Here is a 63,947-nt window from a genome sequence, read left to right as displayed (position 1 = left end):
AAGACTTTGACTTGCTTTCCGTCACCAAAGAATTTTCTTAAAGTTAATTAATTCGGTTTCATACAAAAATTGATATATAATCTTTGAAAAAATCTTTTCTTTATAATAAAGATTTCTTTTGCAAAATGCAAATACTAACATGAGTATGCTATGTAAAGAAAAATATCCCATCTATCTAATTTGGCATCACACTATATTGTTGCAATAACATATTTATTCTTAAGTTATGAGTCCTCGTATGACGGCCCATCACTTGGGCTTGACATCATATCTAATTGAGTTCCAACGCCGCGTCTAGCTTGATGCATGCTAGACGCGACGCTCGATCTAGTCAAGCGTGATTGCAACTTTGAGCAAGACGCCTCTATTTTTGAATCGGGCCATGACAAAGAAAAGAGAGAGAGAGATGCAGACAAAGATGGGGGCTAAGTTGCGGAGGGCGTCGTTGGAGCTGGTCGGGGGAGTGACCGTAGGCTGCTGACATTGATTGGCAATGGTGGGGGAGGGGGTGGTGGAAAGAGAGCAATGATGTGATAGAATAAAGGTATTTCACGTGATGGTGCATCACGGGGTACATAAGTTTTTTTTTTTTTTTTTTTTTTTGTCAATGGGTGCATAAGTTAATAGAAAACATTTTTGACATATAAGAGCGCGCATGAAAACCATTATGTTCCAGAAATAGTTTTTAGAACATAAATAAATTTTTCTATTTCTATTTCTAGAAGAGTTTCTAAGCAAATATAACCGTTTGATAACGACACAAAATTTCTACTCTAAAAATAGAAATTCGTTTGATAACGACACAAAATTTCTTTCTTTCGGATGGTGGCGGCGGCGGCGGCGGCCGGCAACCGGCGGCGGCTATGAATGATGAATTTTTTTTTTTATTTCTCATTTCTGTTCCAGAAATAAAAAAGTAGAAAATTTTTATTTCTGATTTCTACTCCAAACTTATTTTTGGAACAGAATTAACTGCCTGTCATGCACTAAGCATCCATTAAGATGCAATTCGGCTAATAACAAAAAAAAAAAAAACACCATCCAAAGCAACCTAAACACAATCAAATTAGAATAGTACCAAACATTTTGCTCGTCGGCAAGACTACTTTGCTGAACCAGTTTCGATTTATTAAAATATAAACCAAAACCAAATTGATCTATCATCGTAGTGGACAAGAAATACCTACATAATATCTGCAAAGTTGACTAACACAAAAATGCATGACAAAATAATGATTCAAGTACCGTGGAGCGAAATGAGACAGTCCAAGCACTGTTGGTGGACTGCTCGTCGAAGTTGAACTCGAGCACCAAGCTCAGTAATCGAGCTTTCTCTACCTTCAAGCCCCGATCCTCCATGGAAGTCAACTTGTTCAAGCAATTCAATCGATCGACGGTGCACAAGTTGGAATCGAATTGATCGCTAGTCTTTGCCAAAAGCATGCGCTCGAAGTGCTCTTTTTGAAAAACCTTCCTAGCGATGGCGAGATTAATGTTTTTCCTTTTTACTTTTATATATGCTGGAGAATGGGAGAGATTGGAGACATATTTTTTCAATTTTTTTGAAAATTCCGTTTTTGCACCTGGAGTTTGTCTAAGCTCTATATTGCCCCCCAATAAGTTCTTCTGGCTTCATTTTACACCCTTGGTTCTTTTCATTTTTATTTTTCTGGGTTTGAGTCATTGTTGACCTCGATAGATAGGAATATGTGTGAAGGCTCCTTTGCAAAAAGAAGACTTGCGTGTCGTACTAAAGTTATAGAACTATGGGAAGTGCCTCAAATTCCTTCCATTTGTTGCTGTGCATCAGCAAAAGAAAATATTGACAAAGTAATATAGTTTCTTAGTTACATTTTTACCCTTATATATATTTTAAAGGAATGATTTACCGATTTTGGAAATATAGCATTTCCAACCCCCGCCCCGGAGAACTAACATTTCATGCTATACAGTGAGATTGGACTCTCTCTCGTTTATGGTAGAGTTTCTCCTCGCGACATGCTGGAGTCTTCCCCAATGTCTTCCGTCTTCTCAGTTATTCTTCTGCACTTCACATTCTGTTTGAACCACCTCTGCTTAGTTCGAATTCCACCATAGTTGACCCCTGTCTTCGTGGATTGCCTTGCATGTGAAGTTTCTCTCATCCCCTGCAGTCATCACAATCTTTCTCCTCTTCTCACCCCCATCGGTTTGCTGCTGGACTGCTCAATTTCACTTGATTTCGCAATTTCAGAGTTGCATGTATGCGATTCCGGACATGCAACCCCCGAGGGTTTGCTTTATGTACTGTGTTCCTGTCAATTAACCCATATCAGTGAATTCCTGCTACATTTTGGCTATGGATGAAAGTGACAATACCTTGTGAATTGCTTCGCTGTGTCATCGTCTGGGACGTCTGTGTTCGGAACAGGAGTTGGAGGTTTGGGATGACATACCTGCATTGGAGAAACTGAAGGACTGTCGCCTTATCCTGGTTGGTAACATCTTCACAAATCCTACCGTCAATTTATCTACTTTTCAAGTCGCGATGAAGAAAGCGTGGCGTGTTGATCAAGTTGAGATTTCTCCTAGCGATGGCGGGCTGTACATCATTAAATTTCGATCTGAAATGGAAAAACAACGTATATTAGAGGGCAGCCCTTGGTTATTCTCAGGTCATTTAGTCCATCTGCGTCCATGGCAACCAAATACTCATTTACACTGTTACGACTTTTCTCAGTGCGCATTCTGGGTTCATGTGATAGGCTTACCTTTGGAATGGACCACTCCATCGCTTCTGCGTAGAGCTGTGCAACAGGTGGGACGAGTTCTAGAAGTGAAACCTGATACATCTAGGAGAGTTCGAATAGAATCAGACCTGACAGCACCTTTAAGGTCAGGAAAGCTTATAAGAATTGAAGGAAAACCCCTATGGCTAGATTTTTGTTATGAGCAACTATCCCACCACTGTTATTCTTGTGGAAAGCTTGGTCATTATGCTGCTTCATGTAAAGATTACCCTTATGAGGAAACACAATTTGAAGGCTGAGAGACAATGGTCTATGGCCCGTGGCTAAGAGTAGAGGTTAAACAGTTTATCCTTTATGGGGATGCTTTTTACCATCCTACAACACCTATAGAGCATATGGAAGAGACAGTACCTGAAACCCCTCCAGCTATGCAGTCCATTATCCCAGCTCTCCCTCCCATTCTTGCATCAGAGGCCCCTGTTTCCACCCCTGTTCTACCCCTAGGGACTTCCTCGCATCTGAACTCTGTCAACCCAGCAGCGAAAACTACTGATTTGGTACCTGCAAAGGCAAAGTTGAAGAGCATTCAGCTACCTTCATCGAACATTCCTTAACAGAAGAAACCAAAAATCCCTAGACCAATGCCAATTGTGGGATCGAGTAAGAAAACCAAAAGATACTCACCATATGACACTCGACCTACTTACTCTGCAGACTTGGATGAAACCCAACTTATGGACACTCTTGTGATTGTGGCAGACAATCCTGCTCCTTGGACTTTGGTAGCTGGCCCTCAACAACCACCGCTTTCCAAATGAAACTCCTGAGTTGGAATTGTCAGGGGTTGGGCAATCCCCTGACAATTCAAGCACTGAAGGCGTTGTTAGCCTCTGAAAAGCCCGATATAGTTTTTTTTTAATGGAAACAAAGAATGTAGAGAAAGTTGTGATGAGCTTACAGCGAAGATTTCACTTCCCTCACTCCTTCTTGAGGGATCTGGTTGGCTTCTCGGGTGGACTTGCTGTGTTCTGGACTGACCTGTTTGATGTTACTATTGTACAGTCGGCTGATCATTTTGTAGATCTCATAGTCCTTGATCCTTTGACAGCTGCTTCGATGCATTTAATATGCCTGCATGCCCTTTCAACTTATCAGGCACATCAGGAATTTTGGGATACAATTAGGGTAATATCTGTTGCAAATCATTTACCTTGGCTGTGTGTAGGTGACTTCAATGATTTCCTTTCCCCCTGGGAGAAAATGGGAAAAGACCAGCCATTTCCTCACGAATGACATCATTTCGGAATTTAATCAATGACTGTGCTTTACTCGAACTACACAGTAAAGGTTGTGAATTTACCTGGTCTAATAATCGAGCAGGGGATGCACTAGTGAAGGAGAAGTTAGATCGTGTTTTCTGCTCCACGAATTGGATGATATCATACCATTCTGCAGAAGTGCTTGCCCTACCACCTATCGGTTCTGATCACTGTCCTATACTGCTGCACACTCGTTCTCCATCTGTCAAGTGAGCAAAGACTTTTCATTATGAAGCTTTCTGGAGTCAAGATCAAGAATGTCAAGAGGTAATTCAACAGGCATGGGAGAGTAGGAATACCTTTTTGGTCTCTAAATTGCAGGCAGTTTCTGCTCAGCTAGCTCGCTGGAGCAAGGCACGGTTTAGTAATGGCCATCAGTGCATCTCCCAATTGCAACATCAACTGCAGACAATTATTAATAGGAAATTCTATCAAACTGGAGATAAGGAGCAAGCCACTGCTATTAAAATTGAAACTCAGAACCTGTGGAATCAAGAGGAGCAGTTCTGGGCTATGCGCTCCCGTATTCACTGGTTGAAATGGGGAGATAACAATTCAAAATTTTTCCATGCCTGTACTATGCAAAGGAGACAACGAAATAGAATTGTTATGCTTAAAGATGCTAACTAGAATTGGATCAGGGAGCCAGAACAGCTCAAGGCTATGACAATGGGCTTCTTTTCTCATCTATATTAGTCTGTGGGATACCAGGATTTTCACCCATTTTTAGAGCAATGTCCAGCTGTGGTAACACCTGAAATGAATCAACAATTGATGAGTGGGGTAACAGAGGAGGAGATTTACCAGGCTACTTTCTAGTTGGGTGCTTTTAAGGCTCCTGGACCTGATGGCCTTAACGGTCTCTTCTATTAGCATCACTGGAATATCATCAAAACAACTATCATTAGAACAGTTCAAGATTTTTTTTACAACAGGTTGTATGCCTCCTAGACTAAACAGAACAATAATTGCCCTAGTTCCTAAAGTTCACCATCCAGAAAGTATTGACCAGTACCGTCCCATCAGTCTTTGTAATTTCGCTTACAAGATTATTTCGAAAGTTATGGCCAACAGACTTAAGCCTTGGCTTCCTAGTTTGATATCAAAAGAACAGGCAGCATTTGTCAGTGACAGGCAGATACAAGACAATATCATGGTGGTGCAAGAAGTGCTTCATCAGTTTAAAGTGAGAACATGCAAGAAAAGATTCAATCTTATTCTGAAAACAAGTATGCAGAAGGCTTATGATAGGGTAGAATGAGATTTCCTGGAAGCCTATTTGCAGCAGTTGGGCTTTAATAACAGCTGGGTTACTATGGTCATGGCTTGCATTACTATGGCTTCCTTTAGTATTCGCTTTAATGGGGAATAGCTCCCTTACTTTCAGCCTACTAGAGGGATTCGTCAAGGTGACCCCCTCTCCCCATATATTTTCATTCTACTTGCTAATGCTCTGTCAACTACTATCACGCAAGCTGTGGAAATGGGCCACCTACAGGGGATTCAATTCAATAGAGCTTGTCCTAAGTTATCCCATTTGTTCTTTGCTAATGACTCAGTATTTTTCCTAAAAGCCACAGTCTCTGAATGCCAAAATCTTGCCAATATCTTAAACCAATATTGCCTAGCTACGGGTCAACTCATTAATCGGAACAAATCTGGTTTATTTTTCAGCAAACACTGCCCTATAACTTTACAAACTAATTTAGCAAGTGAACTGAGAATACCTGTGGTCAGCAAATATGGTAAGTACCTGGGCATCCCCTCTGATTGGGGCCGTTCCAAACGTGAGATGTTCTCCTGGATCCTGGCAAGAGTCAATGCTAAATTAGTTGGCTGGAAGGAAAAATTCTTATCAAAAAGTGGCAGGGAGATCTTACTGAAATCAGTAATTCAGGCATTACCTCAGTATGCCATGTCCATCTTTAAGCTTCCATTGTCGCTCTGCAGATTAATAGAGAGGAAGATATCAGCATTCTGGTGGAGCAAACACAACAGTCAATCAGGAATTCATTGGCAACACTGGTCAGAATTAAAGCAGTCAAAAGAATTAGGGGGGATGGGATTCCGCGATTTGATTAACTTCAATAGAGCAATGCTTGGTAAGCAAGCTTGGCGTCTTTTCCAGCAACCTAATGCTATCTGGAGTCAGCTTTTCAAGGGATTATATTTTAGGAATTCCTCTTTCCAAAATGCCCAATCGAGCTATCGACCTTCATGGGGGTGGCAGAGTATGTTAAAGGGTTGAGATACCATTATTCCTAAACTTCATTGGTTAGTTGGGGATGGATCACCGATTCGAATAAGAGAAGATATATGGCTACCAATTGGTAAGATAGGAGGATTAGCAGAGGAGGGTGAACTTGTTGTAGTTGTTGATCTAATGGACTTATCAAAAACATAATGGAAGACCTCTCTTATTACCACCTTCTTTGATGCCTAGGTCAGTGAAGCTATCTTGAATATACCTCTCAACCCTTCGCTCCTATGTGATCAATTAGTGTGGACTGCTACTTCCTCAGGTACCTATACTGTGAAAAGCTGTTACCATTATGTCTCTTCGACCCAAAATACCCCAATTAATGTCGCTTCATCCTCTTATCAGAACCCTACTCAGTTATGGAGGAAAATCTGGCATATGAAAACTGCACCTAAGCTTCGGGTGTTTATGTGGTTAGCCTGTAAAAATGCCATTGCTACAAAAGCCAATCTCTATCAACGCCATATTTCCCCTAACCCCTACTGTACCCTTTGTAACCTCAAAATTCCAGAAACGATTGAACATATTTTATTCTTCTGCCCTTGGACACACAACATCTGGAATCATGAAGAAGTTAGGGTTTCGTTTTCACCTACCTCGGTACGACGTTTTGATGCCTGGGTTGCAGCCCGAGCTACCCTCCCAAAGACGTCCCCTGATTTCGATGTGATCGCCAATTTGCCGTGGGAGATCTGGCGACAAAGAAACAACGCAGTCTTTCGGCAGCAACACCTGGATCCTCTCCAAGCCATGGACAACGCCCTAGCCCACAGCCGAATCATGATGCTTTTACACCCCTCTGTACATCGGATTCACAACAAACTGGTCAGTTCAGATCGTAGATGGAAACCGCCTGAAAAAGGATGCCTTAAATGTAATGTTGATGGGGCTTTTCGAACAGGGTCGGAGGCTGGATCAATAGCGTTATCTACAGAGATTACAAGCGAGTTCTTACCGATGTGATCACCAAAACCGTTCCAGCCCTCTCGGCCTTCCAAGCTGAAATCTATGCTCTCATATTGGCTATCCAACATCTGATCCAGTAGGGGCTTCATCTTGAACGCATAATGGTTGAGTCTGACTGTTTGTCGTTGGTGGAGATCGTTCAGCAGCAGCAGCAGCCGCCATGGACGGAGCGCCATCTTTTTGCGATTCTTCGCGATGTGTCTTCTCAATGCCCTAATCTCTCTCTTCAGCATGTTCGCCAAGAAGCAAACCTAGCAGCTGACTGGGCTGCTAAAGCCCACCGGGATCACGGCCCAGTTCGCAACTGGCTTTTTTTCCCTCCTTTTATTTTCCAGGATATCATATCTTCTGAAGCTTTAGCATCTGGTTATACTACCGTTTGATCTAATATATGGTTTGTTTCGACCAAAAAAAAAAAAAAAAACCTCGCCCCGGGGGGGGGGTGGCGAGGGATTTCCAACAAAGATTTGCAAAGATCGGTAAAACAATCGATAACAACTAGATGAGAAGGGAAAATTAGATTGGATCCCATCTAAGTAATGGCTATTCTTTTTTGACATTCATAAATTACCTATTAATTTCCACACAGCGCATATGTATCAATTTCAGGACTTTTCTTCACAAGTAGTCAAGTTGAGCCTGAGCATTTCAAATAAAGGAAAGACTCAAAGCGAATCAAAGAGAGAATGCATCAGTTCATTTTAGGGCGTTCTTCTATGGTGCTTGTTGCACCAATTCTTTGATCTGGGTTAGGTTGTACTCTTCTCAAGAAGAGGAAAAAGAGTGGAAGCGATACAAATGCAGAAAATAAGAGCACTGATGGAGCATCTACATATTCGTTCATCTATCGAACACCAACACGGGAAAGTAATTCTTATGATGTATTCTTGAGCTTTAGAGGCTCGGTTCTCGTTCTCACAAGATCCTTTTTTTTTATGAAATTCATGTCTTCTATCCATTTCCAAATCCGTTTTAACTCAATATGATTTATGAAATTCTAATCTTCAATATCAAAATAACAATCAAACTTACGCTTAATTCTTTTATAGCCCAATTTAGAAATTAACATACACGTTAATCGAGAATGCACCAAGCCAACAAGTTTGACTTGACTAGAGGGTGAGGTCTCAAAGTAGATAAAGGCATGGACTAAAAGCATCCGCAATTGCTCCTTGTCCCTCAATTACTAATTTATTAAATCCCATCGCAATATAGGGCAATGTCATGTGGTTTGTATGATTGCATGAGATCCTTTTGAAAAAGAAGTATATCTGACAATTGCAGTTCAAATCTGTCATTGATTGTGAATAACAACAATGTCCCTCCAGTCTTTCACTAACTTAGTTTGGTTAAAAGTTATTCTTCCACAAATCAATTTTAAAGATTAAATTAAAATCCTCCAAGCCCCGATCCTCCATAGAATCTCAACCCATTTGGAGTGATTCGATCGATCGATCGCTCGATGTTGCACGAGTTAGGAATGGAATTTCAATCTTCTCGAGAGCACGTTCGTGCCCGAGTTGCTCTTGTTCGATGAACCTTACCAGCTACGGCGGGACTACTGGAGAATGGGAGAGATTGGAGCCGCTTCCGTCTTCGCGCCTGAAGTTTGTTCAAATTCTATTTTTTGCCCCCTCAAAAAAGCCATGGCTCTTTTTACGTTAATCTTTTCTTGGCTTGAATCATTCTTGAACTTGGTAATAGGAATGTGGATCAAGGCTTCTTTGCATACATATGACTATGGGTAGTCATCTCAAATTCTCTTTTTATCTATTGCTGTGTGTCAGTAAAAGGAAAAACTGGTAAAATAATACTTATCTTAATTTACATTTTTACCTTTTACCTCTATATATTTTTCAATAGAATGAACTTAAAATAATTTGGAAAGATAGGTTTCCAATGCCACTTTACTATTTGGTGAAAAAGAAAACATTGTTTTGTTGTGCCCGAAATGTCGCAATAGCGACGGGAATTCCATAAGTCGAAGCTCTCATTTTACAGGACCGGTCCCACATTCAACGTGGACCATTGGATAAGAAAGGGAAAAAACTGGTCTGTCATATCTATTTGGCAAAGTTGACTTTTGGTCGTAATTTGAATTTGCAGACGTTAAAGAAAAGTTATGAATGCAAACGTGATCAAACTTTCAATTGAATAAAAAAAAATTAAGATGAGTAAGGAAAATTACCAACATATAGGTCTCAAAACATTACAAAATGTAAAGAAAGTTACTATCATTTTAGATATTTCATTAAACCTACAAAAAAGAAATTTACCTTAAATGGAATAAATTACTGTTTTTATGAAATATTACAAAGCACAGATTCCAAAGATTTATGCCCTCCAAATAAATATTACATCCTCCATAAGAAAAATTACAAAAGTATATTATACAGATAAATTTCTATTAGTGAGGATGATTATGTATGCCGAACGAAAGTTAAGATCTATTAGATGAATTACTAATAATAAGAAAAGGAATTTACTATAAATTTAGGTCGATTACAATTTTTAATGGAATATTACAAACTATAGGACCTACAGAGCTTACGACTACATAAAGGAAATTATGTTGTGTTTAAAAAGTTATGAGATGATATTTTACTAGGAGATTACTATTAGTGAGGAAAATGACCGATACCAAAGAAAAATCACGATCAATTAGACAAGATCCGGTCTGTTTTCCTTTCAGATTTGGTTGTTGTTGATCATTAGATTGATCCTTGCCAATCCTTAGGTGGCTTTGAGTTGTGAAGAATATGAAGAATTTGTTTAAATCAAAATGGTGTGTCGTAGCTTTGTATAGATTTGCAGATTCCATTTGGGTAGTTTTGGGATTTCATCTTCCATTTCGCTGCTTTCGTTCTTGTGCTAATTACAAGTATAATGCTTACTCTGCCTAGAAGCTTTCTTATTCTGCCTAGATTTAGTATTTTTCTTTTTAGGGGGGGTTCCTTGCCTTAAAATTTTTTTGACTAATTTATTATGCATCAAATTTGACTAATAGCAGAAACATGCTTGAAACAATCACATTCCACTTTTCTGATATGATAATTTAAGCTCTTGTTTTACACCATGGTGGATTTGTTCCATTGATACATGTCTTGTACCTTGGAATGAGAGAATGAGCTTGCAAATTATATGAAAAAAGAAGAATTTATTGAGACTGAGACCTGAAGATTTAGATTAACGGTCAAGCAATTGAGTCATTCCATTTTAACACTTAATGTCAATTGAATTCGTGAACAAGAAGGGTGATACCTTTTTCAATGAAATAGCAGTGGCCATAAAGGCAAAATTCCTCAAACATTACAAGAACGTCTTGCTCTTTTTTTTTTTTTTTTTTTTGGTAGCCACCGCCTTGGCTTCAAGGTTCAAGTTGGACGGGCTCACAATGCTTCTTGTTCCATATTACAAATCTTTGGGACTGAGTCAGGAGCTCCAACTGGAGCACATATTGGCGATAACAATGAGTTGACTCTCAAATATACATGTAGCATATGTCGGTCGATATAATACAATCCATCCACAGAGAAAGAATGCAGCCTCATTAAGTAGTGCCCACAAACCTCTATGGTCTTTGCTTCGAAGAACACCCCACGGCCTGCTAGGTATTCATCTTCATTGTCTATTGGTGAATTGGAGAATGTGAAATGGTGGAACTTGTGACTTACTCATTCCACTGACATATACGGCACCTTCGAAGTCTATGTTCACTACTAGCCAACTTTTCGAAGTCAAATAGATCCAACTTGTTTTTGTGAAATTTGGAAATAATTACCGTAGGGTGAAATTAGTTTTTACAAGAATCAACTCCAAAGGAATGTACCCAACATGGACACAAGAACAACAATGACACTATATAGTCCAAATCATGGTGAGGATATGAATTAGTATCGAATGAAAGAGGGAAGAGTCAAAGATCCAATGGTGTTCCATTTATCCTACTATTGCTTTGGAAGACACTTGGGCTTCATTCGTATCGCGGAAAACAATTTCTAGGAAAAGTTTTTCGGATTTTTCAAGATTCGTTTAATAGAAAATGAACTAGTTGAGAAAAATATTTTGCATTAGTAGCAAAAAGTTTTCTAAAATAGGGGAAAACATTTTCCTCACTTACTCTATCTTATCTATCTCACACCCTTGCTAGTCTCTTCTTCTTTCTTTTTTTCTTTTTCATTATTTTTTTAAATTTTTAATCTTTTTTTTTCGTTTATTTTTTTTCCTTCTTTTCGAGCCCATCCCGTGGTTGGCGATTGACCAAAGAAGAAGGAGGAAAAGAAAAAAAAAAAGGGAAAAATAGAAAAGAAAGAGTAAAAAAAAAGCAGAAAGAAAATTTAAAAGTAAAATAATCAAAATTTCGATTTTTTAAAAATAAAAAAATTATTAAAATGAGTGCACAAAAAGAAATAAAATCGAATTTTCCACACTGAATGGCGAAAAATATTTTCCAATTCATTCTCATGTTTCAAGTGAACACCGGAAAATATTATTATTTTCTTAAAAAATGGCTTTCTGGAAAATATTTTCCAGAACCACAACATTTTATGTGAAATGAATGAAGCCATGGAGAGTGCCTAGATACCTTGGATTCTCGAGGTTTATGACAAATAAGAGCAGGCAAAAATCGGATTTTTCATATCATCATAACTGTCCATTATCTTTTGACCAAAAAAAAAAACTGTCCATTATCTATTAAGCCAAAAAAACAACAAGTATGTTCCTAGCAAAAGGCATAAATTTCACTAGTTTTATATGTTACTCCTTTAAATAGCATTCTCATGATATGGAGCAATTACTTTGTAAATCTGATATATGTGCTGAATTGTATCTGGACCAAAAATGTTGGATGTAATGTAAATCTCATTAAAAAAAAAAAAAATTCACGATCAACATAAGCAAAGCAAGGAGAGAAGAAAATTAATTTTATGAATTTAAATAAAGATGATAATTTGACCAACTTAATGAAGTAACTACTTTTGGCTGTGCTGATTTATATTTTCAAGTAACATATAGCTTTCAAATGTAAATTTCAGCCATCCTCAAACACTTGATGATAAACTAACATTAGGATCACACCTATCGCATATTCATTCATTCACATCTATGGACTGTGACTTATATTGGTTCACTCTTGTCAATTTAAAGGAAAAAGAGTATAATTATAGAAGAATAACATTACCATATATGCTATCAGAACAATATGAGTTACTTAGAGTCAATAAGCAAATTGAAGAGTTTGATGTATAACATATTTACGAAGCATTGTTGGACATCTATATTTTATTAAAATACTTAAGAGAAACCATGCAAACCCCATAAGAAACCCAAATGCAAATTTTGGTACAATTATTATCTTATAATTTTCCGCTGCATCATTTATTTATTAAGTTTATGCAATATTTTCAAGATAAATAATGGCCTCTCCTCTCCTGATGCAACCAAGCAAGCGAGATGGTAGAAGACTTTGACTTGCTTGTAATTGCTAGAATCTTCCCCCTAGGTTTTGCCGGCTTTTATCTTATCCCTTTCTTTGTAGCTAAGCAAGCAAGATGGTGGAAGACTTTAACTTACTTTTTCTCCCCCTTCCTTTTCCCCCCTTTCTTTTGAGTAGGTCTTGTTGACTTTTGCCTTATCACTTTCTTTGCGACTAAGCAAGCAAGATGGTGGAAGATTTAGACTTACTTTCTCTCACCAGATAATTTTTTAAAAGGTAATTAACTCAGTTCATAGAAAAATTGATATAGAATCTCCGAAAAAGTCTTTTTCTTGATAAAGATTTCTTTTGCAAAATGCAAATACTGACATGAGCATGCTATGTATGGAGAAATATCCTATTGACCCAATTTGGCGTCATGCTTGATTGCTGCAACAACATATTTGTTCTTGAGATATATATCCTTGATGATGGCCCACTACGGTGTTGGGCTCAACATTAGATCTAATTGAGATCCGATGTCGCGTATAGCTCGATGCATGCGAGAATGACTCAAATGCAACGTTAGATCTAGTCAAGTGTCGTTACAACAAGATGCCTCTATTTTTGAGTCGAGCCATGACAAAGGGTGTGGGGCGGGGGAGAGAGAGAGAGAGAGAGAGAGAGAGAGAGAGAGAGATTGCGGGGGAGGGGATAGAGATAGGGGATAAGTTGTGGAAGGCATCATTGGTGTTGGTTAGGAGAGTGATTATGGGATGGTGACATTAATTGGTAGTGGTAGGAAAGGGGGTTGGCGGAGAGAAAGAGAGAGAAACGGTGCGGTAGAATAAACGGTATTTCATGTGACAATTGTACGGAGGAGGTTTGGCTGAATTGCCCCAAATTGATGTTGTCATCTGGATGTGAAGCTCATTGATATCGTGAGAAAGATCATGTTTGGAAAACTAAAAAAGATAGGGAACAAACGACGTACCGCTCAATTGTTGGTCAAAGCAATAGGCAAGTAAAGAAAAAGCTCATGTAGTTGTCACACCACATACAATGGGCTCCATATGCTGGGGTTACCACACTTGAGCATGAGGCAAACTAAGAAGGAGTCCTGTGAAAGCAAATGGAAAAATCAATTTTATTTTTTCTTCGTTGATTAACATGAATTACATATAGACGTGATTTAGACTCATTAAAATATATATTAAATTAAATACTTTGAATTCATAAAAAGCATATTTTTTAAATTTTAGCTAATCCATATATGATCCGAGTCACTAAATATGAGTTAAAATGTAAATTTTTTACCATTTCAATCCCTCTAGCAGTGAGAGGCTTTCATTTCAATGGGAAGGGAAAGCAAAATGTTGTCCATCTTCACTTTGATTTATGCGGTCATGCGATCCATTTATATAGAGAACTAACAAAAGCTTGAGAGTTAATCGGTTAAAGTAGTAAATTTTTTCAATAAGGACGCGTAAATCCATGGTGGGATTGTGTGTATCCCAAGCACATTTGGCTCATCTTTTGAGGTAAGAGGGGAAGTAATTTTCAATGTGAACACCTTGCAGAAGTTGCCAATTAAAGTAGATGATTGTGACCAACCAAAAAAAAAAAAATGTAGATGATTGTGGGGCTCTTTTGAAATAGCAATGTGTGAAAACTAATTTCCAATGTGAACACCTTGACTTCAACATAAAAGTATGTACTCTTTCAATTAATTGGGCAAGAAAAGCAAAAGGCGAGGATAAAGCAAAAAGTATCGCTCATCTTCAATTTGATTTGAGTGGCCACGCGGTCCAATTATAATCTAATTGCTACGTCAATCAGCAATAGGGATGCCAATCAATCAATAATTTGAGTGGCAAAGTGACACCAATGTCAAAAGGTGAGGATCAAGCAAAAAGCATTGTCCATCTTCAAAAAGTTAATTTTCACTATGATTTGCTTGGCCAAGGGATCCAATAACAAAAAGAACTAACAAGGAAAGTCTACAGAGAGGTCGTCTTGGCAATTTCAAGGAAGGAATTGTTTTGGGTTCTTGGTCAAAAAAATTAGAATCAAAAGAAGTTTTGGCAATTTCGAGGAAGGAATTGTTTTGGGGTCTTGGCCAAAAAGGTTAAAATCAAAAGAAGACATGGGAGGCAATTTCTAGAACCTGTCGTGAACTTCATGGGAGAAAGGTGACCTTCTTTCATTCTAAAATAATTTAATGTGCAGGAAATTTCTAGGAAGACATCTGTGGATCGGATTAGAGAAACTTATCATTTAGTGTGGTTTTCCATATGATTTAATGAGGGAAAATTATCAAAAAAGTTTTAAATTTATTGCATTTGTACTAATTCAATTATAAATTTTTTAATTTAACTTGTTTAATCTTCAAATTATTAATAATTTTCCAATATAGTTTATTTGAATAATTTTGATCGAAAATTGTTGATTTAAACAATGAGCTTCTTACATGGCATGGCTAGTGAGAACTAGCAGCCTGACCGTAGAGGGCTCTCGTCTCCTGCTTGCCGTGTATGAGCAAGCGAGCCCTTGCCCTTCACCTGCCAATCAGCTATTTGATTCGCCGTTCTTCCACGGTGGGCCACCGATATTCTTTTGAAATTTAGCCAACTTTGGCTCGGGCGTCCAAGACACGTGCCTCCACCTAAACATGGCACGTGATCATGTTCCCGCAGCAGAAAGTCAACACAGAACCGCGTCGTCGGACTCCCCAGGTACAAGTTCTCTCTTACTTCCAGATCTGAAGCATATCGAAGCCTCTACTACCAGAGCGAGAGCTTCGGCTTGAATCGGCGGAGGAAGCAAGGGATCTTCTTTCTCGCAAATCCACCGAGCAGTACACTCGAGGCCGTCGCGAAGAGCACCTGCAGTCGCTCCTTCCGAACCACCGGCTTCAAAGGACTGGTTTTTCGGCGGGCACCAATCAGCAGGAAAAGTCAACTCGAATCGTGTCGAGTTTCGAACTTTTTAGTGTTCCGCTTGCTATAATTTCTGATAACGGACTCCGCTGAGGTGATTAGGGTTGTTGGATTTGGGGGGTCTTCGGCGGAACACGAGAGTCGTTTCTGGATTTTATCGAAAGATAGTAAGTTCCCTGTCTGTAGTTGGTGATTTTGTAGCCACTACTTGTCCTTTCTCGCGACGTTCTGACCTGAGATGATTTGCAAATTTACCTTCGTGTCTTTCCAAACCAAGCTGGTCTAGGTCGAGGCGTGAAGGTGATCCTCGGGATTGCGCAGCCTTTCGGGACTCGGACCCAACTCGATCTGCTTCGAGGCGACTTCTTCTCAAACACTGAAACCCGTCACAACTATTTCATCTCTGAATTGCTCCCGGAGGTAAGCACAACCTTCATTCTCTGGTCTATTCCAATTGATAGGACAAAGAATAAAATACATGTGACTATTTATTACTCATCCCATAACGCCTAACATCCTTTTAAGGCATACAGAATAATACGTGTGAAATTCCCTCTACTTTTGTGAAATCATCATCACATATATATTGCTAATTTTTGTTACTACAATCTTCTCGTTTAAACTAATCAGTTGAATCTGGTGGGAATCACATGCTGGCCGTTGTCCCGGTGTTGTTTTCAAAACATCTAAGGTTGACTGAACTCCCTTGGGACAAAGGGCCCACTCCATGAAAATTATGAAAATACCCTTCTAGACCTGATTTTGGGTCCATTGGTCCTATGTGTACCCCAATTGTCCAAAATTACTTAAAGCTTGAAAAATCCAAAATACTCAGTTTTTGTAGAAATAATTCTCTTCTTTTCTCTTGAAAACTGTTAAAAATTATATTTTTTCCAAATATCAATTGTGCTGGTCTATTCTCTTCAATAATTGCACAAAACCTTTCAAAGGCTATGGATCAAAATTGTCAACAACAAAACTTTATCCGAACAGATCAGATCAACTAGAGAATTTTTGAATGTCCATAAAACCAATTTCCATTATATTGGCAATAATCATAATTTCTGGAAAATGACAGAATATTCAAATGTTTTCTGGAAGTTATGAAAAATACACAGTTGTACTATTTTTTTTTTTTTTGGCTGCTGGTTACAATGGAAAACTTGAAAGTGAGCAAAGCTGCTGGTTTCAATGCATGTGGATTATGCAGGTTAAAATAGAGAAACTTGTCATAAAGTGTGGTTTTCATGAGATTTAATTGCTTACAGCAAAGCCGTGATATAGCATAGAAAGTTACTGATCTACGATAGATATGACAATATAATTTATGCATGTATAGGGTGGGAGAGAATGTAGCGTTTACAGGTGGAAGAACGTCTTTGATAATATCATACGGAAATATTAGCAGGAGTCACATTTATCTGTTTAACAATATGGTTTATGAGTAGATATGAACAGAATTGGTCATTCTCTACTCTGGTCCAAATTGTGCTTTCTCACGCTCGGCCTCTCTCTTGCAGAACAGTTCGAACTATTGTCCTCACTTGCTTTCTTTGATCTTTCCCCCTTGAAAGTTTTCACCCGGGCTTGTTTAAGTTCTCCTCTCTCCAATCTCGCACCTCTCTTCGTATCTCAGCTTGCAGGAGCTAATTGCTTTTTCATGTCTTATTAGCGAGTCGTTTCTATGGATTTGTCGCTTTGTTATTGGAATAATCGGCTGAACTAAGTGTATCCTGGGCCCCTTTTTGTCGATTGGGGATGTGGGGTGGTCGTTAAATAGCAGAGGAGGAGGAGGGTCTTTTATTCTCTCTTTGGAGTCGTTGTCACCTATTAACGAGGTATGTACCCAGCTCAGATTTGACTTCGTTGAAAAACGAAAGCCTTTGTTTTCGACTATAGACATGGCTAATCCTATAAATAGCCTTGCTGTCTGATTGTTGCGTTGTAATTCAGTATTGATCTTTTGTTGAACTAGAACGAGTAGGTCTGCAAGCACGCTAGACTCTATTGCACGCAAAATTGCCACATTTCGCTTGAACCCATAGACCATTTCTTTTTTTATGCATTGTGAGGTTTTTCTGTGTTTGAAAGTCCTAGATCAATTTATAGAAAAATAAATCAGAAAAATAGTAGTAGGCTGGTTCTTGGGTCAACTAGTTTGGTTCTTAATACAAAAACGGAGAACTGATTATTGCAGAATAAGTTCTTGATTCTTGATCTAGAACCTACTCATCCTGAAGCCGATCATATCCTAAGAGTCAGTCTTGTTTGAAGGAGATTTTGTTTGACAATTTTACCTCCCTATAGAACATTCCAAATGAGTAGTATTCCGTTTTCCTCGAATTGTTGGACCATTAATAGTAGAAAGGATATTCCCTTTTAACGGTAAGAAAAAAAACCTGGTTGATCTTTTGACACACACGAAAATGATCGGATAAATCGAGCCATACGGGCATATTAGGAGATTCATCTAGCTTTATATCACTCATTTCTTACACCTCTTTTTGTTACAAACAATTAATTCATTCTTCAAAATGTGATTAATCAATTTAACCTGACTTATCACAAATTTTGGCCGATGATCCTATTCTACTTCCATTTAATTGGATAAAAAAAAATCCTTGCGGTGATATTCTCAAGGTGCGCCCTCCAACATAAATGGGGACAAGCACTCAACGCCATTGTTGCAAACCTTGGTCGTCTCTGGGTTTTCCTCTGCAGCTTCCTTTTACTTTCTTTCTTCTCTTCTTCTCCTTCTTCTATTGAATCAGTACCTAATTTCTAATCGTTCAGACTAACATGGAGAAAAAAAAGAGTGCATAAAAAGAGTGCACTGAGGGAGCATCTGCTTCTCCGTTTGGTGCCATCTAACAAATTATATCTCTATTTTACAGAAGATATCAATCAACTTTTTAGATTTGAAAATTTGAAATGAAAAGCTTGGTGATAACACACCAATTCAAAATAAATTCATTTCACATGGAATTGTAGCATGTGGTGCCGGCATAGAATAGATGAAAGATACCATGAGTATTCGTTTATCTCTACCTCACATTTCCAGCTTCATTAAGAATATGGCAACTTTAAACAAAATTAAAATATAAAATCACATTCCTAATCACTAGCTCAGTCCTTTCTTGATGTCTTTCACACGTTTCTAATTCTGTTTCAACTCAATTATTCTCTTTTAAATGATTTATTAAATTCCGATTTTCAATAACCAAATAAAAAACCAAACGTATGCTTATATTTTTGATTGAATGCAATATCCTTGTATGCAGATTCTAGTACTTCATAGCCCAATTAAAAAATTAACGTCCACGTTACTCGTGTGGGATCAAGCCAACAACTTCGACTTGAATAGGATGAGGTCAAAAAGAAGATAAGGTGTGGGCTAAAAGCAGCTGCAATTGCTCCTAGTCAATCAATTACCGTTCAATTAAAGATTTCTTGTTCATTTTTTCTTGCCAGGTAACATATTCATGTTCATACTTGTTTGTAGAGATCAGTTCATCGATCCTTTTAGACAAGAAAAGCATCTTTCATTCCAACTTTCACCCTCAGATTGCCATGCATCTTTCATTCCCTTTTTAACTTTTAATTTCATGTTCGTGAAGGTTTCTATGTGTCATGAATTCATAATTGAAAAGCCTTTTGGACATTAACTCTAACTATCGCTGCTCCCTTCTAAAAGTAGGCCCAGACCACGTCATTCCCTTCTTTTCTATGCTTTTTTCCTAAATTATCTTCATCTTTTTTTAATATTTCGCATACTTCTTTTTTCAGTGGTTTACTTACTTTTCAAGAGCTGAATGATATGCCAACAAAATAGCAATAAAAAAATGACCTGGAAAAGAACTCAAGGATAGTGGACAAGTATTTCATATATCATTAGTAACTTAATACTAACACATCATGTTCATTTGGTGTCATTTAACAAATTACAGCTCTATTTTGCAGATAATATATCAATCAATAATTTAAATTTAAAAGTTAGAAGTGAATAGCTCGGTAACATCATATCATAAATTCGTCTTATATAATATTACCGGCATGTGGGGCGAGCATGAAATAAATAAGAGAGAAATGACAACAACCATCTGTTAATCTCTACCTCACATTTTCAACTTCATTAAGAATATGCCAATTTTAAATAAATTTAAAATATGTAATCATCAAATTTGAACCAAAACATAAAAGAAGTGAAGCAACGGACCTAAAACGAATAGAGAAACAACATTCGCACAAAAAGAGAATAGATCGTTGGGTGGGGGTGGGGGGGGGGTAAGAGAGAGAGAGAACCAAGCCAACAAGCATTTGCAAAAGCATCTTTCGTTGTTCATCAATCCTTTTAAGCATCAGAAAAAGCATCTTTCGTAAGCCAAAAAGCATTTGCAAAAGCATCTTTCATTATTCATCGATCCTTTTAAGCAGCATAAAAAGCATCTTTCGTTTCAACTTTTCCCTCTCAGATCGCGATGGACAAAGAGCAGAGGAAGAGAGCAGAGGAGAAGAGCACTCGAGGAGCGTCCTCTTCTTCATCCATCTCTCCAAAAGCCACAGGTTTACGTGGCAGTCCATACGACGTGTTCTTGAATTTTAGAGGCTCGGATACCCGCAAGGCATTCACCGATCACCTCTATCACAATCTGGTCAAGGCAGGGACTGTACCGTTTTGCGTGTTTAGGGACGAGAATAGCATCCCAATTGGTGAGGAATTTGGTTCAGAGATTCTCGATGCCATCAAACGGTCTAAGATTTCGATCCCTGTCATCTCTGAAAATTATGCGTCGAGCAAATGGTGCCTCCGTGAGCTCGTTCATATCATGGAATGCAAGAAGAGCACGTCACACATAGTGTTGCCTATATTTTACAAAGTTGCCCCATCGGATGTGCGGCATCTAAAGGGAAATTTTGGAAATGCCTTCCATTTGAGGTGGGAGCGTTATGATGAGAAGGATATCCAGGAATGGCAACGAGCACTTAATGAAGTCAGTTACTTACATGGATGGGAATCTGATAAATTTGAGGACGGGTACTTCACTGAACTTTTCTTGTTTTGATAAGTTTGTTTTCTTCTTCAAGCAAAAACCAATGAAATGCAGATCAATTACTTTCACTGAAAACTCAGACAAGATTCCCAAAATGTCCCAATAAACAACCATAATGCGTCGAGGACAACAAACACCAGTACTCACCGAGATGTCTCTGAAAACTAAACTAACAACAACAAAAACCAAAGCATCCCATAGTGCCCAAGAATTTTACATTTTCCTCTGGTATAGAGCAAATAACAAGGAAACGACAATACCTCCAGCCAATAGTATCAATCACTAAACAATAGGCTACAAATGACTCCAATGCTCGGTCTTCCAAAGCTTGATCACCACTAGATAAAATCACCCTCCTATAGCCAACAAGGGTTAGCACAGTTGACAAGGATCAATTACTTCACATAAACTATGTCTAGGTTCATAATCTCTCATTGTTTTCGTTGTTTGATAGGCATGAGGGAGAACTAATTGAACATGTGGTTGAAACTGTTCAAAGCGAGTTACAAGAAGATTTTCAACTAAATGTGCCTAAGCAACTAGTTGGACTTGATGATGGTCTAAAGAAAATTATGAATTGGATAGACAGTCCTTCCATCAATGCTCGAATGATTGGAATTTATGGCATGGGTGGGATAGGCAAGACAACTCTTGCCAAGATCATTCACAATCAACTCTCGAACAAATTTGGGCGTGGGCATGTCAGCTTCCTTCCAGATGTTCGAGAAACTACCGAGCGCTGCGGTATTACGTATTTACAAAGTCAACTAATATCGGATATACTACGCAGCAAAAATAAAGTGTCTAGAGTTGATGATGGAATTAATATAATCAAATCTAGATTCAAAGGAAAAAAGGTTCTCATTCTTTTGGATGATATAGATGACAAGAATCAACTAGATGCATTGGCCGGGGAACGTAATTGGTTTATGGTAGGAAGTTTGATCATTGTTACAACTAGAAATAAAGCTGTTCTTGATCAATCTGAATTCGAGGTGGACTACAAGTATGAATTGAATGGATTGGATGAGGTGCATGCTTTGCTTTTGTTTAATAGACATGCATTTCGTGCGGACCATTCTCCGAAGGACTTTGATGGTATATCTCGTGATATCATATCTACCATGGGTGGGCTTCCCTTGGCACTTGAAGTCGTAGGTTCATACTTGTATAAAAAGAAGAATAAAGGTGTATGGGAAGATGTGCAGAAGAAATTAAAAAACCAACCACATAGAGATGTCCAAAAAATATTGCAAATAAGTTATGATGCATTAGAAGATGGACATAAGCAGATTTTTCTCGATATCGCTTGTTTCTTTATTGACATACATGACAATGGCAAAGCTGCACGATTAGCCATGTACATGTGGGAGGATTGTGGGTTTTATCCAAATCAAGGAATTGAAGAGTTGAAGTTGAGGTGCTTAATTAAAATTGGAGATAATGGTGAATTTATGATGCATGATCAACTGAGAGATCTTGGAAGGAGCATTTTTTGCCAAGGACAACCGCTTAAGAAATGTAGTGGACCATGGGACGACAAATATGCGGGAGTCCCAAGAGTACTAAGACATTCAGAGGTAAAATATGGCACTCTTTTTTTCTCTCCCTCTTATTTAATATATTTACTTTGATCTATTCTAATATTTCATTGAGCATGAAAAGATGCTCTTACTTTCTAGGAAAAAAAATCTATTTAAACATCCATTTATGTACATCGTAGATTAATTGTGACACTAAATAAATCATAAGTATCTCAAGGATGAAAAAGTTATAACATTGATTCAATTTCATTGATGTAAATTACATATGGAAAAATTTGTTTGGCAATCAATTCAAAATCCTTTAACTGCAATTTTAGACTATAAATCTCATTTACTTATAGCATGCAATTGTCTTGAAAATATTGATAATCAGAAGGACTATAATTATGAATGAAGATGAAGTATAAACATCATAGATCAAATAAATGAAGATTTCCTGGTTAAGAAAAAAGAAGGAGATAGTATAATAACCGATAAATAATTCAAAGCAATAAGATTGGAAAAAAATTTCAAACTTATCACATATGTTTGCTTTCTAGTACGGCCAAATGTATTGTGGTGCTCTTGTGATTTAGAAATCGGATGTTCGATATATTTTTTTTCTTTGTTTTGATTTTGAAGATACCAATCCCTCAACTAGTTATTTATATCCATCTCTTTCCATTGTTATCTCCTCTTAATAGATAGCAAAAATCCCTTAAAAATATGTACAGGCAAATCTTACCGTTTTTTAGGGTTTTATCCCATTGACCTTGCTTATTTCATGGATTATGTTAGGTGTATAATAAAGAGTGGATTTCCTTATAACAAACATCTCTATCTGCTATAAGTTGTTTTATATTATCTATATTTTTTGGGCATTGCCACTTTTGCACCAAAATTCACTAGACTAACTTGACTATTTTTAAGATAAAAAAAAAACTTGACTAATCGGAGGAAATGTCATGCTTATTATTATATCCATAACCTTGTATTCATTATATATGATTTTCAGCATGAAGCAAATTTTTTCAACTATGTTTTATCTTTAACTTAAATTGTCAATGTTCATGTCATTTTATTATATATTGTCCATTTGAAAAGCTTTACAGTTTCATGGCTGATCAACGGCAAGGAATTAACCCTAGAAATTTACCAAGGGATGCTGGGCAAACAAAGCAGCCTTATATTCTTGATATAATTTCAAATAGTTTGTTCCTATGATTTAATATCACACTCTTTTGTTTATCCAATAACTTCTTAGCATTAGCCAAAAAACCAGACCAACAGGTGTTTGGAACAATGAAAAAGAAAGGTCAATTCTGTTTTGAATGGACAAAAATGCTGAAAGATGATAAATAGTGTCGAAAAAAAATGAAATGATTGTATGATTCGAGAGATTTTGATTTAACTTTGGAAATTGAAATGCTTGTGGGACTAATTTCCAATTGTCTTGACTATTTCAAATATGATTTAATATCACTCTTTTGTTGATCCAATAACTTCTTAGCATTAGCCAAAAAACCAGACCATACAGGTGTTTGGAACAATGAAAAAGAAAGGTCAATTTTGTTTTGAATGGACAAAAATGCTGAAAGATGATAAATAGTGTCGAAAAAAAATGAAATGATTGTACGATTCGAGAGATTTTGATTTAACTTTGGAAATTGAAATGCTTGTGGGAATAATTTCCAATTGTCTTGACTATTTCAAATATGATTATGCCTATTTTGTTATATCCTATTTCTTTAGTTCATTTTGGTGAGATATATGCGAATTGTGTGGACACTTTTGACGAAAGTTTGAGGTTTGAAATCCCCTTTCCATACAGTAGATTTTTTTAATGTAATACATAGTATAGATCGATATACAAGCAAAAATTATTAAAGATAGTGTGGGATATGATTACAACAATTTAGCTACTTTTCAGACAAATAGACTTAAGAGGATTTATACCCATTGCATTTCACTGGTTAATATTTAAAGCAGATATAATGACAAACGTGTCTAACCATAAAAGTGAATTTCTAACCAATTAAACTTTTGGGGTAGGTATTATTATAAAAGTCAAATAAAGCCATAAGGAAATTTCTTTCACCGTCTGCAACTAATTAAATGATCTGTTTTAGCAGGAAAGTTAAACAGTATGTTTTTTGATTTATAAGATGGAAAAAGAAACGATGCTATTCTTATGGAAACCAACGTATGATGATTAAACAATGTTACCACGGCACTTTTTAGTTAATCGGTTCATTTTCTACTTATTCTGAAAGCGACTTATTTTTTTCAATCCCGGTCAAAACTACTAACCAATGTCGCCATGTCACTTTTAAACAAGCTTTACCAAAAAAAAAAAAAAAAAAAAAAAAAGCGTTTCGATTGTCAAAGAAATGCGTAAACACTTCACGCAAATAGTCAATGATGTTAAAGATATTTAGATACCTTCTAGAGATATGGATATTTCTTTTAATTTTCTATATCTATTTTGATAATGCATGTCATATTTGATTTCTTTTAATTTCCCTCCACGTAAACTTTTCTATATATCTGAATATATTAAAAATTCCCTCTTTTTTTTTTCTTTTTTTCTATTCCACATTATTACATTTAACTAATGAAATGAAAATAGGGTGCTTCCTTAGCTACTCACAGGTGGCCCATCGACACTCTTTAACAAATTCTTTTAAAAATTATACATAAGTCATTTAAAAATTTACAAGTAAACATTTGTACGTTGTAAACTAGTTTTATGTATTTCTTCTTAAATGAAAGTGAAAATCCATGTGCTACAAAATTTTGAAAAAGAAGAAGAAGTAAGAGATAAAACATTGAGGTGCATTTGCCTTAGTTGTTTTAAAGCAATAATAATTTTTTTTTCTTAATCTTTGCATCATTTGTTTAACTTTCAAAAGGTCGTAAAAAAAAAAGGTGAGTTTACATATCCATACATGTATAGGGGAAGGATAAAAAGGTAATCGTGCAAATTCCAGATTTAAAAAAAGCAAAAACTAAAAAGTGAAAAAACTTGCAGAGACACCCCCGGTTCCACGACTTTCCGGGGGCAGCTTCTAGCGGAGATTCCAAGTTTTCTGAAGTGAGATGGCTTACGTGGGACTTTCCTGGAAACACTAGTAGGGGAGGAATCACAGAGATTTGGAAAGGATGGAAATCATTCAACTTGCATTTGCCAAAATTATCGGTGCTGGTGTTATGGGATGGTAACACTAGGGGAGGAATCACAGAGAATTGGAAAGGATGGAAATCATTCAAGGTAAGATTGGGAAAAGAATACATCCTCTTTGCGATCTTGAGGTTTGTTTTTTGTTTAGCCAATCAACTCCTCATTTGACGGATTATTCTCCTTTTGTATTAGGCGTCAAAGCAGCTTAAAGTTCTCAAGGTTCAACACTGTGCTAATTTAAGATGTACTCCTGAACTCTCAGCTTTCACGCAGTTGAAAATTCTCCAATTTGGCGGTTGTGGTAGATTGAAGCATCTCCACCCTTCTATTGGCAAACTCACAAGCCTCGTTACCTTGGACTTGGTTTTCTGTAGAAATCTCAAGAAGCTACTAGAGGAGGTGGGTGGATTGAAAGATTTAGAAGAACTTAGTTTAAATCACTCTAGTATTACAGCAATTCCTTCGTCTATTGGTTCTTTGAGGAAATTGAAGACACTAAGTGCCTTCATGTGTAGATCACTGAGAGAAATCCCCAGCTCAATTGGGGATTTACAGAATTTGCAAAACCTTAACTTGCAATGTACTGCGATCGAAAAGCTTCCCAATGCTATTGGAGGGTTGAAAAATCTGCAGTTTCTAAATCTCACCCAGTGTAGTAGTCTGAAAGGGGCAATTCCAAGTGAAATCGGTGACTTGCCTTCCCTCAAGACTATCTATCTCAGTCACTCATCAATATCTAAACTGCCAGAAAGCCTCCGGAATCTTTCTTCTCTCCGAAGCCTTGAACTATCGGGGTGTAAGCAGCTCTGGTCGCTACCAGCGCTTCCTTCTTCTCTCCGAAGCCTTTACCTAACGGGTTGTAAAGAGCTCTGGTCGCTGCCAGAGCTTCCTTCGGGCTTAACATATCTGTTTATTACTTGTCAAAGGCTTGGACTGCCACAGCTCCTTCGCCTCACCCACCCAGAAACACTCTATCTTGAGGTACGTTATTTACTTGAAGACATCCGCAAGCTTTCCTCAATAACACTGAAACTCTGTTTTGAGGAGTGGGATAAGCTGACATCACTTTCGCTCCACGGACTCATGCACTTGGAAGAGCTTTCAATAAAAAAGTGCAGTTCCATTAAAAGGTTGGACCTTTTAGGACTTATTCATCTGAAACGATTACGCATTGAGCATTGCAAGCTGACATCACTTTCGCTCCACGGACTCATGCACTTGGAAGAGCTTTCAATAAAAAAGTGCAGTTCCATTAAAAGGTTGGACCTTTTAGGACTTATTCATCTTAAACGATTACGCATTGAGCATTGCGATAGCCTAGTTGAAATTATGGGCCATAACTTAAAGTCCTTGAAGGTCATATTTTTAGATGAATGCAAGCGTTTGAAGAAATTATCGAATTTTAACTATGGCAATCTAGTTGAAATTCAAGCTCCTGACGGTGCAAAGTTCTTAGAAGAGTTGGATTTTACAGGATCTGAGAGGTTACGATCTCGAGTAGCTCGAGACTGCAAGAAACTTACTCAGCTTTAGGGACTTGAAAAGTTGAATTCAATTCATTTATCTATTATTGGTTGTGACTCATTGGAACCAATACCGAACTTACCTGGAATACACGTCTATAGAAGTTATTAACAAGAGCGGTCTTTTGATTTATGGAGTGATTGGTGTGATTTTGATTCATGGAGTGATGTTTCCCGAATAGAGGTAAATAAGCAGTGAACAATTATTTTTCGTTTGAGATTCATGACCTACTTTTGATCACTTTTTTTGACAAGAAGGTTTTCTATGACAGGGATCTGTACTTTCCTAAATTGCCAGTCTTACATAATTGAAGGAGTGGGGCAATTGGTCGTAGAAGCTGACATGATGCTTTAGCTAAGATCAAAATGCAGACCCTAATGTAAATAGAAGGCATTGAGGCTGATGAACTTCTGCTACTCATTATTGTATACTACGCCTAGAATTTCCCAATGTCCAATGTTCATATTTTCTTTGAAAAAATCTCTGGCCATTTTGAGTTACTTTGTAAGTTCTTTTGTATGTCAAATTTGACTAATGGTAGATATCGTGTTTGGGACAAACGCCTTTCGATTCTCCATAATGCTTGAAACCCCTGTCAAGTTTCTTACTGTTCCCTTGATGTCCCTCATTAACCTTCTTAGAAGAGCATCACTTCTCAGAATATGATGAACTGAGCTAAAATAAAATTCAAGGTTTCTATTTGGTGACAAAAGATATGTTAAAGTAGTTTTGGCTAGTCTGTCATATATGAATGTAGAACACCTTAACATTATTAGTAGTCAAATTGTTGTTTTGAAGGATTATCAAGCAAGGTAAACCGGTGCTGCTTCTATGACATGTTTGGTTGGTCTATGTAACAATCTAGGCTTACTTTGGGACTTCAATTCAATTAATTGCATCGATGACCTTTTGCATTATTGGACAATTTTCTCTATGAAACAAGCTGGGATGAGGAGTTCAAGAATTTGCTAATTAGTTTGCATCCCGTTTGATCCTATTCTTGTCATGGAATTGCTTTATCGCATGACTGATTAGGGCATTGCTAACTGGGCTGAGGAACTTCAAATTCCGTACCTGAGGCTGATCAAAATAAAGAAAAGGGATTTTGTAGAGGAAGCTACTGCAACAGCTGAGGACCATCTTGGGTGCCAACCTTGAAGATGCTTTGGGGCCGACTGGAGTGTCCCAAGGAAGTTTTGATGCTTCTGAATATTCAAACACTTGATCTGATCTTGACGTCACATCCCTGAATGATTGTAAATGTATTTTTTTCAATTAAATATGCTTTCCGTATTCTCATCAGGTCCTAGCTCTCCTTTAATCAAATACTAAGCTGCTGATTTTTTGTATGTTACCCAAATGCAGAGTTGTCCAATGCGGTTGCATTCTAATGGTATCACTCCCGAATTGATGAGGCTTTGTAGAGGGAGGTATGCACTACTAGGCTCCTCCATTTCTATCAGTTTATTTGTGTAATGATATCCTTCGAATGTTGTCATATAGGTTTCTGATTTGATAAGATCAATTTTCATGTATGTAGCATTGGATTTGTAAATTTGAAATTAACCTCCTCACAAACTAATCCCGTATTGCTGATTTTGCTAATTGGATCTTGCAATATAACCCAGTAGCAAATAAATCTTGCTGTTATGTAGTTTAGGCACTTATCCTCTCAGCATAATTTTTTTAAATTTCAATTCCGTTCCTAAACACAAATAAGGAAAGTGTTGCTAATTGCTTACTCCTATTATGCCTGTTGGTTTCTTTTTCATCGGCCATCTAATAAAGTCTCTGTTCTTTTGTATGTCATATTTGACTAATGGTAGATATCCTGTTTGGGACAAACACCTTTTGATTTTCTGTGATGAATGAAACCCCCGTCAAGTTTCTTATTGTTCCCTTGATGTCCCTCATTAACCTTCTAAGAAGAGCATCGCTTCTCGGAATATGATGAACTAAGCTAAAATAAAATTCAAAGTTCAAGTGTTTCTGTTTGGTGACAAAGAAAATGTTAAAAGTTGTTTTGGCTAGTCTGTCACATATGAATGTAGACCCCCTTAACATTACCAGCAGTCATACTGTTGTTTTGAAATATTATCAAGCAAGGTAAACTGGTGCTGCTTCTATGACGGGTTTGGTTGGTCTATGTAATAATCAAGGCTTGCTTTGGGACTTCAATTCAGTCAACTGTGTCGATGACCTTTTGCATAATTAGACTATTTTTGCCCGTCTGTGAAACAAGGTGGGATGAGTGGCTCAAGAATTTGCTAATTGGTTTGCATCACATTTGATCCTATTGCTGCCGTGGAATTGTTTTATCATCTGATTTGGGTGTGGCTAAGTTGGCTGAGGAACTTCAAATTCCATACTTGAGACCAATCAAAATGAAGAAAAGGGATTTTGCGGAGGAAGCATCAGCAACAGCTGAGGACCATTTTGTGTGCCAACCTTGAAGACGTTCTAGGGGCAACTGGAGTGTCCAAAGGAAGTTTTGATTTGTGTGAATGTTCAAACATTTGATCTTGTCTCAACGACACATACCTGAATCATTGTAAATGTACTTAATTTAATTAAATAGGCTTTATGTATTCTCATTAGGTTCTACCTCTCCGTTAATCAAACACATAGTTTCTGACTTTTTATTTGTTGCCTTGATGCAGTGTTGCTTGATACAGTCACATTCTAAAGATATCACTCTTGAACTTGACGATGCTCTGAAGGGGGAGGTATGCACTGCTAGTCGTACCATGAAAGACTCACTCTATGAGCTGTGGAATTTCACTTGAAATTAGGACACAAGTATGCATGATGACAATCTCCTCATTTTTGTCAGTTTATTGGTGTGATACTATCCTATAAATGTTCTTAGATAGGGTTCTGATTTGATAGGCTTAGCTCTCATGTATGCGGCATTGGATTTGTAAAGTTGAAATTGACCTCCTCACAACCTATCTTGTATTGCTGATTTTGCTGATTGGATCTTGCAAAATCACCAAGTAGCAAGTACATCTTTATGTTTTATAGTTTAGGCACTTCATCTTTTTCAGCATAATTTTATTAACTTCAATTATGTTCCTAAACACAAAAAGGGGAAGTGTTGCTAATTGCTTACTTCTTTTGAGCTTGTTTGTTTCTTTTTCATCAGCCAGCTAATGAAGTCTCTGTTCATTGTTGTCCAACTGCAATTGGTGTCAATGATGTTTACGCAATTGTACCTTATCTCTCATGGTGTAAATTGCGATGCTAGGATCTCGGATATCTTCATTTATTGATAATTAGTCAGTGCTATCTTCCTTGTGTAGATTGAAGCTGCATTCCATAAAACCTGGAAAAAGTCCCAAAACACTACAGGAATGAGCTATGTCATTATGGAAAGGCATCCTGAAGTTCCTTGCTAATGGCATTTATCATGTGCTCCGCGTTGTTAATACTCTTAAAAGGATTCTTGATATAAAGCGACATCTTCTCATGTGGTGTTTTAGTCCTTTGCAACCTTTGGCATTGTCCTCTCCTTTGGCAAAGGCTGAATGGCAAATCACTTTCAGGAAGACTGCATGTGCAAGTGGTTCTATATGTGAATTCAAGCATAAAATGAGATTTGTTAACATGATTGCTAGTTCTAACTTGGCTGAGGAATTTCAAATTCCATACATGAGACCAATCAAAATGAAGAAAGGGGATTTTGTAGAGGAAGCATCAACAACAGCTGAGGACCAATTTGTGTGCCAACCTTGAAGACGCTCTGGGGCCAACTGGAGTGTCCTGAGGAAGTTCTGATGCTTGTGAATATTCGAACACTTGATCATGTCTCAACAGTACATACCCGAGTGATTGTAAATGTATTTTTTTTTTCAATTAAATTTGCTTTCTGTATGCTCATTAGGTCTATCTCTCCGTTAATCAAACACGTAGCTGCTGACTTTTTGTATGTTACCCTGTTGCAGAGTTGTTTGATAAAGTTGCATTCTAGATATATCACTCCTCAACTCACTAAGGCTCTGAAGGGAGAGGTATGCAGTGCTAGTTGTACCATGAAAGACTAACTTGTGTGCTTAGACTATATGAGATGTGGAATTTCATCTGAAATTAGTACGCAAGTATGCATGATGACAATCTCCTTCATTTGTATCAGTTTTAGCGTGATAATACCTTGTAAATGTTCTCATATAGTTTTCTGATTTGATAGGCTCACCTCTCATGTGTATGCAGCCAGCCTATGAAGCGTCTGTTCATTGTGGTTCAACCGGTGGAAATGATGTTTATGCATTCGTACCTTATCTTTGATGGGGTAAATTGTGATGCTACGTATCTCGGTTTTTTTCATTACTAATGATTATAGTCAGTGCTATTCCTCTTGTGTAGATTCAAGCTGCAATTCATAAAACTCGGAGAAAGTCCCCAAACACCATGGGATGGAAATGCAAGCAGGAATGAGCTTTGTCATTATAGAAAGTCATCCGGAAGTTCTTTCCTGTTGGCGTTTGTGTTGTTAGTACTCTTCAAAGTATTCTGGATGTGAAGCGACCTCTTCTCATATGGTGCATTATGCCTTGGCGAGCTTTGACATCGTGCTATTCTTTAGCAAAGGCCGAATCACAAATTGCTTGCTGGAAGAATGCATTTGCAGGCTAAGCATAAAATGAGATTTGCTAACAAGATTACCGGTTAGATGTCCACTTCAAGCTGTAATTTTGTGGCGGAGAGATTCTTTTCGTGGAAAAAGCGAATGCCATGGAATTAGCAAATGATTTGTCAATTGCAGGCAAGAGTTTCAATGATAATGTTTCCAAGAAGACAATAGTTTTCTCATTTGAAAGAATTTTGGACACAAAATAAAGCACTCAGTGTAAAATCATCTTTCTATACCAGTTACGTTGGAAAATCATATGTAGGCATTTTGCAATTGTTTTGGTCGTATAATCTCAAACTTGAACTATTTAAGCATGAATCTAAAAGCAGAAGAGTCACATCCATGTACGTTTTCATATCTGAAACCTTTTTTTCTCAGGCGTAGGTAGGCTACAATTGAAGACTATTGAAAAATGTGGGAAACTTTTGGAAGGATGAAAAGAGCCATTCTCAAAATTTACTCATTTGGTTTGAGCAAAAAACTTTGAAAGGGTCATCTTACTGGTTAATAATTAGACTCTACCACATTAAATTGTGTTAACCAGTCGCATTGAAGCCTCAATCGAAGCAATTTCTTTGAGGTCACTCTTTGATATTCCTGTACCCTTGTACTAGATGACAATGGTGGAATTTTAGTAGTTGAAAGGCTGAAAGCTGCTGGCAAGGTACTCTGTCTGATTCGCTGCTTGTCTACCTGAACTTAAACTCAATTTTTCCAGAGCTCAATACAAGGCCAAGTAGCTTGTAAGGCCACGTAGCTTTTTAAGCCAAGTTCGAATCTATAATTACTAACACAAATATAGTGCGGGTCGTGTTAAAATACTTGTTAAATATACTTAATGTGAAATAATCAAATTTTCAGAATATTGATTGAACATTTCACAAGAAAAATCACAAGTAAAGTCGATATTTTGAGTCTACAGTTTATTTACTAAGTTGCTTAACTAGTGTCTAAGCCATTATTCCAAAGGGCAATGGCTATGTGTTTTGACTGCTTTTAGAATTTTAGTCACAACCTTATCGGCTGAATTGATTTAAAATTTGAAAACTGTGAATCGACTGGATAATTGGATGAAGGTGTTAAACCTGGTGAACCGGTTCGGTTCTGCTCATGGGTTTTCGTACTCTCCTTCTCCTTCGATTTCATGCCAGAGATTTGCTTTGACCTTGTTTTTGAAAGTTCTATCACATTATACATCAAGATCCTATAAATTACGACCATTTGAACAATAACTACGCAAGTTTTGATAGAATTAAAGAGGGTTCCCATTGGGCTTTTCAGTTTTCCACATTTTCGTAACTCCAGTCTTAGCGGGACGGCATTCAAAATATGAAAATTGTCCTCAAATCAAAATGGAACCATCGAAAGCCTTTCGTTTTGTTTAGCACCGGCACGTGTAATTTTAGAATATCTACTTCAGCAATATATGTTGCCATATGATGAATCGTACAACAAGGAGGAATCAAACTAGACAAATTGAGGAAATTAGGGGGTTAAAGAACCCCAGAAACAAGGCATAAACAACATTTGGCCAAAACAAAATCGTACCCAACAAAATCGACCACAAAATAGATGGTAACGTCAATCCTACAAATACAAGTATTCATCTGGTTTTGCAATCAGCATCACATTTATTAGGAAAAGAGCTTACAGAGAAGAGGAGAATTGAACAAATCAAACAATTCTACTTTGCATGGGCATGGATGCAGAATCCTGTTACAAATGTATTAGAAGATAAGAAAATTCAAAAAGGAAAAAGAAAAATCGGCAAATATAAATATATATTACTATCACATACGAGTCTGTCTCATTTGCCTATGTTTTGAATGCTGGAGATCGATAAATGAAACAATGAACATAATATCAGAAAGATTGAACATTGCGGCACCCTTCTGAATATTTGATTACCATTAGATACATATAAAGATGAACACCCAAAGAGCACAGCAAGTCTCTCTGTTTCCTCTCTCACCCTTTTTCTCTCTTGATGAGGATGGACACGGTATTCCTTAATTCCTGCTAATTAGAATCGACGTGCGAAGGTCGAGCATCTGCGCTTCAACCATCGGAACCCTTGTTTGAAAGAAGCCTTGAACTTGCCTTCGACCGAATAAAGCTTGTATCTGGCCACCCTCCTCTTCTTCTTCTTCTCCGGATCATTCCACCACGATGCTTTTATCGCCGACTCCTTCACGTTGTCTAGTCTGTGCGGGGGCGAAGCGTGTTCGAGCATGGGAGGCCGGGATTTGGCTACGTACATCTGGTTTTGGTTAAGAGTTCGAATCGTCATGATCTCTAGACTCCGGCCAACTCCATGGGATCGGTAGCTCGGCGACCACAGGTCCATCTGTGACCTCAATCTCTCTCTAATCTCGGCCTCTCCCCTTTCTCGGATGGGAAGGATTTTTTTTTAGAGGATTTTTTTCTCTTGATGATCATGAGCACATCTATTGGTTCTCTAAGGAAGTTGAAGAAATCAAGTGCTTATGGTTGTGAGTCTCTGAGAGAAATCCCTAGCTCAATTGGGGATTTATAGAATTTGCAACATCTTCACTTGAGTTTTTCTGCGATCGAAAAGCTTCCTGATGCGATTGGAAGGCTGAAAAATCTGCAGACTCTACATATCTCGTCGTGCTGTTGTCTGAAAAGTGAAATTGATGACTTGCCTTCCCTCGAGATTTTCCATAGAAAAGTGTAGTTCCATTGAAAGATTGAACCTTTCACGATTGATTCATCTGAAATGATTGCACGCTGAGCATTGCGATAGCCTAGTTGAAATTCAGGGCATGATAATTTGGCATTCTTGGAGGTCATATTTATATATGATTGCAATTCCATTAAAAGGCTTCTCTGTCCAAAATCACGGTGTCTGAAGAAATTAGTGGCTGTGGGCGGCCACCGCTCCGCCAGCCCTCGTTCCCTCGCGCCCAGGTCTTTCCGTGTGTCTCCCACTCCTGTTCCGCTTTGTCCAGCCACCGTGGGTGGCCGAGCAAGCCGCCGGAGCCGCCGTGCAGCCTCTGCCGGACCGCCACCTACCTTCCCGACCCTTCTCCGCCCCTAACCATGTCTGTTTTCCCCTGTTTCATAGCCGAACCAGCAAACCCACGAGTGGGTTTCAGCACTTCGGGCCCGCTTTTGACCGTTTCCGGCCCCGAACCCGAGCAGTGCTTTGGGAACAATCGTTCCTCGCGTCGCCGCCGTCGGATTGATCCGATTTGCGCGCGATTTGGTGAGTAATCTCACTAATCCTGGATTAGTTGGCTAATTATGCTTAAGGTTGGTTTAGATTTAATTAATTATGTTTAGGTTGTTAGATTATGATAAATTAGCAATTATTAGTCAATTGTGATGTGATTTAGATAAATTGATTGTGCACTTAGCAAGTAGACGTGGTCTACTAATTGTTGGAAGTGCCTCGGGATTTTCCCGACCCTTAGTGGGCTCCAATTAGGCTTTTCGGGCCTAAGTGGAAATTTTTAGTATTTAAATATTAATTTTCGGAATTTAATTAAATAATTATTTATTTTCCGAAAATTCAACCGAGATGGTTCGAACCGGAATTTTATGCTGATGATCGTGGTGCAGTCCATTTATTTAATTGAGCTTTATATTGTGCTAAATTGAATTTATTGTATTTATTTATTTATTTTCCGAAATTAATTATTTAATTATTTATTTCTCGGAAATTCAACCTGGATTTTTCAGTGACCTAATTTTATGCTGATGATCGTGGTGAAGTTCGTTTATTTAATTGGGCTTTATTTTGTGCTAAATTGATTTTTAATAATTATTAATTAATTTTCGAAATTAATTAATTATTTATTTATTTTTCGGAAATTAAGATTTTGATGGCCGATGACCGAAATTTCGTGCTGATTGTCGTGGTTGCAGACCGTTTATTTATTTGAGCTCTACGTTGTGTGGAATTGAATTTATTGTGGAATTTTAGGAATTATCCTAAATTGTTTGTTATTGAATATTTGATTGATGGATGGCTGAGTATAGGTATATAGCGCCAGTACGTTGATGGGCTATATAGTAGGGAGAATGGTGAGAGCTAACCGAGAATGTTATTGGCCGAGACCAATCGGGTACGATGTTATTGGATATACGTGGTTCGGTGATTGGAAGTATCACCGGCGAAACGGCGCCTTAAAGAACGCACGTAAATGACTTATAGACAAACGTGGTTCGGTGGTTATGGGAATATCACCGGTGAAAACGGCGCCTTAAAGAACGCACGATGTTGTCTATAGCCGATGTCACCCGGCGAAAACGGCGCCCTTGAAAGGACATGTGGTTCGGTGATCAAGGTTATCACCAGAAAACGGCGCCTTAAAGAACGCACGGTGTCGGTGATCGGTATGTCATTGGCGAAAACGACGCCCGAGAAACACATGTGATTTGGTGAATGAGTACACAACTGGGAAATCGTGGTATGAGTGGGAATGACCTGAGGTGGTCCGAATGACATGTAATCGACTGCGCCGATTGATCATTGTTTGATCCGATGTTGTGAATTGATTGATTGAATGGGAATGACCGTGAGTGGTCTTGTTGGCATGTAATCGACTAGGTCGATTGATCATTGTTTTGATCTGATGTTGTGAATTGATCGATTGAATGGGAATGACCGTGAGTGGTCTTGTTGGCATGTAATCGACTAGGTCGATTGATCATTGTTTTGATCTACGATGTTGTGAATTGATTGATTGAATGGGAATGACCGTGAGTGGTCTTATTGGCTTGTAATCGACTAGGTCGATTTGATCGATGCTTCGATCGGTGATATGATTGCTTGGGTGCCTATTATGAATTGTACTGACTTGCAGGTGGAATCTGATACCAAGGTACGTCTTCTGCCCTGTGCGTGTATAGGCAGCCTATAGTATAGGTGCAACAACATAGTGCAACAACATAGTCGAAATTCAAGGTCTTGATGGTGCAAAGTTCTTAGAAGACTTGGATTTTACAGGATGCAAATCAATAGAGACTTTCCAGATTTGATGGGATGTGAGAAGTTAGGATCTCTAAGAGTTCGAGACAGAAAGAAGCCTCCTCAGCTTCGGGGACTTGAAAAGTTGGATTTAATTGATTTGGATATTTCTGGTTGTGACTCATTAGAAGCAATACTGAAACGCACGTCTTTATAAATCATGAACGAGAGCTATCTTTTGACTTTTGGAGTGATGTTTCCTCAACAGAGGCAAATAAGCAGTTAATAATCATTTTTCTTCTGAGATTGATGACCTACTTTTCATCCCCATCTTCTTTTGACAAGAAGGTTTTCCATGACGGGGTTCTGTCATAATTGAAGGAATGGGGGAGTTGGTCATACATGATGCTTCAGCCAAGATCAAAATATAGACCCAAATGTCAATAGAAGGCATAGTAAGATTCTTCATCCTTGAATAGCCAACATGAGCAAATAGAGTAATAGTTTTCTCAAAGCTTTATTTTAATTTCTTTTAGAATGATTGCTCTACGCTAGGTATCTATTTGATTGATTTTGGAAACTCCAAATTTGCCTGCACATATTGCTGTTGGTTACGATGTAGCAATGTTTTTTGTTTATCCTTCCATTGGCAGCTTCTGCAGACTGCAAACAGATTAGCAGCTTGCGAGGCAAGGATGAAAATATCAAGCAAAGGTAAACAAGAGTTCCCCAGTGATTTAACAGTTCCTCCATAAGTAAACCTGGGATTTGAAATTTTCAAATCGAGGTAGATGAACTTCTGCTACTCAATATTGTAAACTACGCCCGGAATTTCCCTATCCAGAATTTATATTTTCTTTGAAAAAATCCTTGGCCATTTTGAGTTACTTTGTGAGTTCTTTTGTGTGAAATTTGACTAATGGCAGATGTCCTGTTTGAGACAAACATATTGGTTTTCCGCGATGAACAAAAACCCTGTCAAGTTTCTTATTGTTCCGTTGATGTCCCTCTTGAACCTTCTGAGAATAGCATCAATTCCCATTAAGTATGATGAAGTGAGCTAAAATAAAACATATCAAGTGTTTTTGGTTTGTGATTAAAAAAAAATGTTAAAAGTAGTTTTGGCTAGTCTGTCATATATGAATGTACGCCACCTTAACATTACTAGTAGTCAAACTATTGTTTTGAATATTATCAAGCAAGGTAAATTGGTGCTGCTTCCATGACAGGTTTGTTTGGTCTGTGTAATGATCAAGGCTTACTTTGGGACTTCAGTTTGATTAACTGTATCGATGACTTTTGCATTAATGAACAATGTTTTGCTTGTTGTGAAACAAGCTAGGATGAGGAGCTCAAGAATTTGCTAATTAGTTTGCATAACGTTTGATCCTATTGTTGCCATGGAATTGCTTTATTACATGACTGATTTGGGTGTGGCTCACTTGGCTGAGGAACTTCAAATTCCATACTTGAGACTGATCAAAATAAAGAAAAGGGATTTTGCAGAGGAAGCATTAGCAACAGTTGAGGACCATCTTGCATGCCAAACTTGAAGAGGCTTTGGGGCCGACTAGAGTGTCCTAAGGAAGTTTTGATACTTGTGAAGATCCAAAACACTTTATCTGATCTCAATGTCACATCCCTAAATGATTGTAAATGTATTTTTTTTTTCAATTAAATATGCTTTATGTATGCTCATTAGGTTCTAGCTCTCCTTTAATCAAAAACTAAGTTGATGAATTTTTGTACGTTACCGTGATGCAGAGTTGTTCGATGTGGTTGCAGTCTAATGATTTCACTCTGGAATTGAGGATGCTATGCAGAGGGAGGTATGCATTGCTAGGCTCCTTCATTTCTATAAATTTATTTGTGTGATGATATCCTTTGAATGTTATTATATAGGTTTGACAAGCTCAGTTCTCATGTATGCGGCATTGGATTTGTAAAGTTGAAATTGACCTCTTTGCAAACGATCCAGTATTGCTAATTTTGCTAATTGGATCTTGCAAAATAACCAAGTAGGAAATGCATCTTTCTATCTGTAGTTTAGGCGCTTCACCTTTTCAACATAATTTTATTAATTTCAATTCTATTCCTAAACACAAACAGGGAAAGTGTTGCTAATTGCTTACTTCTTTTAAGCCTGTGTGTTTCTTTTTCTTCAGCCAGCTAATGAAGTCTCCTTTCATTGTGGTCCAACTCTGATTGGTGTCAATGTTTATGCATTTGTACCTTAATCTCTCATGAGGTAAATTCTAATGCTACGATCTTGGACATCTTCATTTATTGATAATTACTCAGTGCTATCTTCCTTGTGCAGATTAAAGCTGCATTTGATGAAATTCGGAGGAAGTCCCCAAACACCACGGAGTTTAGATAAGGGCAAGAATGAGCTATGTCAGTATAGAAAGGCATTTTGAAGTTCTTTGCCATTGGCATTTGTCATTTGCTCCATGTTGTTAATACTCTTCAAAGGTTCTTGATATAAGGCAACTTCTTCTCATGTGGTGTATTAGTCCTTTGCAAGGTTGAAATCATGCTATTCTTTAGCAAAGGCTGCATCACAAATCGCTTGGAGGAAGACTGCATGTGTAGGTGGTTTTATATGTGAAGTCAAGCATAAAATGAGATTTGTTAACAAGATTACTATTTAGATGTCCACTTCAAGCTACAGTTTTGTGACTGGAAGAGACTTTTTTCGTAGAAAAAGCAAATGCCATGGAATCAAAAAATAATCTGTCAACTGCAGCCAAGAGTTTCAATGAAAAGGTTTCCGAGAAGACGTTAGTTTCTCATTTGGAAGAATTTTGAACCCAAAATGAGGGCATTATAAAATCATCCGCTTGGTATGGTTACATCGGAAATTCATATGTAAGCATCTTCCAATCATTTTGGTCATATAACCCAAAATGATGGCATTATAAAATCATCCGTTCGTGCCAGTTGTTGTGAGTCGCTCACAGATATCACTAGCTCAACTTGAGATTTACAGAATTTGCAACATCTAGACATTAGTGGTTCTGGTATTGAAAAGCTTCCTAGTGCTATATGAAGGTTGAAAAATTGGTGCACTATAAGTTTCCCATCATGCTATTATCTGAAAGAGCAATTCCAAGTGAAATCGGTGACTTGTCTTTGCTTGAGATTCTCTATGTTACTTGGGGAATTTTTAAGCTTGTGAGGATCTAGTACACTTTATCTGGTCTCGACAGCACATACTCGAATGATTTTGATGTTGTATTTTGAGTTGAGTCTGCTTTTTGTATGTTCATGAGGTTCAACCTCTCTGTTAATCCAATACGTAGCTGCTGATTTTTTTGTATGTCACCCTGATGCAGAAATGTTTGTTTAATGCCGTTGCATTCTAATGTTATCATTCCAGAACTCGATAAGGCTCTGCAAAGGGAGGTATGCACTACTAGTCGTACCATAACAATGGAAAAATAACTTGTTTGCTCATACTATATGAGCTATGGAATTGCACCTGAAAAAGTATGCAAGTATGCATGAGGACAATCTCCTTCATTTCTATTAGTTCATCAATGTGATACTATCCTTTGAATGTCATATAGGTTTCTGACTTTTTTAATTTGATAAGGTCAGTTCTCATGCGACGTTGACTTTGTAAAGTTAAAATTCACCTCCTAGCAAACTATCCTGCTGATTTTGCTAACAGGTTATTGCAATAACCAAATAATAAATTTATCTTTCTATTATGTTGTTTAAGCACTTCACCTTTCAGCATATTTTTATTGACATCAATTATTTTCCTAAACACAAACAAGGAAAGTGTTGCTAATTATTACTTCTTCCAAGCCTGTTGTTTACGTTTTCATCGGCCAGCTCATGAAGTTTCTGTTCATTATGGTCCAACTGCAATTGGTGCAAATGATGTTTGTGCATTTGTACCTTATCTTTCATTATGTAAATTGTGATGCTCCAATCTCAAATATCCCCATTTATTGATAATTAGTAAATCCTATCCTTCTTGTGTAGATTCAAGCTGCATTTCATAAAATTCAGAGAACATTCCCGAGCATCACAGGACGGAGATGTGGACCAAAATGAGATATGTCATGAGACGTTATGGAAAGGTGTTCCAAAGTTCTTCGCTAAAGGTGTTTATAATGTGCTCTATGCTGATAATCTTGATAGGATTCTTGATATAAAGGGACCTCTTCTAATGCGGTGCAGTAGTCCTTTGCAAACTTTGACATCATGCTATTATTTAGCAAAGGTAGAATTTCAAAATGCTTGCAGGAAGACTGCATGTACAGGTGGTTTTCGATGTGAAGTTAAGCATAAAGTCATGTTTGTCGACAAGATTACCGTTTTAGATGTCCACTTCTGGCTGCAATTTTGTGAATGTGAGAGACTTCTTTAATGTAAAAAGCGAATATCATGGAATCAGCAAATAATCTATCAATTGCAGGCAAGATTTTCAGTAAAAAGGTTCCCAAAAGACAGTAGTTTCTCACTCGGAAGAATTTTGAGCACAAAAGAAAAGTGTTCGTTAGTGTACAATCAGCTCTTGCATTTTGGGAAGTTCATGTATTGGCATTTTGCAATCACTTTGATGGTATAATCTCAAACTTGATTCCTTCTAAGCATGAGCCTATAAAGCAGTGTAGACACAGCCATACATTATAATGAAACCAAATTTTCTTTGGTGTTGGCTATAGTTGACTGATAAAGAAAATGTTAAATCTTCCCCAAATTTATATCCATTTGGTTTGGACCAAGCCGTTGAACGGTCGTCTACTTGGTTAGTACTTGGACTCTACTACACCAAATTGTAGTCAATGGTCATGCATTCAAGTTTCAATTGAACCATTTTCTTTGGGGCCAGTACTCTCAGATGTTCCTCTTCATCATACTACATTACAACAGTGGAACTTTAGTAGTTAAAAGCTACTCACAAGATAATCATATATTCAAATTTGGTCACTGTTTACCAAAACTTTACTAACTTGTTAAGCCAAATTTGCATATTCAAGCACTAAATCATGCGTACTGCGGGCCACACTAACAAGTCAAAACATAAGTTAAATATATCAAACACGAAATAATCTAATTTTGAGCATACTGATTATATATAACATGAGAAAAGTTGCTAGTAAAGTCAATGTATTGATTATATAATTTATAATATAGCTAGTCAATAACACGAGAATGATAGTATGCCATTTCTTTCTATAACATACAATTTGGACCTCTTCAGTTTACCATTTCTTTTGAACAGCTACCCTTTTGGCGAGCTACTAATCCAACATGATAGTACACTGTCTTTATACATAACTTCTTATTCAAGTATTTTGCGACATCAACGCATTCACTCTTTGAAAGGCAATATACTATGCCACAAAAATTAGCAAAACGTTTCTTTAGCAGCTATCCAAGCTGCTTCAGTGGTTCCTTGGTCTTAGCTATGACCTCATATTTAAGATTTAGTCTGTCGAAGCTTGTCTCAAGAACAAGAGCATGGAGAATCCCAAGAGATTTTAGGATATCCTGCAATGGATGAATAATTCAATCAGAAGGAACAGATTATTTCAACATAATGATGAGGAGGTTAATATATAAGTTTAGTACCTCATGAACTGAGGGAGTGGTAGTTTCAGCTAAGGCCATCATTGGGTCACGTGCAAAGTTAGGCTCGAGACATACCAGTCTGTAATCTGGACGAAATTCCTGTCCCCATAGACTACATTAATGAAAACCACAAAAGTGACAATCAATGAGCTTTCACTGTTAATCAATCAAATGTTCAAGAAAAGCTCAAATCAGCAGTACGTTCCTTTCATGAGTTCAAACTGGCAGAGCAAATCCAGTTAAGACATAGTAAGAAACACAATCAATGATCACATGGTTGAACCTTTGCCTTTCTCAAGTTGCTAACATAAAGTATAAGGGTTAATGGAATAAATAGGGATACAAGAACCAACTCAAGAGATTAAATGTCCTACCAAACATAAAGAGAAGATTGGAGCCTTATCCAAGCTTATGCTTGATCCGATTACTCTAGGAAGTACTTTCCATTGGAGTTTTATTAAGTTGTGTCCTCTTTACTCAATATAATATATGATGTGCCACTAAGTTTTCCCAAATGAAAGAACTTAAATCTTTTCATCAAACAAGGAACCCTGCATTTGGTTATATTAGAGCTTCAATAGGGTTTTTCTGAAAGAACTTAAATCTTTTCATCAAACAAGGAAGGTCTTCATAGGTGTAACATTGACAATTTAATTAGGCTAGAAACCCAGAAAATGCAGAAACGTTTGGAAAAAGAATTTAAGTTAGCATATATAAATGTTAACTTGCTTATATTTATCAGAAACAAGGACAATAGTTTTCCAGTGGCAACATCACATATAATTATTCCTTTTGAAGTAACTCTAGAATGATCTTTCTTATGTACAAGGCATGCCAAATATTACGCATACCTCACTAATGTGCCTCATCAATAACAAAACCAGCTAGCTGTGCCTGCAATGCATGATGGTCGAATATAATAAATTTACAAAGAACCTTTCAGAAAAAGTTATGGTGCATCAGAAACAATCCTTTTCTATGCAAGCATTACAATATCTCCAGAAGTGAGGGGTTTCAGCAGTTACATACAGTAGTTTGCATGATGGTTTATCTTTTCTGAAAAGGTAGGCAAAGCAAAAGTGGAGATTAATAATTTGATGGTCACAAAACTCAGCATAAATCACAAGCCTTCGTTTATGCAAAACAGTCCTATCAAAGATGCTGGATTGCTAATCCACACTTTGATGATCTGCTATACTCTCAAAGTATTTGAGAAATACAGGTATTTGCACATCATCCAAAGCTTAAGTCAACTGCTTTATTGACCAAAGAGTTCTAGTATGTCATTTTGGATCTTGAAGAGCATGGAAGAAATTTGCAGAAATTAAGACTGTCTATTGGACATTTGATTGGATGAGAAGCCCCATAAGCAATTTACTAGATGCTTTTGGACATGTACGTTGTGTAGGTCCTTTGCTGTGTGCAAAATAGCAAGCAAATTGGAAATGATCAAGCAGAGAATAAATTATATGAGAACAGAACAGTGACAGCAATTTAAGTGGTTTGGCATGTATTGGCTATGTCCAAGGTTAAAGCATACCATGGATTCTAAAGATCATCTGGCCAAAAGTTGAGTGGAAAAATTGCTAGTAGATCTCCTCCTGCCCTCCCTGATTCCTGGTAATAGCTTTCGATTGACTTTGACATTGTGTTGTAGATGACAAAATGCTGACCACATGCCATAAAATATAATTACAGAACCAATTAAAAAAAAAATTACTGAACATCAAGTTAGATCAGAATCATTTGCCACTTTTACAGTAAAGAGAAGAACTTTATCCTAGTTTAACTTAATTTTAGCACACCAAAGTTCCATGCTGGGAAGACAGAATTTGGCTTGAAAAATAGCCAAGAATGATAATTTAGCAGGCCACTGGACCATGGAACTAGCAAAGTTTACTTCAAAGCACACTAAATAACCAATTAGCGATACTTAAACATTTGGAGAAAAGTGGATTAATTGAGTATTTGCCTACGTGTCAGTTTGATTCTAAAACTAAAAATAGACAAAGGCGCAAAGTCCGTTTCAACTTACAACATCAGGTTTGTCTATTTCCACGCCAAAAACAATGGTAGCACATACAACCTGGACCTCTCCAGTATGTTATTTCTTTTGAACAGCTACTCTTTGATGGGCTGGTAATCCAGCATGATAGTAGACGATCTTTATACCACACTTATCATTCAAGTATTTTGTAACATCAACACATTTACTCTTTGAGAGGCAAAATACTATGCCACAAAAATTAGCAAAAATGATTCTTTTACAGCTCTCCAAGCTGCTTCATTGGTTCTTTGGTCTTAGCTATGACCTCAGACATTAGATTTGGTCTGTCAAATCTGTCTTAAGAACAAGAGCATGGAGGATCCTGAGAGCTTTCAAGATTTCAATCAGTCCCAAATGATTATTTCAGCAATACAGCTCTCCAAGCTGCTTCATTGGTTCTTTGGTCTTAGCTATGACCTCGGACATTAAATTTGGTCTGTCAAATCTGTCTCAAGAACAAGAGCATGGGGGATCCTGAGGGCTTTCAGGATTTCAATCAGTCCCAAATGATTATTTCAGCAAAATCTGGAGGTTCATGTGCAAGTTTCATACCTCATGAACAAGTGGCAGTGACAGTTAAGGCCATCACTGGGACGTATGAAAAGTTTTTCCTGAGACATTCCAATCCTCTATAATTTGGACAAAATTCACGTCCTCATGGACTGCAACAATGACAACAAAGAAAGTAATGATCAATAAGCCTTACTCATTTACAATTATTCAAATATACGAGAAAAGCTCAAACCAGCAGTATGTTTCTTTCATGAGATGGCATTGGTGGCACAAATCCAGTAAAGACCTCATAAGAAACACAACTAATGATCCAATGGGTGAACTTTTGCCTTATATCCCAAGTTGTTAATATATAGTAAAAAAGGTTAAAAGAATAAATGGGGACACAAGAACCACCTTAAGAGACCTGATTACCAAGCCAAACATGGACACTTCCAATTACTTCCGAAAGTAATTTCCATCGAAGCTCATTTTAGTTGTGTGCATTTTGCTTTTTGTGATTAATGATGTGCCACTGACTTTTCCCACAAGAAGGAACTACATCATTTCTAAAATTAGTTATTTCAACATTGCATTCTGTTATACTAGATCGTCACAGAGGTTTGGGTTTCAGAAGGTTCAGTGTAACACCGACAATGTACTTAGGCCAGAAATACATAATATGCAAAAACGTTCAAAAAAGAGAGTTTGAGTGAGTAGTAGAGAAGAACTTCTTTATTTGGGACAAGGATGGTATTTTTGCAGTGGCAACATCATGAATACATATTCCTTTTGAAGTAACTTTAGCATTAACTTTGCTTCAGATGCAAGGATGCCAAAAAACATACCTCACACAATGTGCCTCATCAACAGCAAAACCAGCTAGTTGTGCTTGGAATGCACGACAATCATGCATCAAAAAGTACAAACGAAACTTTCAGAAAAAGTTAGTGTATCAGAAATAGTACCTTTCTATGCAAGCATTTCAATATCTCAATAAATGATGGGTTTCCCACAATCCTTTCAGGAGTTACATACAATAGCTTGCACGATGGATTAACTTTCCTGAAAAGGCAGGCAAAGCAGTGGAGATTAATGACTTGATAATCACAACAATCAGCAAAAAAAAGTCTTAGAAATCTAATAGAAACCTCACAGCAACAATTATAGCCCAACATTTTATGGCAAAATGATGATTGTATGGTATGATATACTTCTCTAGGAACACTAAGATTTTAAAATTTATTTTTAAGGCATCTTAGGAATGAATTTTTTCATTAACTACATAAAAAATGTGCATCCATTGCAACATATGGAGGGCTAGAGTAATAATTTGGTCCTGGATGATAGATAGCAGGGGACATATAACGACTGTGACACCTGGTTAAGAGTTGCTGGTAGCTGAAATGAAGGGTAAAAACATCAGAAGAGCACATGAAGAAAGGATGGGATGAGGGAGTTATCTTTTTATTCACCTTCAGCTGATCAGAAAGCACCAGTTGTCACTATTTGTCTTCTATTTACTTCAGCTAGAAACATATATCAACTACTTCAAGACTCAACAGAAAATACTTCAATAAAACTCAACTTAATAAACTCAGATTAATATCTTCCTTCGTGATTCAGTAGATCAAATATTTTGCATGCAACCAATATCCATCTTACATGATCACCCCAGTTGAGATGATGACCTAGCACATACCAGCAATAAAATATAGACATCTACAATCTGAATTTGGTGCAAGTAATTGGAAACCTTATTCCTCTGACTTAATAACCCTTTTGAATTGGACCTGAACTATGACTAACGACAACCTCAAATTCTAGAAATCACAGAATAGATTGAAATATGCGAAGGCAGAACAAGAATGTCCAGTATAATATTCTTTTCCAACTTAGTCAGATCCTGTACATTGGAACCCATGGTTCTATACCTGAATCACTTCCTATAGCTTAATTTGCATTTGGAAAACATTTTCATCCTTAAGTTTAAGCACAAACTTCGCAACAGTTCTAGCAAAGCAGATTCCAAGATCATTTTAATGCTTAAATTTCAATACACAGGCCTACCTGTCTAGTATTTCATCAGTGGAACCATTGAGCAAAGTGCACAGGGCTTGTGGTCTAAACATTGTCTCCACACATACTTCTACATTCAATCATTACACAAATGAAATAATGTTAACATTCACTAAGCTGGTAACACAAACTTTTGCCACCTCCAATGGGCATGAGAATGAAGCAATCCTACTTGGCCATAGAAGCTTTACATGCCTGATGCCGCATTGGTTGAAATGCATTGTTTCCGAATATGACAACCTTTGCCATTTTTATTTGAAACTGATATTAAACCTTGAGTGACAGTGCTCTTACAGTCCTTCAACAGAAATAAGCCTCTTCAGCACCATAATAGTTTCTGACGTGGATTGTTATGGAAAATGAAAAATGTGCACAAAGAAATTACAAGCCTTCGTTTATGCGAAACATTCCTATCAAAGATGCTGGATCGCTAAGTTTCACAATTTGATGATCTGCTATACTCTCAAAGTATTTTGAGAAAATAGGTACTTGTACATCATCCAAAACTAAAGTCAACTTCTTTATTGACCAAAGAGTTCCAATAGGTCATTTTGGATCTTGAAGATTGTGGAAGTAATTGGCAAAAGTTATGACCGTCTATTGGACATTTGATTGGATGAGAGGCCCCATAAGCAATTTATTAAATGCTTTTGTACATGTACATCATGTAGGTCCTTTGCTGTGTGCAAAATCGCAAGCAAATTGCAAATGATCAAGCAGAGAATAAATTATATAAGAACATAACAGTGACACAGTGATTTAAGTGGTTTGGCATGTATTGGCTATGTCCATGGTCAAAGCATACCATGGATTCTAAAGATCGTTTGGCCAGAAGTTGAATGGAAGAATCACTCAGAGTACTGCTTTAGTTAGGAAGATAGCATGTAGATTTCCTGCCCATTTTACTGTAAATATGTTGTAGAGGAATCCTCACCTCAAGAAAAAGTTTGGTTTTTCTTAGGTTGCAGAGAATCTTCTACAATATCGACATCTTGTACAACATTGCATTCACCGTCATTACGGATATCTTGGCCAAACATATCAGCCAAAACTCCACAAGCTTCTGATTTCGCAGCTTGCAAATCATCCCAATCCTTAGAATCTCGCATGGTTTCAACAAGTTCTGCTAGGAAGTCATCGCCACAGTGCTCCACAGTGATAAACTCTCGAACTTCGTCACCTTAAGAAAACCAAAAGAAGAAAGAGATGAGTTTGCAAGTTCCATGGCAAACAAGAGAGCAAATGTATACAATCTACAGTACGTGATTTGCACTTAGTTCAGCGAGACACGATATTAGTATTATTGCAAGCAACCATAAGTAATTCGCAGCGAGTTCAGAAATAAGCCGGACAATTCACTTGTCAATAGGACTACTCTGCCAAACCCACAAAGAAACAGGGACGGGATTAACGCTCAATGAACTAAACTCCAGTCCCATTCAAATCCAAAGTAGACTTACTATTCCATAGCCATCGTCAGAATAGAGACTAACCGCAATGAATCTCCTTAATTAGGAATGCAACAATCAATCAAATGCAGAAATTATCAGCGCAACACAATCAATTAAATCATTACCTAATGACCAGATATAACGCAATTTGGGCCAATAATCAAGAAAAAACCACCGTCCATCCGAAGTAACCTAAGCACATCAAGCTGGACCAGCGCTAGACATTTCGCTCGTCAGTAGGACTACTACTTCCCTAAACCCGCTCTGATCTATTTAACCCTAAAGCAAGATTATTCTACCGCCATCATCATCGTGGGGGCGAGAGCTACCTTCATAATCAACGCAAACGCTAATCAACATAAGAACGCGCGACGAGATAACGATTCGAGTTACCGTAGAGCGCAAATTGAAACGGTCCGAGCACTTGTTGGCGGACTGCTCGTCGAATCCGAACTCCAGCGCCGAGCTCAGCAACCGAGCTTTCTCTACCTCCGAGCCCCGCTCCCTCCATGGAATCTCAACCTGTTCGAGTGATTCGATCGATTGATGATGCCCGAGTCGGAATCGAATCGATCCGTAGTCTCGAAGTGCTCTTGTTCGCGAACCTTCCCCGCGATGGCGGGATTGATGCTTTTCATTTTCCATTTTTATACGCCGGAGACGGAGAGAGATTGGAAGCCACGTTTTTTCAGTTCTTTTTTGACAATTTCGTTTTCGCCCATGAAATTTGCCTAACTTCTATTTTTTCCCTCCCTATAAGTTTTTTCTGGTTCCATTTGACACCCTTGGGTTCGTTTGGTGCGAAGGCCCCCTTGCAGTTGCAGACACGAGGTTTGCATGTCACCAGACGTATCTCAAATTTTTTTAATTTACATTTTAACCTTTATATATATTAATATACTTATTTCAATGGAATGCGTAGTTCGTTTACAGAATGCTTGGTCTGATGAATTTGTTGGTGATGTTGGAAGGAAGTAGGAAATGGGTCTACTACGGATGAATAGATAGATTGTCTATGCAGTCATGGTTTTCTTACTTTGGCTAGCAAAGTTTGGAAGGAAGTCACCATAAACTGGTTGGAGTAGTTTAGTTGAAAGAATAATCCAGTGATCTGGCCCTTTGTTATAGAATCTAATAATTCATGCATATATCTTGATTTGGACATTTATGTGAGAAGGAAAAGCATGGACTAGATTAATTTCAGATATTAGAACTGAAAGAAAGATTAGTGGTGTCCAGTGTTGATGGAGGTATCAATCAAATTCAATATAGACTTTGTCACAAAAAGTTCTCCTTATCCTTGATGATGTGGATGACCGACGCCAGTTAGATGCTTTAGCAGGAGAAAGCAAGTGGTTTGGTAATGGAAATAGAATTATCATTACTACAAGAGATATACATTTGCTAACTAAGTCACGGGATAGATCTAAATCATGTGTACAAAGTTAGAGAACTCGATGATGGTGTAGCTCATGAGCTACTCGGTAAGCATGCTTTTCTAAATTGCCAAAAATTTAAAATCAGAATAGATCTAGTGGATGGTGTTCTAAATCATGCTAAAGGCCTTCCTTTAGCACTAGAGGTGCTTGGTTCCTTCTTACGTGGTAGAAGAGAAGATGAATGGGAAAGTACATTGGTTAAAATTTCTAAGTTTCCTAAGAAAGACATCAATGATGTGCTCAAAAGAAAGAGATTTTTCTTCACATTGCTTGCTTCTTTAAGGGATGGACAACAAAGTATATAAAGAAAGTTCTCAAGAGTTGTGATCTTGAGGCAATAATAGGATTACGAGTTCTCAATGAGAGGAGCTTGATAAGAATGGAGTCCCAAAACATACAAATGCATGACTTGATTCAATTGATGGGTATGGATATTGTGAACCAAGAAAACAAAGATCCCTGGAGACGCAGCAAACTATGATTGTGTGATGACGTTGCCGATGTTGTGTCAAACAACATGGTAAGACTTGTAGATACGATCAAAATTCTGCTCCTTATCTTTGCGACTCTAATTATTAAACATGCATAACCTAAATAGTCTTGTAAATACATGGAGATTGTGCTGTAGAAGCCATAGTGTTGGGGCCACTTGAGCTAACAGAAATATATGTCAGTTCTGATGCTTTAACAAAAATGAGAAGGTTGAGATTACTCATTTTGCAAAATGTGCATAATTCTTTCCAAGGTCCTATATATCTTCCGAATGAGCTAAGATGGATTCGATTGGATGGATGTGCTCCCCAGATTTCAAAATTTTCCTCTGGTCGAAAGAAATTAGTGGGACTTCATATGAGCAATTGTAGTATCACAGTAGTGCCAAATCAATTGAAGGTGAGCATTTACCTATATTAGCCCTCTTGAATTCAATATACAAAATTTGTATTTTCTTATGTTTTTCAAAGTTGGTTTAATTGTCTTTGAAAAACTTTAACAAATTTTAAATTTATTGATTTTTGAGAAATTTCATTGTGATAGAAGAACTTATGTTAGTGACCTTCATCTATTATATATAGTTATAGCTGAAATCCGACAAAGTGTTCACTCTTGTGCTTACTACTTGAGACTTCATTTTGGTTCTATGATTGTCACATGGCCTGACACATGGCATCGTTCTATTACATGGCCCACATCTACACACATCATGTGGAACTTTACTATGCTTCTACGATTGTCACATGGCATGACACATGGCATAATTTTGTCGCATGGTCCACATTTGCATACTTGCCACATGACACTTTACTTGGATTTTAGAATTGCCACATGCATGACACATGGCACAATTTTGTCCCAAACTAATTTTGGTCTGCTAATAGAGGGTAGGATTGGGTGAGGAGCACCGGTTTGGGAATTTTGTAAGACGAAAATTAGTAAATGCTAAATCTGCATGCTGATTTGGGGGGTTTAATGATACTTTTTCTAATTTTTAAAATTGTTAACCCAAGTTTCTTTGTGAACTATTTTATATTGTGTCTATAAATCATTCAATTTTTTCAAATAATATCTAAAATATAAAATGATAAGAGTTAAACTCTAATTTGCTAAAGTATACATACATATGTATAATTATTAGAAAGTTTCTAAGTATTTAGTAACTTCTCAATACGATATTTAATTCTCACAAAATCAATTTATAGTAACTTTGAATGAAAAGTTAATTAATAGGTTAAGTAATTTACTTAGAGACCAAAATAGTAGGTTCCGACTTGTCTAATCTGCCGAAGCTCCTTGCTTCCTTCCACATTTCACGGGCATGACTCCCTGTCTATTTGCAATAACTTACATAGCCCTATTTGTGGACTCCACGGGAGTTCACCTTTAGTAAATAAACAAATTGCTCAATATTTACGATTGATAACCCAAAATATAATAATTTTTTGAAATATCAATAACGAATATGCTTCGGTAGCAACCTATTCTCAAACAGGAATCACACGGTTTAAGTGTAAGGAAGCAAGATCATCATACAAACACCCCTTTTTCCCTTTCAAATGTTTACCAAAGCTGGTTTCGTTGTTTTTGCAGGACTTCCAAAATCTGAAGTACATTATTTTCAATGATTGCGAGTCCCTAGTTTGCACACTGGATCTCGTGTGTACTCCAAATCTTGAGGAATTGGATAGCAGTAATTGCACAAACTTGGTGGAAGCCCACGAGTCCATTGCATATCATGACAAGTTACAAGTGTTGAATTTAATGGAGTGCTTTGAACTTAGTGTTTTTCTAAATCTGCTCAAGTCAAAAAAACTTCGAACTCTCAATATTAAAAAATGCACAAAATTTGAAAGGTTCCCTGATATTCCATGTAAACTCGAAGATTTGAAAAATCTTTGGTTAGAAGGGACCAGTATTAAAGAACTTCTTGCATCAATAGAAAATCTTATCTCTTTGGAGGGAATAGATATACAAGATTGCAAAAGCTTGGAAAATCTTCCATCTTGCATTTATATGTCACGCCCCGATCCTCGGGCACGCACGCATCCTTCTCTTGGTCGAATTTAATATGCGATATCCCAGGACTATATATCGCCGACCCTTTCTTTCTTTAAGCACATGCGGAAGCAATTATAAATCCCCAGACAATAAAACAATGGGATAGAAAAGTAGGGCTATATTTTTCATATTGAAACTTATAACCAAACTTTTATACAAAACACAAACCAGAGTACTTCACAACTTTTTACTCTATTTCTATTCACATCAAATTAGAGATCTTAAAAGAAGATAGAATCTCAGTCCATCCAGATTATATTTAAGACTCCTCTCAGTATTATCTTCTTCTTTCGAGTCTTCATAGGGCAATTGTCAATGCTTATGGACCCGAACCTGGGTGATCTATCCATGACCAGGATGAAGCTTTGGTTTCAAAAATCCTTCTCCTCAGGTTTCACCTCCGAGTTCTCCTTCTCAGACTCCTCCTCTTCAGCTTCTCACCGGGGTCCTGAAATGTTTTCCCCAAACTGGGATGAGACTATGTCTCAGCGAGTTCTACCCCACTAAGCCCGATTAGTAAACCATTATACTATAGGCTGCCTATACACGCATAGGGCAGAAGATGTACCTTGGCCTCAGATCTCACCTGCATGTTAGCACAGGTCAAATAGACACCCAAGCAATCACATCACAGATCGAAGCATCAATCAAATCGACCTAGTCGATTACACACCAACAAGACCACTCACGGTCATTCTCATTCAATTAATGAGTTCACGACGTTAAATCAAAGCAATGATCAATCGACCTAGTCGATTACATGTCAGCCGAACCATCTCTAGGTCATTCTAGTCATTGCTATACAGTCATAACTAATAGAACCAATCACCGAGCCACGTGCATTCTCCGAGGCGATATCTCTTATCACCGAGCCACGTGCATTCTCTGAGGTGATGGAACCGATCATTGAGCCACGTGCATTCTCCGAGGCGATGCATCAAGTCACCAAGCCCACGTGTCTCTTTAAGATGCCAAATTTACTCATTGAGACCACGTGCATTCTCCGAGGTAATGCATCGAATTACCGAGCCCACGTGTCTCTTTCAAGATGTCACACTTAATCACCGAGCCACATGCATTCTCCAAGGCGACATGCTTCGTCACCGAGCCATGTGCATTCTCCGAGGTGATATATCTAATCATCAAGCCCCGTGCATTCTCCAAGGCGACGTACTAATCATCGAGCCACGTGCATCCTCCGAAGCGATATACCAAATCGCCGAGCCACGTGCATTCTCCGAGATGATGTACTATTCACCGAGCCACGTGCCTTTCATGATGATTCATCACATTTCTAAAGTAATTATCCACAGCCTTAATTCATACTCAATTTACCCAAATAATCAATTTAGAAACATATCCTAAATATCCACAATTAAATCAATTTGGCACAAATTAAAGCTCAAATAAATAAACGGACTGCGCCACGACAATCAGCACGAGATTTCGGTCGTCGGCCATCTCAATCTTAATTTCCGAAAAATAAATAAATAATTAATTAATTTCGAAAATTAATTATTAAATATTTAAAATTCCATTTAGCCCAAAATAAGGCCCAATTAAATAAACGGACTGCACCACGATCACCAGCATAAATTTCCGGTCACGGGCCATCCCAGTTGAATTTTCGGAAAATAAATAAATAATTAATTAATTTCGAAAATTAAATAATTAATATTAAAAATTCAATTTAGCATAAAATAAAGCCCAATTAAATAAACGGACTTCACCACAGTCACCAGCATAAAATTCCGATCCTGGACCATCTCAATTGAATTTTCAGAAAATAAATAATTATTTAATTTAATTCCGAAAATTAATATTTAAATACTAAAAAAATTCCACTTAGGCCCGAAAAGCCTAATTGAAGCCCACTAAGGGTTGGGAAAAATCCCGAGGCACTTCCAATAATTAGTAGACCACGTCTACTTGCTAATTGCGCAATCAATTTATCTAAATCGCATCACAATTGACTAATAATGGCTAATTTATTATAATCTAACAACCTAAACATAATTAATTAAAACTAAACCAACCTTAAGCATAATTAGCCAACTAATCCGGGATTAGTGAGATTACTCACCAAATCGCGCGCAAATCGGATCAATCCGACGGGGCCGACGCGAGGAACAACAAACTCCAAAGCACGGCTCGGGTTCGGGGCCCGGAAACGGCTCAAAAGCGGGCCTAAAGCCGCTGGAAACCCATTTCGTGGGTTGCTGGTCGGGGTTGGCCGGGGCTGCTCCGGCGGCCAAAACGGCGAGGGGAGGCCGGCGGAGGACGAGGGGGATGCCGGGGGAAGTCCGGCGGGGTTGAACGGCGGCCGGAGGTGGCCGGACAGGGCTGGACGGAGGCTAGGCAGCGGCTGGGTCGCACAGGGGAACGCCTGGCGCGAGGGACGAGCTGGCGGCGCACGGCGGCGAGCGGCGCGCGCACGGGCGCGGGCGCGAGCATGCGGTGCGGCGGCGGGACGAGCGGCGACGGAGCAGCGACGGCGAGCTGCAGCTTCTAGTTCCGTTCGCTTCTTCGGACGCACGGGGAGGAAGAAGAAGAAAAGAAAGAGAGAGAGAGAGAGGATAGGTATTGACCGGTCAAAGAGGGAAAAGAGAGAGAGAAGGTAGGCGGTGGGGGAAATCGCACGAGGGAAAAGGGAGAGGGGAGAGAAGAGAGAGAGAAAAGAGACGAGAAATAAAAAGAAAGAAAAGAAGAAGAGGAAAGAAGAGAGAGGGGAAAATAAAGTAAAACTAATATAATTATTCTTACTTTATTTTCTTTTCTCTTTCCTTTTTATTTCCTTTCGGGCTTCAATTTTCTTCCGATAATTTCTTTCTTGAAATTTCGGACTCGTCAATAAATTGACGAACAATGAGACAGGATCCTAAAAATAAGAATTATGACGCGCTTAAAATTCGATTCCCGAAATCGAGTTCAATTTCGTGGTTAAAAATCGATCAGACGTGATTTTAGCCAAATCCAACCAATTAGGTAGCTTTTAGGGATTTTACAGCTGATACATCCCTTAACGGCTTTACCCAATAGGTTAGTTAACTCGTGAGTGATCAGCTCAGAGAAAAAGGACCATAGGCACGTTGACGACATGCCCATTTCACTTTATCGAAACGGGGTCGAATTTCAGGATGTCACAACTCTTCCCATTTTATAAAAATTTCGTCCTCGAAATTTAAACCTTTGCACACTTTCCTCAAAAAGGCGGGGTACAACTATCTCATCGACTCTTCAGTCTCCCAAGTCGCTCCTTTAGTACCGTGGTGTTGCCAGACCACTTTGACCAACGGAATGGTCTTTGTACGCAGAACTTGCTCTTTACGATCGACAATCTGAACCGGGGTTTCCACGTATGACACACGGTCATCCACGTCCAATTCCTCGAAATTGAGTACGTGGGTCGGGTCAGGCTCGTACTTCGTTAACATCGACATGTGAAAGACGTCATGCACTTGCGCCAATCTTGGCGACAACGCAAGACGATACGCTAGGTTTCCGATTCTTTCAAGAATCTCAAACGGACCTACGTACCTCGGACTCAATTTGCCTTTCTTACCAAAGCGCGAAGTTCCCCTCATTGGTGACACTTTCAGAAAAACGTGATCACCAACTTGGAATTCCAAAGACCTTCGACGCTTACCTGCCTAACTTTTCTGCCCGCTCTGCGTTGTCTTTAATCTGTCTCTGATTACTGCCACGGCATCTACTGACTACTGAACCAACTCTGGGCCTGCGATTTTCCTTTCCCCGACTTCATCCCAACATACTGGAGTTCTGCACGCTCTGCCATACAACGCTTCAAAAGGAGCCATCTTGATACTTTGCTGGTAACTGTTGTTGTAGGCGAATTCCACCAGATGAAACTGATCTTCCCAACTTCATTTGAAGTTTATTACACACGCTCTCAGCATGTCTTCAAGAGTCTGAATTGTCCTTTCAGACTGGCCATCCGTCTGAGGATTATACGCTGTACTGTAGTGAAGCTTTGTACCTAAAGCACTCTGCAAGCTCTTCCAAAAAGCAGCGGTAAATCTCGGGTCTCTATCGGATATTATCGTAACCGGCACTCCATGCATTCGAACCACTTGACGCACATACAGGTCTGCGTGCCTATCAAGATTGAGGTCCTTTCGAACTGCAATAAAGTGAGCCGACTTTGTCAGCCTGTCGACTACTACCCAAATCGAATCATTCCCCCTTTGACTCCTTGGTAGTCCAATCACGAAATCCATCGTGATATGCTCCCATTTCCACTCTAGGATCGCGAGAGGTTGCAGAAATTCTCCCGGCTTGCAATGCTGGGCTTTTACTTGCTGATAAGTCAAACACTTAGCCACATGCTTAGCAATGTCCGTCTTCATACCTGATCACCAGTAGTGTTGACGCAGATTTTGATACATCTTAGTGCTTCCAGGATGAACGCTGTAACTACCACGATGCAATTCGGATAAAACATCTTCTCTAAGTTCTACATCGTTAGGTACAATTAAACGTCCACGGAACCTTAGTGTCCCATCATCAGAAATCTGAAAGCCAGCTTTTCCTTAAGCCCTTGGAACTTACACTTGCACTGATCTGTCCACACGAACTTTTCTTCATCTTTCAGGAGTCGAGCTGCTAACACTGAGAACCCTTTCATAAACCTTCGTAATACCCTGCTAAACCCAAAGAAAAACTTCTGATCTTTGATATTGCTGTCGGTCTTGGTCCACTGATAACTGATTCAGTCTTGACCGGGTTCATGGAAATTCCTTCACCATTCTCAGACATCTCTTGTGTTCTTTAGCATTCTTCGAATACACCGGAATATCATTACACGACACGATCACAACTGACCTAGATATTCCTTGCACACTCGGTTTGCCAAATTCATGACAGTAGCTAGAGTGTTTATCAGACCAACGATCTTACAATACTCTCGTAAAGACCTTATCGAGTACGAACAGCTGTCTTTCATATAACCTCCTTCCTGGTTCATAACTGACGACATCTTGTTCTCAAGTTGATCCTTGAAAACATCGATACTCTTGATAACTAGTCACACCATTCATTGATCTATGGCAAAGAACACTTGTCCTTGATCTTCACCTAATTGAGTTGACGACGGTCGATGCAGACTCGTAACAAACCATCTTTCTTCTTCTCACAAACAAAACTGATGATTCCCAAAAGTGATGCACTGATATACATGAATTCCTCATTTATCAATCTTCACATCTGCATCTTCAATTCTACCAATTCAGACAACAACAGTTGATAAGCAGCCTTCGAGAGTGGCTCTATCCTGGTGCTAGTTCAATTACAAATTCTATCTCTCTTTCTGGCGGTAACCCTGGCAATTCTTTTGGAACCATCTTAGAAATTTTCTGTATCATGGCCACCTTCTTCACATTCTATTTCTCAACTGACACATCCACTACAGTTGTCAAATCAATCTCGGCAACCTTCGTCTAACAAACGGATTATCTTTAGCCAACGAGATTAATGAAATCGAAAATTCCTTTCAACTCTTAATAATCTCGACATTTTCGCAAACTAATAGACTAAACTGGATTATTCCATAACCATGATTCATTATCACAATATGCTTCATAAGCCCACACTATTCATGTGGCATCAAATTCACACGTCAGCAACTAATCGAGCACAACTATTGCTAATGATTCCCTCTCTTTCACTTTTACGTCAACAATTTAAGTTATACCAATTTAGCACAAAGATCTGCTGCGCTGCTTTGATACAATCACCTCCAACACATTCTTTCTCCGATCGGTGAAAGGTCAATTCTACTCCCATTCCTTTCGCCATCCTAGTGGTGTTCAGGTCACAGTAGCGATGTCTATGCTACCTTAGACTTCCATTGACAGTCCTTCACCTGATGGCCATGCTGGTCATCATCACAATAGGTTCTAGTCATATTCAGACATTGGATTTATCCATGCTTCCTTCTACAATTCCGATACCTATCTGGTGCGTCTTCTATCTTCTATCAGGTGAAAGCATGCACTCTTTCTGGTTGCCCCATCAGTCTGCTAGGACCACTCCCGACCAGATGTCCATGTTGGCTATACTCCAAACAATTTCGCGTCCTAGGAAGGACATAAGACTGATCTCCATTATCACGTCCGGAAACAACCTGATCTATTTAACTCGGTGCTGACTTGATTACCCCTGTGACATCCAGATTTTCGAGTTCTAATTTCGATTGGATAAATATGGCCATTTTTGTTCAGTTGAAGCCAGAGATTGTGAATTCGGGATACAAGTGGGCTATATTGGTAAGGAAAAGTACCAATTTGATCGATGAACTATTGAATGAAATTATAGGGGTCAAATTGATTTGATTCAAGTGGGATTAAGGTTCAATTTGGAAAGAAACCCTAGCAAATTCGTATGCCCATAGACCCAATATTTTAAATTACCTAAAGTCTTCTAGAAGGGTTATTTTGGGGCTTGAAAAGGTGGGTGGATGACAGCCTCTTGGTGGGCCCCGTTCGAAGACCAAAGGGGGGAGAGAAATTGGTTTTCTCTTCTTCTTCCTCTCTCCTTCATCGACGGAACTCCTCCCCCATCTCTCCTTATTGCGCGAAGAACCAGCAACCCGAAGAAGACCTCAGCAGCTGCTGGAGATCTGCTGAAGTCGGAATCGTCGCCGCCTCTCACCGCCCACCGAAGTCGGAGCCGCCGCCACTGCTCCGCGGCCGTCTGCGCACCCTCCGCCCTCTCTCTCTCCCTCCTCTTGCTGGTGCGAACCGAAGACAGCGAAAGTAAAGCGGCGTCCGGCGTCGCCGGAAGGAGCCGCGACCAGTGCCTGACCGCCGCACCGGCCGCACGCACCGCCGCCCGCGCGACGTCGCGCGCTCCGCCGCCTCACGCTCGCGCTGCCGTCCTCGTTTGTGCGACCCAACCCCTGTTCCGCCTCTGTTCAGCTTCGTTTTGGCCATCACGGCCACTGTTCGGCCACCTCCGCCACCGTGCGCCGCCACTTCGAGCCGTCGAAGTCCCCTCGCCCTCCACCGGCCTTGGCTAGCTCGAATCAGCCCCGATCCGGCCCTTCCAGCAGCGATCGGAAGTCGGAAAATGGGTTTGCGGCAAGAACTGTTTGGCCCGTTTTGGCCGCCTTCCCGAGCCGGATGCTCGGCCCGCTTTGAGGAAAGTTGATCCTCGCATCGAGCCCGCCGTTTGAGTGAGTTTTACTCACTAATGCCTTCTTAGTTTGCTAATTATACTTAAAGATTGATTAGTGTTAATTAAGTGTAATTAGGTTGTTAGATTAGAATTGATTAGTGATTATTAGTTAATTGCTTTGTATATTAGTGGTGTGATTAGTGTAATTAGATAGAGAATTGCATGTAGTATTTATTGGATGCTTCGTGGATTTTTCCCGACCCTTATTGGGTGTTAATTAGGCAATTCGGGCATAAGTGAGATTTTGGTATTTTAATATTATTTTTCGGAATTAAATTAAATAATTATTTATTTTCCGAAAATTCAAGCTGAGATGGTCCGGAACCGGAATATTATGCTGATGACCGTGGTGAAGTCCGTTTATTTAATCGGGCTTTATTTTGAGCTAAATTGAGTTTTGAATATTAATGATTTAATTCTCGAAATTAATTAATTAATTATTTATTTTCGGAAATTAAAGTTGAGATGGCCAGTGACCGAAATTTTATGCTGATGATCGTGGTGCAGTCTATTTATTTAATTGAGCTTTATATTATGCTAAATCAAATTTATTGTATGTATTTATTTAATCTTCGAAATTAATTGTTTAATTATTTATTTTCCGAAAATTCAACTGGGATGGCTAGCGACCGGAATTTGGTGCTGATTGTCGTGGCGCAGTTCATTTATTTAATTGAGCTTTATGTTGTGCTGAATTGAGTTATTTGTGAAATTGGGAATTATTCTTTAATGGAATAATCTTTGATTAATAATTGGAAAATAACCTAGGGTGTCGGTTGACAAAGACTAAAAGTGTTTTGGTGGACTACGAAAATGTGGGAGTTGTGGAAAGGAAAATATCATATTTTGGCTAAGGCCGACCGTGTTCCCACACACGGCTATTTTATCGAGAAGGATAACAGATGAAATGGATCGAAAGGTCGGATAGTATACTATATCATCCTACGGGCTCGATATGTCGGCTTAGCGAGAAGCGATATGCGGGTGTACTATATCGGCCTACGGGCGATATGTCACTTAGCGCGAGCGAGACACTTTATCGGCTCGGTGTGAGCATCGGGGTATACTATATCGCTTGCGGGTGATATGTCGGCTTAGCGAGAGCGATATACCGGTATACTATATCGGCCTACGGGCGATATGTCGGCTTAGCGAGCGATATACCTTAACCCTATCGGCTTAGTGCGAGCTATACTATCTATATATCGCTTAGAGTGAGCAGTCCTGGACTATGGTCGGACTTATAGATAGTATTGAATGTGCCGACCAAGTATGGGTCGTGATGACATGTAATCGACTAGGTCGATTGATCATTGCTTGATCTGATGTTGTGAATGGACCGATTGATTGGAAATGACCATGAGATGCTCTGACTGGCTTGTAATCGACTAGGTCGATTGATCGAGGATTCGATCTGAGTGTGACTTGATGTGATTCATTGCCTTGGTTTGATATTGTGAAGTGAATGATTGAAGGGAGATGATCGTGAGTGGTCTTCCTGATGTGAAATCGACTAAGTCGATTAGATCGATGCTTCGATCTGTGATGTGATTGCTTGTGTGCCTATTCGATCTGTACTAATATGCAGGTGGAATCTAAGGCTAAGGTAAGTCTTCTAACTCATGTTGTGCGTAGGCAGCCCTAAGGTGTATTAGTTTACTAATCGGGTCTTAGGAAGTAGAACTTGCTGAGACGTGGTCTCAGTGGTTATTGAATAACCATTTCGGGACTGGATGAGGAGCCTAAGGAGCATGAATCGATGAGGAGATCCCCGTTGAGGAACCCAAAGAGGAGTACGTGGAGGAGGACCCCGAGTATGACATCGAGTACGACCCGAATGAGGACCAAAATCCTGTCTGTCTTGTCGGTCCTTGTTTGCATGTAAAAAGTTGTAATTGTGAATTTTCAGTATGAAAAATGTATGGCCTGCTTTTCTATCCCATTGTTTTATTGTCTGGGGAATTATAACTGCTTCCGCATGTGCATATATAAATGAAAGGGTCGGCGATACATAGTCCTGGAATATCGCATTTTAAAATCGACCAAAAGTAAGGGATGTGAGCGTGCCTGAGGGTCGGGGCGTGACAACCCCACCCTTCCTCGTGAGTGGAATAGAATACTTTTCTCTCGACCTCGGTCTTTTCCCTGACCGATTTCCTTTTCTGCCTGAACTGGATCTATACCTCGGCTCGAATGCAATGACTCGCTCCCGGATCACATCTCCACTCTAGATCTCAGCAGGTGAGGCGACAACGGCGGTAGTGATAGCGACAACAACAGCAGCTTGATCCTGAGCCTCCTGGCTCATCCAATTCCCAAGGAACACTAGCATAAGAACGATCCTATCGAACTTAGGATCATTTGACGCTACTACACTAGTACCAACCTGCGGTGGTACTCTTACACTCGAGCTGGCCAGAGCCGACACTCTGCCTCAACCACCTCGGGTACCGACCTTTGTCAGTGCATCATCCCGAGTCACAGAGGACATTGTCCTCTTCAGCTTCTGCTCGCTCATGGTTCATTCTTTACACTGAAACCCGTCTTCTACATCCACACTAGATTAGAAGATGAGCGATCCTCACACGACAATCAATTCTAGCATTCAGCTAACACAGACATGCACCAGCATGAATTTAAAGGCCTTTCCTACTAACTATCCCATAAACCATCGCTCCTTATCACTCCAATCTTGAACTTTGCTCTGATACCACTTAAACTGGATGTCACGCCCCGATCCTCAGGCACGCACGCATCCTTCTCTTGGTCGATTTTAATATGCGATATCCCAGGACTATATATCGCCGACCCTTTCTTTCTTTAAGCACATGCGGAAGCAATTATAAATCCCCAGACAATAAAACAATGGGATAGAAAAGCAGGGCCATATTTTTCATATTGAAACTTATAACCAAACTTTTATACAAAACACAAACCAGAGTACTTCACAACTTTTTACTCTATTTCTATTCACATCAAATTAGAGATCTCAAAAGAAGATAGAATCTCAGTCCATCCGGATTATATTTAAGACTCCTCTCAGTATTATCTTCTTCTTTCAAAAATCCTTCTCCTCAGGTTTCACCTCCGAGTTCTCCTTCTCAGACTCCTCCTCTTCAGCTTCTCACCGGGGTCCTGAAATGTTTTCCCCAAACTGGGATGAGACTATGTCTCAGCGAGTTCTACCCCACTAAGCCCGATTAGTAAACCATTATACTATAGACTGCCTATACACGCATAGGGCAGAAGACGTACCTTGGCCTCAGATCCCACCTGCATGTTAGCACAGGTCAAATAGACACCCAAGCAATCACATCACAGATCGAAGCATCAATCAAATCGACCTAGTCGATTACAAGCCAACAAGACCACTCACGGTCATTCTCATTCAATTAATGAGTTCACGACGTCAAATCAAAGCAATGATCAATCGACCTAGTCGATTACATGTTAGCCGAACCATCTCTAGGTCATTCTAGTCATTGCTATACAGTCATAACTAATAGAACCAATCACCGAGCCACGTGCATTCTCCGAGGCGATATCTCTTATCACCGAGCCACGTGCATTCTCCGAGGTGATGGAACCGATCATCGAGCCACGTGCATTCTCCGAGGTAATGCATTAATTTACCGAGCCCACGTGCCCTTTAAAATGCCATTCTGAATCAGCGAGCCCACGTGCATTCTCCGAGGCGATGCATCAAGTCATCGAGCCCACGTGTCTCTTCAAGATGCCAAATTTACTCATTGAGACCACGTGCATTCTCCGAGGTAATGCATCGACCACCGAGCCCGCGTGTCTCTTTCAAGATGCCACACTTAATCACCGAGCCACATGCATTCTCCAAGGCGACATGCTTCGTCACCGAGCCATGTGCATTCTCCGAGGCGATATATCTAATCATCAAGCCCCGTGCATTCTCCAAGGTGACGTACTAATCATCGAGCCACGTGCATTCTTCGAGCGATATACCAAATCGCCGAGCCACGTGCATTCTCCGAAATGATGTACTATTCACCGAGCCACGTGCCTTTCATGATGATTCATCACATTTCTAAAGTAATTATCCACAACCTTAATTCATACTCAATTTACCCAAATAATCAATTTAGAAACATATCCTAAATATCCACAATTAAATCAATTTGGCACAAATTAAAGCTCAAATAAATAAACGGACTGCGCCACGACAATCAGCACGAGATTTCGGTCGTCGGCCATCTCAATCTTAATTTCCGAAAAATAATTAATTAATTAATTAATTAATTAATTTCGAAAATTAATTATTAAATATTTAAAATTCCATTTAGCTCAAAATAAGGCCCAATTAAATAAACGGACTGCACCACAATCACCAGCATAAATTTCCGGTCACGGGCCATCCCAGTTGAATTTTCGGAAAATAAATAATTAATTAATTAATTTCGAAAATTAAATAATTAATATTAAAAATTCAATTTAGCACAAAATAAAGCCCAATTAAATAAACGGACTTCACCACAGTCACCAGCATAAAATTCCGGTCCCGGACCATCTCGTTGAATTTTCAGAAAATAAATAATTATTTAATTTAATTCCGAAAATTAATATTTAAATACTAAAAAAATTCCACTTAGGCCCGAA

General features: G+C 38.6%; 3 protein-coding genes and 1 long non-coding RNA gene across 33 annotated transcripts; 3 read left to right on the top strand and 1 right to left on the bottom strand.

Moving 5' to 3' along the window:
* The first annotated feature begins 15,373 nt into the window (after positions 1 to 15,373).
* On the top strand, positions 15,374 to 21,479 carry LOC104432410 (toll/interleukin-1 receptor-like protein). Its single transcript, XM_039300009.1, has 6 exons — positions 15,374 to 15,641; positions 15,732 to 15,796; positions 15,907 to 16,049; positions 20,102 to 20,664; positions 21,135 to 21,381; positions 21,471 to 21,479. Exons 4-6 carry the CDS (start codon positions 20,108 to 20,110, stop codon positions 21,477 to 21,479), a joined length of 813 nt encoding a protein of 270 aa, XP_039155943.1. The 5' UTR covers positions 15,374 to 15,641; positions 15,732 to 15,796; positions 15,907 to 16,049; positions 20,102 to 20,107.
* LOC104414547 (disease resistance protein RPV1-like) lies at positions 21,381 to 31,776 on the top strand. Of its 16 annotated transcripts, none has more exons than XR_005545816.1 (8): positions 21,381 to 22,260; positions 25,235 to 25,474; positions 25,577 to 26,514; positions 28,020 to 28,170; positions 28,274 to 28,338; positions 29,151 to 29,465; positions 29,569 to 29,634; positions 30,211 to 31,776. XR_005545816.1 is itself a non-coding variant. In XM_039300693.1 (5 exons), the coding sequence occupies exons 1-4, from the start codon at positions 21,610 to 21,612 to the stop codon at positions 28,317 to 28,319; spliced, it is 2,004 nt and encodes a 667-aa protein (XP_039156627.1). In that variant the 5' UTR covers positions 21,381 to 21,609; the 3' UTR covers positions 28,320 to 28,338; positions 29,569 to 31,776. The 16 variants fall into 16 exon arrangements, 3 of the variants coding, with proteins under 3 accessions (XP_039156627.1, XP_039156628.1, XP_039156626.1); XR_005545814.1 differs by having other exon boundaries at positions 25,577 to 26,643; XR_005545813.1 differs by adding an exon at positions 27,180 to 27,287 and having other exon boundaries at positions 25,577 to 26,643; positions 27,965 to 28,338.
* Positions 31,777 to 33,468: 1,692 nt separating this feature from the next.
* On the top strand, positions 33,469 to 40,919 carry LOC104414545. 10 transcript variants are annotated; one of them, XR_005545167.1, is made up of 5 exons: positions 33,469 to 33,879; positions 37,128 to 38,303; positions 38,640 to 38,722; positions 38,795 to 39,882; positions 40,471 to 40,919. It is a non-coding gene; the product is annotated as an uncharacterized LOC104414545 (long non-coding RNA). The 10 variants fall into 10 exon arrangements; XR_005545164.1 differs by lacking the exon at positions 33,469 to 33,879 and adding an exon at positions 36,438 to 36,929; XR_005545165.1 differs by lacking the exon at positions 33,469 to 33,879 and adding an exon at positions 36,438 to 36,971.
* A 665-nt stretch (positions 40,920 to 41,584) lies between these two features.
* Positions 41,585 to 47,612, bottom strand: LOC104414544 (ATP-dependent DNA helicase Q-like 1). Of its 6 annotated transcripts, XR_001980634.2 has the most exons (7): positions 46,676 to 47,612; positions 45,574 to 45,670; positions 44,666 to 44,775; positions 43,607 to 43,734; positions 42,918 to 42,960; positions 42,067 to 42,178; positions 41,585 to 41,985 (listed from the first exon to the last, which is right to left on the bottom strand). XR_001980634.2 is itself a non-coding variant. In XM_039300832.1 (4 exons), the coding sequence occupies exons 2-4, from the start codon at positions 42,933 to 42,935 to the stop codon at positions 41,866 to 41,868; spliced, it is 237 nt and encodes a 78-aa protein (XP_039156766.1). In that variant the 5' UTR covers positions 42,936 to 42,960; positions 47,490 to 47,508; the 3' UTR covers positions 41,585 to 41,865. The 6 variants fall into 6 exon arrangements, 1 of the variants encoding a protein (XP_039156766.1); XR_005545903.1 differs by having other exon boundaries at positions 45,574 to 47,612; XR_005545904.1 differs by having other exon boundaries at positions 42,067 to 42,165; positions 45,574 to 47,612.
* Positions 47,613 to 63,947: the final 16,335 nt, after the last annotated feature.

Source organism: Eucalyptus grandis, chromosome 8 (genome assembly GCF_016545825.1).
Source record: "Eucalyptus grandis isolate ANBG69807.140 chromosome 8, ASM1654582v1, whole genome shotgun sequence".
Classification (NCBI taxonomy): domain Eukaryota; kingdom Viridiplantae; phylum Streptophyta; class Magnoliopsida; order Myrtales; family Myrtaceae; genus Eucalyptus; species Eucalyptus grandis.
This window is presented reverse-complemented; position numbering and strand designations above follow the sequence as displayed.

Bases quoted from the DNA above. Each gene is read 5' to 3' on its own strand.
- LOC104432410 (XM_039300009.1), top strand. From the start codon at position 20,108: ATGGACAAAGAGCAGAGGAAGAGAGCAGAGGAGAAGAGCACTCGAGGA. The intron at 20,665-21,134 runs GTACTTCACTGA...GTTGTTTGATAG, and splicing joins TCTGATAAATTTGAGGACGG to GCATGAGGGAGAACTAATTG.
- LOC104414547 (XM_039300692.1), top strand. From the start codon at position 21,610: ATGGTAGGAAGTTTGATCATTGTTACAACTAGAAATAAAGCTGTTCTT. The intron at 22,261-25,234 runs GTAAAATATGGC...AAAAACTTGCAG, and splicing joins GAGTACTAAGACATTCAGAG to AGACACCCCCGGTTCCACGA. The intron at 25,475-25,576 runs GTAAGATTGGGA...CTTTTGTATTAG, and splicing joins AAGGATGGAAATCATTCAAG to GCGTCAAAGCAGCTTAAAGT.
- LOC104414544 (XM_039300832.1), bottom strand. The intron at 41,986-42,066 runs GTACTAAACTTA...CATCCATTGCAG, and splicing joins CCACTCCCTCAGTTCATGAG to GATATCCTAAAATCTCTTGG.